Source organism: Urocitellus parryii, chromosome 4 (assembly GCF_045843805.1).
Source record: "Urocitellus parryii isolate mUroPar1 chromosome 4, mUroPar1.hap1, whole genome shotgun sequence".
Taxonomy (NCBI): domain Eukaryota; kingdom Metazoa; phylum Chordata; class Mammalia; order Rodentia; family Sciuridae; genus Urocitellus; species Urocitellus parryii.
The window spans coordinates 113512623-113566436 of record NC_135534.1 but is presented as its reverse complement, the minus strand read 5'-3'; the positions used below and the strand labels follow the sequence as shown (position 1 = coordinate 113566436).

At 43.7% G+C, this 53814-nt stretch overlaps 1 protein-coding gene and 1 long non-coding RNA gene across 2 annotated transcripts; one reads left to right on the top strand and one right to left on the bottom strand.

Annotated features, from left to right (window-relative positions):
- Window positions 1-7849: 7849 nt before the first annotated feature.
- Window positions 7850-48492, bottom strand: Dcps (decapping enzyme, scavenger). The gene is made up of 6 exons (XM_026404594.2): window positions 48282-48492; window positions 46473-46647; window positions 21338-21483; window positions 16584-16697; window positions 11315-11425; window positions 7850-9511 (listed from the first exon to the last, which is right to left on the bottom strand). The coding sequence occupies exons 1-6, from the start codon at window positions 48474-48476 to the stop codon at window positions 9245-9247; spliced, it is 1008 nt and encodes a 335-aa protein (XP_026260379.2). The 5' UTR covers window positions 48477-48492; the 3' UTR covers window positions 7850-9244.
- A 248-nt stretch (window positions 48493-48740) lies between these two features.
- Window positions 48741-49229, top strand: LOC113193763 (uncharacterized). The gene is made up of 3 exons (XR_003302184.2): window positions 48741-48887; window positions 48973-49033; window positions 49143-49229. It is a non-coding gene; the product is annotated as an uncharacterized LOC113193763 (long non-coding RNA).
- The last annotated feature ends 4585 nt before the right edge of the window (window positions 49230-53814 follow it).

The window sequence follows — 53814 nt, the reverse complement described above, 5'->3', positions numbered from 1 at the left end:
CGTGCACTGAAGGCAGACAGGTATTGTGGACCACTTTGTGGGCTCTACCTTACCCCAGTCTGGACCTGCCATCCCCAAACTGCTCCTTCTGCACCCTTCACTTGCACACCATATCTTGACCTAACAAAGCTTCCAGTCTTACTTAAAGCTCCAGGCATCCTGTCTTCAGGGGGAAATCCCAATAAACCCCTGACCTTGGTTCCTAGAGCCCTGGCATCTCTGGAGTAAATCTGGGAACCCTCCAGGCTGAAGAACAGTGCAGAAATCACAGCGCAGGACCATCCTTCTAATGGTTCTTTCACCAAACAGCATAGCATTTATTGAGCCCCTGGTGTGAAGCCCTTGGGTTTGATGGCACGAGTGATTCTAACAGAAGAAAAACAAAATACCAGAATGGCTTCTCTTTTGCCCTAAAGATAACTCAGACTCAGCCCCTGTCCTCCGAAGCTTACCATCCAGCTACAGAGAAAAGACTTGCATTGGGCTCTTTTAAAGAATAAGGCAGGATAGCCTGGCACTATGGGACAGTCTCTAATCCTAGCGACTCAAGAGGCTGAAAAAGGAAGATCACAATTTCCAGGCCAGCCTCAGCAACTTAGAGAGGCCCTAAGCAGAGACCCTGTCTCAAGATAAGAAATAAAAAGGGCTGGGATGTAGCTCAGTGATAAAGTGTTCCTGGGTTCAATCCCCAGTACAAAAAAAAAAAAGGCAGGACAGGATGTGACTAAGTGAAAAAATGTAACTGACAGTTAGTACAAGGCATTTAGAGAAGTGGCAGCTCAAAGTGCCCTTCAGCTAAGCGGGAGGGCTCATCTCTCTAATGTAAGTTCTGTTCTGCAAGAATAAAGTGAAGCAAGTTCACTTCTAAGTTCTTCCACAGGTGACTGTTCCATCTTAAATCACACTTTGCATGAGCAGAATTTGTTTGGCAGTTCACCAATGCCTAATTCAGTTTTATTTGAGTGTGCCTTTATATTTGTCAGTCATTCAGCACATATTTATTGCATATCATGTTCAGATCTGGAACTTGACTGGGTAGAGAGAACACAATGACTAAATCTCTCCTTGGGCAAGTCAAGAGGAAGAGGGAAGAGCCCTGTTTTACAGAAAGAAAACTGGCCCAGACAGAAAAGACAAATACCCTAAGTGATGAGGTGTCTCTGGCAGTACTGGTCCAAGAATCAGCCTGCCCTTCAAAGTTGGCAAAGTCTTTGATGAATTAGATCTAAACAGTTTTCTTTTCTTGCTCAGAACCATATCAACTTTACTCTGCAAGAAAATCTAACTTAGGGCTGGAGTTGAAGCTCAATGGTAGAGCACTTGCCTAGTATGTGTGAGGCACTGGGTTTGATTCTCAGGACCGCATATAAAAAAATAAATACAATAAAGGTCCATCAACAACTAAAATAAAAAAATTAAAAATTAAGAAAAGAAAATGGAACTTAACCAGCTTTTACTCCTGGAGATGTGAGTTCCAATCCTGCCTCTGTCAATAAATAGCTATTGTTGGTATCAAATGAGGCAATGGATGTGAATTTGTTCTGAAAGCATAATATGTTATATACAACTGTGCTATTATTATGCAGGTGAAATACCTATTTTAATATAAAAGGTTCCTCTACCCCCATGTATCCCAGGTCTGGTTGCTGGGAGAGAAGCTAACTATAATTCTGATCACCTCCTCATACTCCCATTGTTCTTACTCATGACTTTTCCCCTCCAGTTTCTTAATGGCACAGTCAGAACTTTAGCTTGCTCCCTCAAAGTCATATCTCTGAGGCAGGAGAAAAGCAATTCTGCTGCTTTCAGGCGCTGAGTTCTGAAGCCCCTCCCAACTCCACTGCACTCCTTCAGTCAGTGTACAGGACATTACAATCTGCTTACCAAGAGCCAATGTGATCGGGCAATCAGGGCTTTGGCTCATGGAAACTATTGTTCCTCTTGGAGGTCAGCTGTGGTGAGAGTAGGCCAAGACAAGCTATAGAACAAAAATCCCAGTCCACTTCCGAGCCTTGCCACTTCATTCCCACTTCTTCTGCCTTCCTTTTACCTCATCTGAGTTTCTCCTGTGGATATGGTAGAGCACCTCTCTGCTAGAGCAACCAGAGGTATCTCTAGAACAGAGGGAGGAGACAGAGGAGAAAGAGGTATGGGGGCAGGTGCATCTAGACCTAGGAAGGGCTGGCCCTGCAACAACTCCCTAGAAGACAGTGGGTGTGGGCAACAGACAAGGAGACGCTTAACAAATGTGCCTCCCAGGCTTCTGGCAGCTGTCCCTCTCATGTGCCACGTTAACATCCTGCCCACGAGGAGAAAGGAACAGCAAGATGCTGTCTGAAGAAGTAAGCTCAATCCAGCATCTCAGACGCTTTTAAAAATAGTAACTCCAGGATGGTATTTCAGCTCCTATTTTTATCAGATTTATATGGCTGGGCCATGGAACTGAGTTGTTCCCAGGCTTCTCAATAGCAGGGGATGTCACTGTTGCAATGTTAGAAACCTGCCAGTAGGCAAAGGCTAAAATGCATTCCAGGAACCTTTAGGCAGGAGGAGATCCCAAGACATCATTCATGCAGACTTTGCCTCTGTTTAGGCCACAATAAATTAACCACAGAAAGTTTATTTCTTGTTTTTTTTTTTTTTTCCTTTAAAACCTCTGAAGCTGGACACAGTGGTGCACACCTATAATCCCAGCGACTCCAGAGGCAGAGGCAGGAGATCATAAATTCCAGGCCAGCCTCAGCAATTTAGCAAGATCCTCAGCAACTTAGAGAGACCCTGTCTCAAAATAAAATAAATAAAAAGGACTAGGGATATAGCTCAGTAGTAAAATACCCCTTAGGCGTAATCCCCAGTACAAAAACTAAATCAAACCAAATCTCTGGTTTACATCATCATCTAGGATTTCATGGGCCTTCTAATCACTATGTTTTTTAATTTTATTTTTCCTTTGGGTACTGGGGCTTGAACTCAGGGACATTCAACCACTGAGCCACATCCTCAGTCTTACTTTGTATTTTATTTAGAGCCGTTTCCAAGGCTGGCTTTGAACCCTCCATCTTCCTGCCTGTTTCCTGAGCCACTGAGAAAACAGGCGTGGGCCACCATGCCCCACCATAGAGTTATTTTTAATATTATCTTAGTCCATTTGGTCTGCTATAACAAAATGCCATAGCCTAGGTGACTTATAAACAACAGAACTTTATTTCTCACAGTTCTGGAGGCTGGAAAGTCCAAGTTCAAGGTGCCAGATTTGGTGTCTGAGGGCCTGCTTCCTGGTATGGACTTTTCACTGTCACCTCACATGATTAAAAAGAGCAAGGGATTTCTTGGGGGTCTCTCTTTTTTTTTTTTTTTTGATACCAGGGATTTGAACTCAGGGGTGCTTAACCCCTGAGCCATATCCCCATACCTTTTTATCTTTTATTTTGGCAGTGTCTCACAAAGTTGCTGAGGCTAGCCTTGAACTTGCATTTCTCCTGCCTTCGCCTCTTGAATTGCTGGGATTATAGGTATGCATCACCACACCTGGATTTGGGGTCTCTTTTATAAGGCATTAATTTCATTCCTGAAGTCTCTGCTGTCATGACTTATCACCTCCCCAAAGTCCCATCTTTTAATACCATCATCTTGTGATGCAAATTTTAGGAGGGACACATTCAGGCCATACAAGTTAGCTAGTCAAAATATCTGATTATTAGGTTACTCACAGCAGAAAAATAGCTGCTCATACTGAGTGATATTACTATTCTCCCAAATCTTCTTTAATCCTCACAAACGCCTCTTAGATAGGATAGGCACTATATTTTTTTAAAAAAAAATTTATTCTTAAGTTTTAGGTGGACACAATATCTTTATTTTACATTTATGTGGTGCTGAGGATGGAACCCAGTGTGCATGCTAGGCGAGCACTTTACCACTGAGCCACAACCCTAGCCCCAGGATAGGCACTATTGTCACACTTATTTTGAGGAGTTACGTAACTTGCCCAAGATCATACTTGGTTATGATGTAGAGTTTATGCTGGAGCCATGGGACCACTGTGCTTTCCAAGCAGAAGAGAAACAGAATGTTATGAAGTTTCCCCTTAGCCTTGGCTGTCTTGTCTTTTTTTTTTCCTCCCAGTGCTGAAGACTGAATCCAGGGCATGCTAGGCAAGTACTCCACCTCTGAGCTACACCACAGCCCATCATTTCTTCAATATGATTCTGAAGCACTGGCCAGTGCTCTCACTGTATGTGTGCCCCAAGATGAGCTTGGTTCTGAGTCCTATTCATACGAGTCATGACTTGTGAAACTTTGCTTGTGCTTGTCATCTGGCTGATGATTATCAAATTTTAGTAAGAGCACAAAAAGACAAATAGTACATGATCTCACTTATAAGTAGAATCTAAAAATATTAAACTCAAGACAGTGGTGGTTTCCAGGGCCTGGATGGTATATGGTCAAAGGTTACAAACTTTCAGTTAAACAGGAGGCATAAATTTGGGAGATCTATTGTGCAACATGGTGACTCTTTTTAATAACAATGTATTGTATAATTGAAAAAAGCTCAGAGAATTGTTCACCATAAAAAAATGATGCATAATGTGAGGTAATGCATGTGTTAGCTTGATTTAGCAATTCCACAGTGTATATAAAGGTATGCAAAGTGTATACAAAAGTACATCAAGTTGTACACCACAAATATATTTTTATCAATTAAAATAGAATTAGTTAAGAAATTACAGATTTAGCTCCTCTTTGGTTTAGGCTCCCATAGACTTCACTACTCCTTCAAGATAGTCATTTCTTTTGTCTGTCAGTTTTCATAATTAATGCCTGTGTTCCTTATGAAATTGTAAACTCCATATGAGCCCTACCTGAGTCCAAGTCCTTGCAAAAAAAAAAAAAAAAAAAAAAAAAAAAAAAAAAAAAAAGCTGGATGCCAAAACCTGTTTATTATATTAAACTGGAATTGAAACACTTTAAGCTTTCAGCCAATTTAGTCCCTGCTAACAGTGTTTACTTGGTAACTTCAAGTTGATACATTTCAGAATCCAACATAATTTCATTAACAATAATAATGGAATAAACTTAGGGTTGTTGACATTTATTTTATAAGTAAGGATACTTAAAAAACAACTACCACTAATTATTACCATCTTCTTATTTTAAAAAAGGACATTTTAACACTATGTATACATTTGGAGAATAAAAAGAATCCTTTCAGAGCGAAGAGTTAGTAGACCTACATGGATAAAATAGACATATAGTCAGTTCTACCCATGGATAATCCTCATGGATATTATGAGTTCCACATCTGTGGATTCAACCAACCTCAGATTGAAAAATATTAGAGAAAGGGCTGGTAATTAGCTTAGTGGTAGAGTGTTTGCCTCACCTCCTTAAGGTCACAGGCTTGAGCCCCAGCACTGCATAAATAAATAAGTAAATAAATTAATTAAATATATGCATAAAAACTGCATCCATACTGAACATAATTGTTTTCCTTGACACTATGCCCTAAACAATACAGTGTAACATAGCACTTACATTGTACTATATATTATTAGTAATCTAGATGTATAGATATTTTATATACAAGTCTACAACATTTTATGTAAGATACATGAGCATCTGAGGATTTTGGCATCTTGGGAGGGGGGCCAGTCCTGGAACCAAACTCCCCTGGATATCAAGAGAAGCCTGTGTTCAAATGTTTTGGATAAAAAAGTATACTTTGTAATTGTTTCTTGATTTGTTACTCAACTTGGGGATTTTTATTCAACAGGAACATGAAAAATGGAGCTTGGATGTTCTTTTTCTCAGTTTCATATTGACAAATGGCAATTTTGCTCTATTAGGAAACTCTGGGACAAATGGATAAAAGCCAAGGAACAATAGCAGTCATGCCTGCAACTACTTCTTTCCTTTCTTCTCGAACCAACCCAGGAAAGAAGTAGGCCATATGTTGGGGACTAAAAGCCACTCTAGGAAGGGCAACATCTGCCCTTGCTCTGGCAGAGCAGGGACACAGGATGCAGGTGAGGGCATTCTCTCCAGCTCAGAGGACCACTGCAGAGGACCACTAGCATTTGCTATTTGGTCAAGACAAAGCTGAGGATGTTGTGTCTTGCTCTCTCAGAGGAGGTAAAAGCAGTGGAAAAGTGTGAGGCAGAGAGGAATGGCTGTTACTTTGTTCTCTCAGAGGAGGTAATAGTGTGAGGCAGAGAGGAATGGCTGTTACTTTGCATCCCTTGGTCTGAGAACCAGAAGGCCTGGATTCAGAGCCCAGTTCCTTTCTTCCACTCACCACGTGTTCATTGAACACTTACTATAGGCAAGGAACTGTCCTAGATCCTGGATAAATGGTGAACAAAGAACCGGAAGTCTCTGCTTCTCGGAGCTAACATTCACCCCCATTACATTGGACAAAGCATCCTGAGTCTATTTCTAAAAGGAAACAAGGATGAGGGTCCCATGAAATAAATGTTGATTTATTTTAAATTCTGCTTTGCTGAGCCAGACAGTATCCTAGGTGTTGGGGAGACAGAAATGACTAAAACAAGTTCTACCCTCAGGCCAGTAGAGAAGGCAGACAAGCCAACAGTTACAAGTAGGAATAAGAGGTGATGCATGTGATATTACCTGTACAAGTCATGTAGGAGAGTGTGACAGGACGTATGTGCTTTGGGATCTTGACAGTACTCGGCACAGCAGTCAACCCTCTGTACCTTTAGCTCCAGGGCCAGATGCAAGGCAGGAACCTCAGTGGGATGAGGAATAGGGGGTGATGGGACTCAAGGGTGCTGTGTTCTATGGAAAGCCCTAGTTTTTTGGAGATGGCAGTTAGACAGTTTTGGCTGGCTGGCCAAGGGGGAAGCCCTTCACCAGAACTCCTGCAAAGGCTTGTCCTATTCAGAATAAGAAAAATAAGCGGTGAGGTTCTGAGAAAAGATCCCTCTGTGCTGTTGGGAAGATAACAGACTGGGAGGAGTTCAGGGGACACTATCCCAGAAAGGCTCCTCCTTACAGAGTGAACCAAAGAGCATGCAGGACTGGTCAACCTGCAGGAGAGCCAGAAAGCCAGCCAGGGTGTGGGCTTCTTTCTGCCTGCATCTGTGGCCTAGAAGGGCACTCCCTGCTTCTCCAGACTCCCCACCCTTTCTGCTGTGACACCCTAGCTTAGTTTGTCCAGCAAGAGCTCTGGCCCATCACTCATCCCTCCTCATAGGGTTCAGGAACTGAACCCAGGGGCACTTACCACATCCCCTGTCCCCACCCTTTTTAAAATATTTTATTTAGAGACAGAGTCTCACTAAGTTGCTTAGGACCTTGCTAAGTTGCTGAAGCTAGATTTGGGCTTGCAAGCCTCCTGTCTCAGTCTCCTGAGCTGCTGGGATTACAGGTATATGACATAGTCCCTGGATCCTCCTCACAGTTTTATGCATCAAGCCATCAAATTCCTACCAGCCATCCACCACAGGGCAGACACATGAGACGATGGCATGGAACATAAAGGTCAGCCCAAGCTGGGGGCCGGGACTCACAAGCATCACAGTTGGGGTGGGTAGTTGGGAGCATGTGATGTGGCAGAGGGAGTGTGTTCTGAAGGGAGTCCTCACTTTGGCACCTTTGCAGTACTGAAGTTGGCAACAGTATTTGCTTGTCAGGACCATCTGATTTCAGAGAGGAAAGGGGTCAGTTTACCCTTCTGGGGCTTGCAGGGAGAGGAACTGAGCCCCAGGGAGCAGCCCTGCCAGCTGGAAACCACTCTGGGAGAAGCCCTCAGGCCAGGCTCCTGACATCAAAAGCCCAGCAGTGACCTGTGGTCCTGCCCTCAGGAGTATGTGCTTTTGGTCAGATGTGTGGTGGCCATGAGTGGATCCAGCTGGATTTGCAGTTGAGAAACCTGTCTTGGTCACTACCTAAAACAATTGCTCACTATCTGAATCCTGGGATTCTTGAAGAGCTGAAGGGAAGGGTGGGTCAGGAGACCACTCACACTCAGGCCTCACCACCAGGGTCCACGTCCTGCTCTCCACAGCAGGCAGTGTGGGCCTAGGGCAGGTGCAGCACTTGTGTCACCTGCTGAGGGCCTCACCTGTAAGGAAAAGAGCTGGGCTCTGAATCCAGGCCTCCTGGGTCCCACACCCAGGAGACAAGAGTGACAGCCACCCCTCTGCCAAATGCTTTCCTTTTGTTGTCACTACAGGGCCCAGATAAAGCTTTCTGAGCAGGCCACATTAGCCTCAGCTCTACCCTGATCAAACAGCAAATGCCAGCCCCTCTAACACTGTGATACACTTGTACTTTGTGCTGGAGAGTACCCTTGTGTGCATGCTGTATCCCTGCTCTGCTGGGGCAGTGGTAGATATCACCCTTCCCAGATAAGCTCCTTGGCTCCAAGTCTGGTCATCATTCTCTGATCTGTCAAGGACCCTTCCTGGCCTCCAGATTCTAATGAACCTATAGCACTGACCACACTGTGAACCCAAGCTCCTTAGGAGCTTTTGTACTCAACTGAAACCATATTATATTGCCCTTGCTGATAACACTGTTTTGAACTTGCTCTTCTGGCTGTTCCACGTGAGTGTTTTGTCTTCCTGCCTAGATAATAAACTCAAGGCCAGAGACTAGCTGACCAAATTACAGAGGCAAAGGCAGGCTTTTGGGGCTTGCATCATCAGATTCTCATTAAAACCCTCCCACTTCCAGGCATTAATCCCCCATCCTCCTCAGCAAGTTTTTCTACAGGGTTAACGCATATGCAGGGTGTGACATCAGGGCTGCGAGGGAAGGAGGAAGTGGCATCTAAAGCCTTTATAGACTATTTCCGGAGAGGTTTTGAATTTGGTATTTTGGGGGACCTCCCCAAAGGCGAATTGGTGGGAGAGGGCCTGGCAGCACAATAGGAAGGAGTGTGAGCAGGGAGGAGGGCAGAAACTAACATGTGTGGTGAGTACAGGAACTTGGAGCAAGCTCTCAGCACCCTTCCAGGGTACTGTCACTTTCCAGCTACAGCCACAACCTTGACTTTCCACCCTTCCAGGGGACTTTCCCACTTGCTCTGCCCAACTGTTGTCCCTCCCCATCTGCCTCCCCAGATCATGCTTTCTGTCTTCACAGATGAGCCTAATACTTTATTCACATATAAGGAATAAGCCAGGACAAAATAAATGTTTTAAAAATCCCCTTGGAGTAAAACTTAGCCTCCATACTGCCCAAAACCACAAACAAATGTGCCCCTCTCCTGGCACACTCAAGGTTGCTGGGCTTCTTGTAGGAGCTTGAGTAGGGGGTCATCAGCTCTGAGGGTAAAAGTGAGAGTGCGCTGCTGATAGTGTGTGGGGTCATACTCTAGGTTCTCGATCACCTGGGCCAGCAGGTGGGCCCGCTCCACACTGGAACCGGGTGCCTCAAAACCCAGGGCAGTGAAGTGCACATGTAGGTGGTAGTAGGAGGGCAGGTAATGCAGGTAAACACGGAGGTGGTCTGCCTTCACCTGGTAGCGCTGCATGATGGCTTCCTGATGAGAAAAGGGGAGGCAAGAAAGTGTTATCATGCTGCCCACTAGCCAGTGTCAGGACCCCCACCCAGGCACTCCTCCTGTCTTAGCACAGGCTAGCCTGGGATAGCATAAAAAAACCTTCCAAATGGCTCTCTGCTTGCTTCAGATCCCTCTGTCTTCCATTCTAGGAAATCAACAAAGGCAGCAGCAAAGCTGAGGCATTCATTCCCCCAACAGAAGAGAGCCTATCTTCTCAGGCTTCCCTACAACAACCTTGATAAAACATTACTTTGAGAATCTAGGAAGTCCCAGTGTCTAAGTATAGGGCCCAGGTTCCCAAGACTGTGGATATTGTCCTTCCCCTGGATGAATTAATTACAAGCACTTGATAAACCATGAGGTAGGTGGGAGGAAATATATCTCTTGGAAAAAGGCTTGGAAACAACAGAGATGGGGCTGTGCTGAGAATCTGGTGAAAGGGAAAAGGCGGGGGAAAGGATATGGGAAGGATGACCCACAGACAGACGGGCTGTTGCAGCTGGGCTCCTTTCACCAAAGGAAAACATTTACTTTGGCCCAGGTTCTCTCTGCCCACTCCACCTTGCTCAGAGGGAGGTCTTTTTCTATCTACCCTGACCTCCCCTGTCTCCTTCAGGAGCCCCCAAGACTTGGAATTAGGAGAAGATGTTGATCTCCTTCATGGGCAGATCCCTGAGGAGGTCAAAGGTGAAGAAAAAGACTCAGGCCTCATGCCCAGGAATTGCTGCAGCAAGGTGAGACCAGGCCCAAAGCACCCAAAAGGCTTCCTGGAATAAAGAGGGCTGGTCTATTGGGATGAGGCTGCCAGGACAGGGAGGAGTGGGTCAAGTGTCTCAACAAGAGAAAGACATCATTCTGTGCCAGGGATAGATCCAGAGGTTACTTCCTGATAAAAATAAGTTGCTTCAAAAACATAAAGGCAGTCAGAAGAGGGTGCCATGGGCAAGAAGGTGTTGGAAAACAGGCCAGAGCACAGTGACAGGGGAAGTAGGATCTGGGCAGAGCCCTGGCACTGGCTAGAAAGTGGCAGAGTTCTCTTTGGGTTGGGTATTCTGGTAGCTGAGAGCTCCTGGCATGATAGGTGTATATCTTCACATATTTAAAAATGAAAAAAGGGCTGATATCTGGTTCCACAGAATGGTGTATTTAGAAGGGATCCCAACCAGATATAGGGGTCCACAGAGGTGAAATGACTGTCCCAGGCCACTCAGCTAGTTAGGGCAACATGTCAGGCCATAACCACAACCCAAGATCCTCCCATCTTCCCCTGCCCCCAAGGCCCCTTTTAGTGCTCTTAAAATTTCATTAGATTGAACAAATGTTCCAGATAGAAAGTGTCCTAGAATATCAGGTGCCATGGAATCAACCTGCTCTCTGCCTTGTATGTGCATATATACAAGTCAAAATCATGTGCCCTAAAGCCCAAGAAACCCATCTGGTGCAAGATGGTTATCATGCATGAGGCAGGTGATCCTGAATGGTAGGGGCAAGAGTCTTGGAATGGAGGTTAGAGGGGCATACCAGATGAAGCCTATGGAAAAAGGCAGGGAGGCTGATCTGGAGGTGAGGAAAGGTGGCTGAAAAGTAGAGTTTAGAGGGCTAGCCAGGACCAATGACCCTTGTGAAGCAACTTAATGAGCCCTAACACAGTACAAGACTGGCATACAGAGAGAAGCCATTTCCAAGACACACTCAGGGAAGAGCGAGGAAAGAGGCCCAGGGAACATACTGGAATCTTGAGTCTAACAATGGACTTCAATGTGGTTTGGTGAAGCAACTTACCTGCCCTTCACGAAGGATGTTCCTGAGCAGCGGCAGGTGCTCTTGAGTAAGGTCCCGAAGTGATTTGATGCCTCGGCGATGACAGATGGCAATCAAGTACAGGTCATCAAGCTGCACAGAGACCAAGGGGAATGGGAACAGTTCTGGGCCTCACAGGGACAGGCTGCCAGTCCTGATATTCCTACCCCCAAGGCACACAGTGTCCCCACGGCCAGTCCATGAGACCCCATGGCAGGACTGGTCCCCAGGCAGTGTAGGTGTTCTTGTGCCCAGGGCTAGCAGGAACAGGATTTCTGTGTATTCTTCCTTCTAAAGAACATCCTGCAGCAATATTACCCATTCTTCAGAGTTGATGGGGAGAGGGGAGGCTATAGGGAAGCTCAAGAAGAGCCAAGAAGAATTCTTTTCCTCTAGGAGTTTACAATCTAATCCATGTACATAGGTCACTCTACTATAAGACATAAAGTACAACTGATTTTTTGAGAAGATTGGGTGTTGAACCCAAGTCCTTGTATGTGCTAAGCACACACTCTACCACTGAGCTATACCCTCAAAATAAAGTGATCAAAACACAGGAGGAAGAATGAAAGGTTCCTACTCAGTGGGATGATCCAGGAAGACCTCCTGGAAGAGAAGGTAGGGGATCTAGGTCTTGAAAAAGTGGTAGGAGGTGGACACAGTGGCACATTCTGTAATCCCAGCAACCCACAGGCTGAGGCAGGAAGAACACAAGTTCGAGGCCAGCCTGAGTAGCTTAGTGAGATTTTGTTTCAAAATAAAAATAGGTCTGGGATGTAGCTTAGTACTAGGGTGCTTGCCTCGTAAGTATGAAGCTCTGGGCCTTGGGTTTGATGAAAGAAAGACAGAGGTAGGGCTGGGGATATAGCTCAGTTGGTAGAGTGTGTCGTGCCTTGCATGCACAAAGCCCTGGGTTCAATCCCAAAACCACCACCACCAAAAAAAAAAAAGAAGATAGAAAGGACATTCTGGGAGAGGAAACAATGAGAAAGGAGGCTCAGAGTCAAGACTGTATAGGGCACAGAAGTCGGGGGGCAAGCAGCCCAACTTATCTGGAATGAAGGCACATGAAGGGGTGTGTGGGATATAGTGAGGTGTGAAGGAGGGAATGGGAGCCTGGGGCCAGCTTAGCAACAAACACCACCACAGCAGTTAGCCCATTTCTCTCCTTCCCCATCAACATTTCAGGGGTGGCTGTTCCTGCTGTCCTTCCTGAAAACGGCGCCTGTCTGAAAACCTGGAGGTCACAACAGAGCAAAGAATCAGAGTCAACAATATCTTGTGCCAGAGAGCAAATGAACTCTTCCTCTTGGCCAGAAATCCCTCTCACATCCTCCCCGATACCCCAAACCTTGGCCTTGCCTGATTATCACTCTCAAGTGCCAGGCAGGCCAACATTCCCAGGGCCGAGGCTCAGGGAGAATTCAGCAGTGCCCAGTGCTGTAGTCTGACCTGCTAGATTCTTCATGGAGATAATATGGGGACCATGAGTCACACAGTCAAATCCCCAGGGACCCAACTGCCTTATGTCCAACCATGAAATAGTATCTTCTTGTCATTCTTTTCATCCAGAGTTCTAAGAGTCTGGGTTCTCCCGGACAGACCCTGCTAGAGATAATAAGTCCACAAAGGCTTAGTTTCTTCCTATGGCCTGTATCCAGGAAATTTACTCTCATACTAGGGAAGAGTCCAAAGAGAAACCAGGAAACAAAATTGCTTGACTTGGGCATGTGTGTGTGTGTACATGTGTGTGTGCACGCACATCTGCAAATGTGTGCACATTTTCAGCTATACCACGTCTCACTGTCGTCACAGGACACCCAGATAATAGTAGCATTTGTTTTAGATGATGTCTGTTGACAAACCCAAACCTGATATTAAATCACATCTCTCTGCTCCATTGGAATGAAATGAGGCATGGAGCCTGGTGTTGGGTGTCAGCTCACAGGCTGTGTGAGGGAACAAAAAGAAACCATTCTTTGATAGCAGACATAATCCCAAAATTTCTGCAGGCAGCCAAAGTGCTTCCGGGCCCATAGAAATGATCTGAAAAAAGCCTGGCAAAAAGGTGGGTTAGGGCCTGAGACTGGCACCCTAAAAGGTGGCCCATTGACCACTCTGGGGAGACAGACACAGTCAGTCTCTTTGTAAGGCAGGACAGTTAATGATTTCAAAGTTAATGATTTCCTGACAAGGGGCAAGACAGAGGATGACTGGAGCATTGGAGAGCCATTTCTTGACATCCAGAGTGACTTAGAGGAAAGACTCCCTGGTCTGGGAACTTTAGACTAAAGAACAAACTATGTGAACCGAAAATGCATGTGTGTTTGTGTATGTATGTATGTGTGTGTATGTGTGTGTGCGTATGTGCGTGTATTTATACACACAATATACAAAAATTATCCCTGAAAGGAGATACAAAGAAATAGAAACAATGATTGTTTCTGAGGAAGGGAAGAAAGCAGGGTGGGGGAACTTAATCCCACTGAATATTCCCTATATTATGTGCAATTTTACCATGGGCACAAATTAACTAACAAAATGAAAAAACAAAAAACAGTGATCTCTTAAGAGAACCAGGGAAGGAATGTTGTTATAAGCTCTGGGTGGCATAACCTCTAGCAACATTAGGCATCTGATACACATTTATTGAGGGGATGGAAGAAAGAACAAATGGGTAAATATAGAGGTTTCGGTGTGGGGACAATAAAGATAACAATTCCAGGGGCTACGAGTGGAGCACATGCTTAGAGAATATGAAGGGATTCGGTAGGAAAGGAATAGAAAGAGAAAGGGAAGAGAATGAAAGGACAAAAAGAAGAAAGGGAAATATACTTCCAGGAGAAGCTGTGAGAGACTCAAGGGAGCCAGGAAGGCGTCCCGGAAACAAATGCTGAAGCACTTCCCCCTCAATCAGTCCATGGCCCCAGGATGAGGAATAGAAGCCTAGATGTGGTCTATTTTTCTTCTGGGAATGTTGCCAACTTCTAAGGGAGCAATCAAGTTCAGAGATTCAAAGCTGTGTGCAGTAGTACAAGCCTGTAATCCAGAGGCTGAAACAGGAAGACTGTAAGTTCAAAGCCAGCCTCAGCAACTTAGTGAGGCCCTATGCAACTCAGTGAGACCCTGTCTCAAATTAAAAATTAAAACCAAAAAGGACTGGGGGATGTGGCTCAGTGGTTAAGTGCCCCTCAGTTCAATCCTTGGTATCAAAAGTAAAAAAAAAAAAAAAAAACAGTTCAGTGATGTCACAAGCCATAGATCTGAGGCACTGAAATATGGCACCTTTAAAAAATAAGCAAGAATTAGGCAAAGGTGGGGCTGGGGTTGTGGCTCAGTGGCAGAGCACTTGCCTAGCATGTGTGAGGCACTAGGTTCGATCCTTAGCACCACATATAAATAAATAAATAAATAATGAAGGTATATCAACAACTAAAAATATTTTTAAAAAAATGAATTAGGCAAAGGTTAAGAAGGACCATATTAGCATTAATATCATGGAAGTTCTGACATTTAAACTGGCTCCTTCACTCCCCTCAAGGGCAGGCAGCTCCAGCTATGTGACTGAGAACCCAGTATAATTCCCAAAGCTTTCCTGCCATCCTTGGATCAGATGACTGATAGTTTTCCTATTTTGGACTCAGATGCATTCAGGGCTTCTGAAACGGAGATGTACAAGTTCATCCTTACTGTCTTTCTGTGGCTGCAATGCCCCTGCAATCAGTCACAAGCTCTTTTAGTCTTCAAGAGTTTTATGAGGCCAAAGTTCCTCCTCTCCCACCCCTGACTCCCATGACCTGACTTTAATTCAGGATCTTTAGTCTATCTAAAGAAAGATGGGGGTTTGCAGAGCTACCTTGTGGTCATGATTCTGGGGCCTTGTCTTAGCTCTTCAACCACCTCCAGAGCAAGTCCACGTTCCCTTCCTTAAGGCCTGAAGGTGGCCCAGGCAGGGACAAGGGAAGAGGAGACTGGGGTCTGGTGTGCTCTTGGCCCCTTTCACTACAACACCTCACACACAAGCTATCTTTTTTGATCCTGCTTGGCTCTAAGAAATCATCATTCCATGCTGCAACTTCTGGAAACTCTCTTTGCATTCCCTACCACCCCTTGAGCCATGTTTGAGAATAACTATGAGCCTCTTATCAAGAGACAAAAGATGCTTTGAGCTAAAATCCAGTCCCTATACTTCAACCACAGGCCTTTAAACCCCTTCTGGGGGCAGTAGCTTTAAAGTTCAATGAATCAAAAACTAAGCAAATTGCAGGTGAGCTCAATATATGTCCTAACATCCTGAAGAACAGGTCACAATTGAGAAAACAAGAAGGGTTTCCACAAAGAATCAGCTAGGGCCCAGGCTCCACAACATTTCTGCATGGATCTCATGACCAGATGAAGGCACAGAAACTATATGGGCCCACCTAGGGCAGATGGCAAACCCAAGCCCAGGTTACTCCAAGAGTGTAACTGGATGAGAGAGGACGCTATCTATGGCCAAATCTCCTGTGTCTACCTACCTGGCCCCTTCTAATTCCAGCCTGTAAATAGCAATCTTTACAACATGATGGACCTGCCTGTTCCTGAATCCATCAGGGTACAAATGTTTCTAATACACTCAGGGTATAAAGAGGCAAAAGCAAATTGGAGAGAGGGAAGAGACCTAGAGAGTGTAGATGGCACCTCTAAACCTGCTCCTTCAAAGGTTTGGAGAAGCAGAGTCATTTGGAGGCCAGGGAATGGGGAGCTAACAACTGAAGTGGAGGTCTGGGCTACTGGAAAACAATTCTGCAGCTCAGTGGGGGTAGGGGACTCTTTGGATTGATCATCATGGTTCCTCTCTGTGCTTTGAACATGGGCCTGCCTGGATCTGGTAGTGTTCAGGGGGACAGAGAGAATGTTCCACCTGAGGCTCCAGATGATGCTAGAAGTGAAGATGGCGTCTGAGTCACTTGGTTGGTTAAGTAGTGAAGGAATGGCCTCTGCAGTCATGAAGACGAACATCCCTGTTCAGCTCACCTCTTGGGTAAGAACTCAGCCAGAAAAGTCTTTAAGGTGACCATGAAAGCAAAAGTATTTGTGTATGAAAAAATATACTCTGGCCATCCCTTGATGGGTAATTATAATCTGCTGAGAGAGATGTGGATGTTGAGGAAGAAGGGCAGTCAAAGGAGGCCAGCAACTTGGGAGTGGAGTTGTCAATGACCAGAGTGGGGTTGTCGGAGCCCAGAGCACTCCAGCATGTGATCTTTACCTGCTTTTGGTTCCACTTGAGGTCAGGGATGAGGACAAAGCCATCAGAGGGATCTGGATTCTCATAAATAATCCGGTCAGCTTCAGCCTTCTTGTCAAGGATGTTATACACCCACTGGAAGGAGAGGGAAAGAGATGGTTCACAAATCCACCCGCCTTCAGCTAGGCCAGACAAGTTCTCTGGCCCCTCTGGAAAGGATAACGAAACTATAAATGGCTGCTAAATTCAGGGATTAACAAACAGGCTGTTTGGGGATCCAGAGAGATTTCCTCTCTCCCACCACAGCTGACTCTTGGCCATCCCAGACCTCTGCTGCTTAGACAGGCTGCCCTTTAGGCTCTTTCTGGTCAGCATAGTGCCTCCCATTCTGCCACATGCTCATAGGCCTGGTCCACATGGAGCCCCTGTAGTGGTGACCCCTTCCACCATCCACAGGATGAAGGGGAAGAGCTGTCTTTATGGACCCTGGTTCCACTTATTCAGGACCATGGGGCAAAGACTATTAGGAGACTGAGGGCACAGAGGTTTCCTTCTAATCAGAGGTCTGTAGAGGCTTTCTGAGGAAAATTAGGCTAAGAAGAGGCCTGGGCTGGCAAAGGTCAAACCCAGGTACCCTAGATTCCTCTCTACTTCTCCTACCTTCAGGGCCCTTGTACAGGTGACTGTTCTACAGCCAAAAGGGAAACCTGATGGAAACCTACACTGCTGCCCTTTCCTCCTCAAACTCAAAAGGACCTCCAAAACACTGAGGAGGGAGAGGATGTCCTGACAGGGAGGACAGGGTACTGACACAACCAGGCTGCCACTGTCCTCTTGGCCCTCTTCCCATTCCCAGAAGTGCTGGCATAGGCAGCACCACTGAAGGCCAGGGGTAGACTTGCTGGTCCCAGTTCTGCAAACCTCATATCCTGGGCCTATATGGCTGAGCACACCACACTGCATCCTTGCTCTCAGCTGGGACAGTGGGAAGGGAGAAGAGGGCCTCTGCCTGCAGATAACTGGGCCTCCAGTCTCCTACAATTACCTACAGGAAGCACTTCAACCCAGATGACCTCTAGACCCTAGCAAAACCCAAAGGCCAATCATAGTGTGGTTCCCCCACCATCAAAGAGGGGCTCCCAGGCTGGGGATATAGCTCAGCTGGTAGAGTACTTGCCTTGCATGCACAAGGCCTTGGGTTCGATCCCCAGCAACACACACACACACACACACACACACACACACACACACACACAAAAGTAGGATGGGGGCTTTCCAGGAAAAGCCTGGGGGATCCACTTCCTGGGAGAGGTCTGGAGGACACCCAGTGGCTGTTTCCTCATGCAGTGCCCATGGCCAAAGCGATGCCCTCTGGAGGGCCAAGATTCCTCCAGAGGCATTTCATCTCCCACCAGAGACCTCTCTGGAAATGTGCTGCTAAAGGGGAAAAAAGAAAGGAAGGAGAAAAAAAAGTCAGCTGGAGGCTGATCTGAAGCCTCTGGGAAACTCAGGAAATGAGGGAGATGGCGACATTCTACTGTGGAGAGTCTGGTATGCTCCATAAGCTGACCTCCTGGGCTGTCCTTTGCTCATCCAGAGAAGCACCACGTCCACTGGAGAGCAGCGGGGGGTGTCAGAGAGCATGCATGGATTCTGGGGTTTGATATTTGGGTTTATCTTTCAGCTCCATCACTGTTTTGCTGCCACCTTAGGCAAGCAACTGAATCCTCTTTCATTAAATGGGACTAACAGGATCTACACATGTGAGGAGTTTAATTCAGACATGCATGTGTGAGCACCTAGCCCAGAGCCCAGCACAGAGGAGGCAACCTAAGAGTAGCAGTGGCACTCCAAGACAGGTGATGACAAAGGGGTGATTTGCTGGAGGCTCTAAGATTAAGTGAGGCAGAAAGAAAGAAGCGGGTGAAAGCAAAGGAAGTGGCTGGAGAAGCACACGGCTGGAAGCTAAGTGACTGCCAGCGACTGGGAGTGGGGACAGCAAGGGCAGCCCTACTCTTATACTACTCTAAGGGCCATAACCCTTCTATTGTTGTCCCCATTTTGCAGGTAAGAAAAACACAGATGCAAGGAAGTTCGCATAAGCTCCCACAATTCTAACCCTGAGAGTCTGGCTCCTGAGCCTGCACTGTAGCCCACAGCATATCCTGCCTCCTGGGAGAGTTCCCTGGGCAAGTGGCAGGAACCTGCATCCTCAGGAAGTCTCACGGCCAGAAGCCCAGAGAAGAAAGGGAGGGGATAGAGAGAACAAAATCCACACAAATTTCCTAAGGTAGGTGACGGAAAGGCTAACGTCTAAATGTAAGCCCTAGAGACTTGGCTAGCTCTGCCAATGATGGGATTGTGGGTGACACTTTCTGCTCACCTGGTTTGTCCCCCACCTGTCCATCCCTCTCATGCCTGCCTGTTCCCGTTCTTCCTGGGTGTGGATAATGGCAGCTCCATCCTGGGTCCTTTTCAGGAAATAGCAGCACATGATAAATGGTACCTCTCTTAATTTCTACAACAACCTTAGGAGGAAGGATCTGTTAATCACATTTTTTAGAAAAGGACACAGGCCCAGAAGTCAAGGACAATGCCATGCTGCTCTTAGCAGAATAAGAATCATAACAGCAGGCCAATGCTGAAGCCTAATGTGACGGCTCACAAATGAAGATTTTTCAGCTGAATGCCTCAAGGCTTCAGATTCAGATATCCCACTATCTTTTTTTATTGGGCATTTTTACTGGAAAGTTACAAGTACTTCAAATTTGAAGAGTCAAATAATGTCACCAGCTAAGAATACAGATGCTGGGGCCAGAAAGCCTGGATTTGGAGTCCCATCTCCAAATGGGCTGTTGTGAACATAAAATGAGGTAATCCAAGTAAAATACCTAGAATAGTTCTTGACAATTAATAAATGCTCAATAAACCCAAACAGAACTCATTGTCTTTCACAAAAACCCATTCCACTGTCCATGTTTCCATCCTGATAAATAAATGATCTTACTGTCTGCTCGTCAGGCAAGCAAGACCCAGGGTCATACCACACTCATACCTCCTTTTCCATGTCAACCAGTCTAAGTCCAATCAACCTCATTAAGGTTTACCTCTTAAATCACTCCCAAATCCTTCCCTGCTATCTCTACCCTGGTTCAGATCCATGGTGGGTTTTAGTCCTCCTAATCTATCTTCCCTGCTAGACTGCATCAGCAAGGTTTCATTACCTGGGTGTTCCTCCAGAGCCTAGCTGGTATACTACAGATGCTCAATAAATGCAGTGACTGCTTATACACTTGCTAGAAATAGCCAAGAAGAAATACATGAATGCTCATGTCAATGGAAAAGTAGTGGAGTTTTTGTTGTATTATTTTCCAAGTGGACATATGTTCGGATGTGTAATAAAGTAGATATATGACTCACGACAACTACATTTGGGCTTCCTCTCTTGAATCCCAGATAAGTACAACCAGCACCACAGAACACATATTCCAGCAGATTCCTCTAGGACCCTGAATAGAAGCTGTTCAGGAATGTAGAGACATACTTTCTTTCCACTCAGAAGACAGGACAAGTGCTGGGATTTTTTTAAAAAAAGAAAGAAAGAAAGAAAAAAGAAAAAAAAAATCAGGACAGCTTCAGTTAGAGGAACCATGTGCAAATCTGCATGGGAGGCATGGCTAATAACAGGGCCGGGTCCTCTTAGATATAGGGAAGAGGGCTATCAGCACACAGGCCTCTCCAGGGAATAGCCTTTCCACAGGTTCTGCCAATCTCCCTCTCCTTAACTCCTCCCAGTACAACTGACCCTGCAGCTCCCTCTCTCCCTCCTGCCTTCTGAGCCCAGAATGTCTTTGAGCACCCCATATTAGAATACTTCCCACTACAGTAACCTGAATCTTGGGGAGATTATGAGAAATGCTCAAAGAGAACAAGAGTAAACAATAATGGGAAAGAGCCAGTGAGTGGGCAAGGAAATGACTCATCAATCATCATCAATCATATTTAACTGTGAGTATCCACATGGGGCCAATTCCAGGCAGTCTCTGGCTGGCCCTGGCCTACGCTCAAGAAGCCATCAGGATCTCTAAGCTAGACAGACTTATATTTGGCCCAGCCAGAACACTCTACCAACCTGTGCTCAGAGGCCCAAACAAATGTCAGGGATGACAGGGCACTGATTTCTGTGGAATAAATGTAAAGCAGAATGAGTGATAGGGAAGTAGTTTACTCTGAGACACAGCTGGTTTGCTACAGGAGCAATCAGGAATAAGAAGCTGGACCAGGGTGGGCCCAATCCAACACAAGGAGGACACAGTCATTTTGAGACTGTCGTAGGATAATGTGAAGCAGATACAAATTCTTCTAGCAGACTGAACTGCTCAGTAACTCCCAGAGAGCCTCAGTGACATGCCCAAGCATCTCATGAGGGGTCCAAGACCAGGGCCAATTCCTTTCTCTATGAAGCCTACTCTGACCATCCTGTATAAAATAGCAACCAGCCACCCTGGGACTCTCTATCTCACTGATCCTCTCCAGTTTTCTCCACTGCATTCATAATCTCATGTATCATATATGTCCTCATGCATTTATGTTCTGTCTGACTCCCCAAATTAGGTAAGCTCTATGGGGCAGGGACTTAGTCTGCTCTGCTCTCTGCTATATCCACTGAACTTAGTACAGTGCTTAGTCCCTGGGAAGATCCCAATAGATGCTCATAAGGAAAAGAAACTGGCACAGGAACAGCATTCAGTATCTCAGACTTGGCAGCCAGTCACCTGAATGCCGAGGCTCTGGGACTCCAGGTGAGGTAAGGTAATGTTCTTGTAGTCATCTCCTGTCTCTTGGATCAGGTGGAGGTCCTGGCGCAGGTACTTCTGTAGGTGTTTCTCTGTGGCAGGGTATACCACTGTGGTCTTCACGTCTGCAATGACAAAGCACAGTCTGTGACTAGAAAGCAAAGCCCATTCAATTCATGGACTGAGCCACACTCTGAACCTGGAAAACACAAAGCTTTCACTGATGGATTCTTGAGTTCTTACCATTAAACTATCCCTGGCCACCCCGTCTCCATCTTCCAGGTACAGGAACTAATGGTATCTTAACTCTTTTCATGTGCAAATTTCTAGGTATATGGCTTTCTGGACTCAAAGCTGAAAATGTGATTTAAAGCTCAGTAGCCCCCATAAGGAGGCATAGCACAGCACAGTGGTTCATAGTGTGGACTCTGGAATCAGACTGTCTAAGCTCCTTATCCACACCAAGTGGGACCTTGGCCCCAGGTGGGAACTGGGTCCAGTTGCTTAACCTGTGTGTGCAGCTAATTTTCCATCTGCCAAATGAGGATAGTAACAGTTCCTATGTCATAACACTGGAAAGATCAAGTGAGTTAATAACCTGTAAAGCCCTTAGAACAATGTCTGGCACGAAGCAGATACTACACAAGTCCTGTCTACATCTAACCCAGGGTTTATCGACTTGGCACCACCAATAGCTTGGCCTTGAAGAGTTTTTCAGTGGGGGCTGTCCCGTGCATTGCAACATGTTTATTAGCAGCAACCCTGGCCTCTCCCTGGATGCTAGCAGCACCTTCCCCAACTGTGACAACCAAAGTCCCCAGATAGTGTCAAATGGTGGGCAAAACTGTCCCTAGCGGAGAGGAGCAGTTTTAATGAGGAAACCCTATAGCTCTCCTGCAAGTACCCTAGACTAGTGTTCTGGCCTAACACCACCTGGTTGTGATTAAGTCCTTTCCCTTAATTTGAAAAACATTTGGCATGACCACTGTCATTACTCTAACTTTTACATATAGTGCTTCAACACAGATCTGGGGTGGGGGGTAAAATGTGTTTCAAAATAGGCTGGGACGTTTCTCAAAAGACCCATGTACCCCTGACTCCCCTCCCTGGGATCCAGATATGTTCTCTCAAAGAAGTCACTCCAGGGAATTCTACTCACCTCCATAGCACAAGACCCAGCTAAGGACCATGAGCCTATACTTTTTGTATTTGGTCTGAGGATATGGTTGGTTTTAATCCTGCTTCCGCTGGTGAGAAAGAAAAGGTGGCACGGATTTCAAGACTCATCTTGTGTCACGCTGGAGATGTGGCAGAGGCAGGACTAAAACCAAGGTCATCTTATCCTAAAGTCAGTGCTTTTTGGGTGTGTGTGTGTGTTTCTGGGGATTGAACCTAAGAGTGTTCTACCATTGAGATGTATCCCCATAACTTTTATTTTGAAACAGTCTTGCTAAATTGTTGAGGCTGGCCTCAAACTTGTGATCTTCCTACTCAGTTTCCCAAGTCACTGGGATTACAGGCGTATGCCACCGTGCCCAGCTAACTCAGTGCTTTCTTGATACAGAGGCCTGCCTAACAGCTCAGTATGTTTTCAAAGCCAGCAGGGATGTACAAGTGTGACACACCCAGCACATGACTTCTGGCAAGTACTAAATGTCCTCACCATTAGCTCTGGGGGCAAGCAAGGCAGCATGTGGGAATGAAGCCAGAATTAGACAAGGAGTCAGCAGAGATGGGTAAATCAAGTCAGATTGGATCAAGGAGGCCAGTTTTGAGTTGGAGACTACCCCTTGAAGAACTGAAATGTTAATTCCTTCAGAACCCTTCCTCCACCCTTATCAAGAACCTGCGCACCCTCCCCCTTTCCCACCCTTAGGCCTAGTCACATAGGCAGGAAGGAGAGAGATAAGGGGAAGAGAGCAGAACAAAGGAACAGAACACCTCGGGGATACCAGGACACCAGCTATGGCCCCATTCTCCCTCCCAGGAGAAGTCTGTTACCCCTTCTTAAGTAAACCCTGCTTTTATGTTCTTGCCTCGGTGTGCTTCTCTAATGTTCATATGTCAACATTTTAGGGAGCAGAACTCATCACCAGTAACCAGTGGTATCAGGAAGACTGGGGGTCTGAACCAGAGTGGCCATATGACTCTCCCTTACTGAGTGACACGTGGCCTCTTAAATAGTCTGTTTCCTCACCTGTTGAAGGGTGGCGGCAAAAGCTGTCTCACAGAGACGTTGTTAGCATTAAACAAAATATGTCATCTGGATCATGGGAGGAGACACTAAGTAAACATCACCCAGACTCCTGGGAATCATGGATCTGACCCTAAGAGGGAGGCACAATAGCTTCCTCAACCCTCTGACAGCAGCAAAACACTTTCTCACTTTTCACTCTTCATTGCTCTCTAACAACCCAACATTATAGGCTCATGGTCAGAGGTCAAGCACTCAAGATCCCAAGAGGCTCTGCACTTACTGTGTTACCATGGATAAGTGGCCCACCCTCTCTGTTGCTTCACTCTCCTCACCTCCTATCTAAGGGTAAAAACAGTACCTTCTGGAGCTGGGGTTGTGGTTCAGTGTTAAAAGCGATTGCCCAGCATGTGTGAGGTACTGGGTTGGATTCTCAGCACAGCATATAAATAAATGACTAAAATAAAGCCCACCAACAACTAAAAATACATATTAAAAAATTAAAAACACCATCACCAACAAAAAACAGTTCCTCCTTACAAGGTTTATGTGAGAATTAAATAAATTAGTAGGTGGAAACCATTTTGTAAGTGCCTTCCAACACTGTAAAGCACTCTACAAACACTACCTTTATTGTCGTTTTTATTGTGCCTTCAGTCGCCTAGGTTGGGTGGTGAAGAAACAAGGGGTAACAGAACAGAACTCCCTCGGAGTGGGGGAAGAGACGTCTGGGAACAAAGGCAGGGCTGCAACTGGAGAACAGCCTAACTCTGCTGGCAAGGGACACAGGGCCCTGGGCTCATAGCCTGGGGCTCTCTGGCTATTCCAGGGGCCTGGGAACAAGCCGTGGTCTGCCCAGGCTTGTCAAGGATCTGCCCCAGCCACCCAGGGCGCAGGGAAAACAGAAATCTCACGGTGCCAGCCCCCTCCTGCCCGGATCTGAGGGAGCAGGAAGAAAATCCAGAGCCTCAGTGACTCAAATGCTCAGTCCCTGCCCATCTTCCTTCCCTGAGGAGCTCCTGAGTGGCAGGTGAACCCCCATGGTGATCCCACGGGCAGCATTCTCAGAGCCCTGCTAGACCCTCACTTCTCAGCGCCCAGCTGCCCTCAGACCACCACAGGGACACCCCTGCTTGCTGGCATCAGTGCTGGGGCAGCTCCCTGCCAACGTCCTCCACTAGCTCCATCTTGGTCTTCAAGGCTCCCATCCTTTCATTTATCCACTCTCCTCCTTGCTGCCTCTGTTGAAGCCACACTGACTCTGCGCTGTCCTGCCACCTAGCAGTGGGCACGAGCCCTCTCTGGGCCTTGTGCAGTCACTCCACTTCCAGACAAACCCTTCCCCAGGCTCCCTGGCCTCACCCTGCAGGCAGCCCTGGCTGACGCCACCCTCTAGCCCCACAGCCCTCCATCTCCATCACTGCCCTGCTTTTTCTTCCCTTATCACTGCCTGACAGTACCATAAAGTTGTACTGTCTGACTCCACCATGGAGAATGTCACTTGCAGGAAGAAAGGACTTGGTTTTTTTCTTTTTACCATTTATCCCCAGCACCTGGAATAGCAGCTGGCATGGAATAAGCACTAAACAAATACCTACTGGAAAAATGAATAAATGACTCTGGTCTTTTCAGATTTTAAACTCAAGAAAAGCATCTGTGTTCTAAATGGAATAAAAGTTCTTTAACAAAAATCAATATATTTCCCCACGCTAAGTTTCACACTTGCAGCCCCCAAAGGAACTCTGGTTTACTGACCTAAAAGTCAATCAGGATTCGGACCTGCAGCTGAATTTCAGGAGGAGTTTGGTCAAAAGTCAACACATGATAAACCAACAAACCATTGATTAAAAATGTGTTGGGGAACCGTATACACATACATACTCTCAAAAACACCTCCCACAGATCACTTATTAATTACAAGGGGAAAACAATACCACCTCCCCTGAGTGAAGGGAATCAACATCACTCCTAATGCTCAGTCTGAATCTAATCACAAGGAAATATCAACAAACCCCAATCCTGGGGCATTCTACAAAACAATGGCTTGTAACTCTTCAGGAATGTCAAAAGTTTGCATCTACAGTCCAGGCACTTGGGAGGCCGAGGTGGGAGACTCACATGAGCATAGGAGTTTAAGGACAGCCTGACCAACACAGGGAGGCTCAGGCACCAAGGAAACAAAAATATGGAAGTTAGGAAAGACAAAGAAAGGCTGAAGAACTCCTCCAGATTAAGAGACTAAGCAGGCATGACTAAAGGGATTAGATCAGATCCTAGGTGGGGGAGGGGAGTCCTGCCTTAAAGATGGCATGGAAACAAGCGGCACAATTTAATAATGCACTCTACACTGCAAAATAGCTTTGGATGAATCTGAAAGTGACAATTTCCTGAAATTGATGTTTACCCTTTCTGTGCCTGTATCTATAATAAAGAAATTATTGTAAGTAGAGAGAGGAAAAAGGAAATGTGGCAAAACGTTAAGGAATTTGTTATACTATTCTCACAACATTTCTGTAGGACTGAATTCCCCTCGCCCCGAAATAAAAAGCAAAAGCAAAAAAAAAAGTGTTACTACCTACCCTTCAGAACCTTAGCTCAATATGTACATTACCTAACTTATTCCTCACTCCCAAAGTGACTGGGTATTATGAAGATCCCATTTATGTGAGCAAACAGGCGCCTGGAGTGGCCCCTGAGGTCCCACAGCGAGCAGAAGAGGCCTGCTGACCTACCTGGGTTCTCTTTCTGCCAAATGCCTTCTAGCAAGTTGACTGGAGGGTGCCATCTGCTCAGGATGAGCAATAGCTGGCAACTCCTCTGCCCAAAACCTTTCCCCTGTGGCTTGAGAAGTATCAAGGAATTTTCCAACACCACCCTCCTGCTGGCATCCTTGAAAAAAAAGATCAGGACAATTTTAAGCTCCTCCAAAACCCATCAGTTGAAAATGTTCTCATTATATTAAGAGAAATTCCCTACACCCCTTACAAAGCCCCATCATGCTTTTTAAAATTCATTCATTCATATTTTTAACTCAAGTTACATTTGCACAGAGGTTACAGACAAATAAAAGTTTCTTAAAAACTTTTCTGCTCCTTCCTGCTTCCAATCTTCAACTCAGAGGCACCACATTCAGCTCTTCTACCATTTCTTTGGTTATGTACTTCCATAGTTTTAAAATTATTTTTATGTTTTTCCTCCTAGACTTTTCAGTTTCACTATTCCTATATTTATTGACCACCATAATGGAAGACAAGAGTTTCTCTCTTTTTTACTGGCTCTCTACAAAGAACAACATACTATCATTCCTTTTCCTTTTTTTTTTTTTTTTGTGGTGCTGGGGATCGAATCCAGGGCCTTGTGCGTGCGACTCAAACACTCTACCAACTGAGCTATATCCTCAGCCCATACTTTTCCTTTTAGCATAATTCTGGTATATGGAACTAGTAATTACTTTCTTACTTGCTTAGTTTCCTATGAACTTATCACTAATTCACCCGAAATAACACTTTCCTGTTTATGTAAATCTCCTGACTTATTAAAACTCATCAGGCACATGAGCAATCAATGTGTCTGCCCCCGAGTCCCTACCCCAGGTGCTACCATCCATGGGGTTCCCTTCCCCTTTCTCTTTAACTGGGCACGCTGTTTTCTTGAAAGATGATCTTCCTCTTTCATAGTTATTTCCTCATTTTGCCAAAGCAGTGGTTTTCAAACTTCCAGCTGGCATTATTATTAAAATTTAATTATTGGAATTTTCATTAAAAAAACCATACAAATATTTTCAATTCTCTGAAATAATTTACCAACTAGATCAACAGGAAAAATTCCAGATTTTGCCGCAGCAAAGTGTCCATCAACTGATGAATGGATAAAGAAAATGTGGTATATGAAACACAATGAAATACTATTCAGCCATAAAAAAGGATAAGATCCTGTCATGTGTGACAACATGGATGGAACTGGAGCACAATGAAACACAAAATAACCAGACACAGAAAGACAAATACTGTCTTGCTCCTATGTGGAAGTTGAGAGTAGAATGGTGGTTACCAGAGGCTGGGGAATGGGGGAAGAGGTTGGTCACAGATACAAGTTACAGTTAGGAGAAAGAAGTTGTGGTGTTCTGCTGCAAAGGAGAGTGACTATGGGTAACAATAATGAACTATATAATTCAAAATGCTATAAGAAAGGACTTTGAATGTTTTTCCCATAAAGAAATAACAAATATTTGAGAAGGACAATTATGCCTCAGCTGATTTGAACATTATATAATATATACATCACATGGTATCATGTACGTATGTATAATTTTTATATATATTTAAAAAAATAAAATAAAACCTAAAAATAGTTTCACCACGACATAAAACTGAAATAATATTGCCTCTGCAATTTGCTATGTCATTGTAGATACGCAACACTAATACTTTTAGCATTGTTTGAATACCTTGCTTGGTAAAGAACTACAGTCAGTAACATACAATGGTTTGACTTGCAATTTGTTTGGCTCTACAGTGGTGTGAAAACAATGTATGCATTAAGCAGAAACTGTACTTTGAATTTTGTTCTTTTCCCAGGCTAATGATATGCAGTATAATACTCCTGAGATTCCAGGCAGTAGCGGACAGCCACAGCTCCCAGTCAACCATGCAATCGTGAGGTTAAAACTCCATAGTGTATTGTGTGGATATGCTCTGAGGTTTGGAGGGTTAGGGGTATTAAATGCATTTTGGACAACAATATTTTCAATTTACAAGAGATCTGGTATAACCCCATCGTAAGTGGAGAAGCATCTTTATATGCATGTATATGCTTTACTTAGCATTAAAGCATACCTGCTTTGAAAAGTCCATGTATCAGCTTGCATATATTATATTAAAACTAAAAATAAACACAAATGTTTTTAAGGCTGAATTTTCTATCAGTGAAGATAAAAGAGAAATTATATTTTGAAGATACAGTCTCCCAGATAAGAAGATTAAAATATCTCTTGTAACTAATGGTAACAGTACAGATTATCAAACTTGTAGATTGCAAATCTAAAATTTCTATTTGCTACATGTAAAAGTTGGGCATCTTGATCAACATGTAAAATGTAAATAAAGAACATTTATCAGCCAAAAAAACTCACAAAACTTCAGCATGCAGCAGAACCACCTGATTTGGGGGGTCTGGGGTGGAGCCAAAGAATCTTCGTGCCTAACAAGTTCCCAGGTGGTGCCGATGCTGCTGGTCCCAGGACCACACATCAAGAACCACTGCGCCAAAGCATAAGCTGCTTCCAGATCAACAGTGCAAGGGAGATAAATTTTGAAACTTGGAACATCTCAACATATCTTTATTCCATTGTCAGATTTAATTAAGCGTTTGACTGAAGAATCCTAGGATGAAAAGCAATGACCTACAAAAACTTAACACGACTGTTGAGAAGTCTCAAGTCATTCTCATTTCTAGTCCTTTGCATGTGACTTGTTTTCTTCTCTCTCTTTTTTTTTTTAAAGAGAGAGTGAGAGAGGAGAGAGAGAGAATTTTTAATATTTATTTTTTAGTTCTCGGCGGACACAACATCTTTGTTGATATGTGGTGCTGAGGATCGAACCCGGGCCGCACGCATGCCAGGAGAGCGCGCTACCACTTGAGCCACATCCCCAGCCCTTGTTTTCTTCTCTGTCCTGATCTTGTTGATGGGTCTTGAGGTGGGTATATTTTTATGCACTTGCTAGGTAAATGCTGGGTTCTTTTGGGGGGAAGTGTGGGCTCACTCTCCTTGAGGGGGAACTCTTTCATTGTTTTGTTTTTTGTACTGGGGATTATAACCCAGGAGTGCTTTACCACTGAGTCACATCCCCAGCCCTTTTTATTTTTTTATTATTATACAGGGTCTCACTAAATTGCTGAAGGCCTTGCTAACTTGCTGAGGCTGACTTGCCATCCTCCTGATCCAGCTTCCAGAGCCGCTGGGATTACAGTCATGAGCCATTATTGCACCTGGCTGAGAGGGTTGGGGATGCAGCTCTGTAGAAGAGAGCTTGCCTAGCATGTGCAAGGCCTTGGGTTCTATCCCCAGAGCCAATGAAATAAATAAATAAATAAATTTTAAAAAACTGAAAATCATCTTAAATCCTGAGAAACTATCTTCAATTATTTCTTTGATAATTTCCCCCCCATTTTCTCTGTTTTTCCTTCCTAGAAGACCCATTTGGATAGTATCTTCTTGGATTTGTCATTCAAGAAGTTTACTTTTTCTCTCCCATTTGCCATTTGTTTGTCTTTTTACTCACTTTTTTTTTAACTTATTTTTAAGTTTTCGGTGGACACAACATCTTTATTTTATTTTTATGTGTTGCTGAGGATCGAACCCAGCGCCCTGCACATGCCTGGTGAGTGCTTGAGCCACATCCCCAGCCCCTGTCTTTTTACTTACTTTTAAGAAAATTGTCTTCAACTTCATCTTCTACTCTTCTTGAAAATTTTTTTCATTTCCACTATATTTTTAGTTTCTTTAAAAAGAAATCTTTGGGTGCAGTGGCACATGCCTGGAATCCCAGCAGCTCAGGTGGCTGAGACCGGAGGATCGCGAGTTCAAAGCCAGCCTCAGCAAAAGCCAGGCACTAAATAACTCAGTGAGACCCTGTCTCTAAAAAAAAAACCCTTAATAATCCTAAAGACTTGGGAGGTTGACGAAGGAGGCTCACAAGTTGAAAGCCAGCGTTAGCAACATAGCGAGGGCCTAAGCAACTTGGTGAGACTATGTCCCAAAATAAAGAATAAAAAGGGCTGGGAATGTGGCTCTGGGTTCAATCCCTGGTAACAAAAAAAGAAAAAAAAAATCCTTATTGGTAGAATTTTATCCTTATGCATTTTATATTTTTTTTCCTTGAGATTAACAATAGCTTTTGAATTGCCCAGGACTCGAATTTACATCCTCCTGTCTTTAGCTTCCTTTAAGAGTAGAGCATTCCAAAGCTTATAGGCATCTCTGTGGATATAAGTGTAGTCACATGGAGCTTTGTGTTACGATGGGCAGGCTATACCTTTGCATTATGGAACTCCAAAAGTTTAGGTCTCCTCTTAGATTGGTCACATTGTTCTTAGTTCTTCCACACAAGGCGGTATAAGTCTGGCTGGTCTGGTCATGAGGAAGCACAGCAGCTGGGGATGTGAGAGTCACATCAACATTGGATGTGTCAACTAACTCCACTGATCCTGTTACATCTCAGGGCAATGACCCCAAACACCTCCAGCTGCACGGAGGATCTTCTCCAGATCCTGTTTTAAGCTCTCCAGACATTTGCCCTCTAATCTCCTGCTGGGGAAGGAAGGAGTGGGACCCAGATCCATGAAAGGAAAAGAATACAGAAGGGACTGCTGCTCAGGGTTCCTTCTGCAATTTATTAAGTCTGTTTCCCCTCCTCCCTCTGCTTCCTAGATTTGAAATTTTTATTGTCTCCTCTCATTTCCTCTTCATATTTATGGGTTCATTTTTCTCAAGGACATTCCTTTAATGTCATTGTTAGAGAGGACCTTAAAGGAAGCAGGTGAGCATTTAAACACCTCCTTGGAAGCAGAAATTCTTGTGCCTATCCTTCTGTCTCTCTTCTAATGCTTTTTTTTTTTTGGGGGGGGGGAGGTGGGTGCTTGGGATCAAAACATGGGGCACTCTACCACTGAGCTATATCCCCAGCTCTTTTTAATTTTTGAGACAAGGTCTCACTAAATTAGCTAACTAGACTGGCCTTGGCCTTAAATTTACAATCCTCCTACCTCAGTATCCTGAGTAGCTGGAATTGTAGGTATGTACCACTGTGCCCAGAACAATGCTTTATTTATCTTCTGAGCTGTTTATTGACACTTGGCACATACATATGCCAATTCTTTAATTCTCCTCCAACTGAACACAAAACTTATTGAGAGCAGCAACTTTGCTGTGTGTTTGTATATGCACTTTGTACAGTGCCTAAAGCAGTACCTGGCCCAGATCAGGTTCCCAGGATAAAGCGTGAAGAAAAGAGTGTACTTTATGCTGCTATTTTATTTTTTTAAATTTTTTAAAATATTTTTTTTTAGTTTTAGGTGGACACAATATCTTTATTTACATTTATGTGGTGCTGAGGATCAAACCCAGCACCTTGTGCATGCTAGACAAGCACTCTATCACTGAGCCACGACCCCAGCCCTTATGCTATTTTATTTTTAAGAACACAGTTTTATCTTTGTGTGTGGTGGCAACTGTATACACATAAGCACATGCTGATAAAAAGTCTGAAAAAATGTACAATAAGATGTTAAAGGAGACCATCTCGGAACAGTGGAGTTATATATAATAATTTAAAAAATTATTTTCTGGGTATTTTTTAAGTTTTTAAAAACAAATGTATGGTACAGAATAGAGGACACAGTAACCAATCCACAAAACTACAACTATCTTATATTTGATAAAGGGGCTAAAAGCATGCAATGGAGGAAGGATAGCATCTTCAACAAATGGTGCTGGGAAAACTGGAAATCCATTTGCATCAAAATGAATCTGAATCCCTATCTCTCGCCTTGCACAAAAGTTAACTCAAAATGGATCAAGGAGCTTGATATTAAATCAGAGACACGGCATCTGATAGAAGAAAAAGTTGGTTATGATCTACATACTGTGGGAGCAGGCTCCAAATTCCTCAATAGGACACCCATAGCGCAAGAGTTAACAACTAGAATCAACAAATGGGACTTACTCAAACTAAAAAGTTTTTTCTCAGCAAAAGAAACAATAAGAGAGATAAACAGGGAGCCTACATCCTGGGAACAAATCTTTACTCCACACACTTCAGATAGAGCCCTAATAACCAGAATATATAAAGAACTCAAAAAATTAGACAATAAGACAACAAGTAACCCAATCAATAAATGGGCAAAGGACCTGAACAGACACTTCTCAGAAGAGGACATACAATCAATCAATAAGTACATGAAAAAATGCTCACCATCGCTAGCAGTCAGAGAAATGCAAATCAAAACTACCCTAAGATACCATCTCACTCCAGTAAGATTGGCAGCCATTAGGAAGTCAAACAACAATAAGTGCTGGAGAGGATGCGGGGAAAAGGGCACTCTTGTTCATTGCTGGTGGGACTGCAAATTGGTGCAGCCAATTTGGAAAGCAGTATGGAGATTTCTTGGAAAGCTGGGAATGGAACCACCATTTGACCCAGCTATTCCCCTTCTCGGTCTATTCCCTAAAGACCTAATAAGAGCATGCTACAGGGACACTGCTACATCGATGTTCATAGCAGCACAATTCACGATAGCAAGATTGTGGAATCAGCCTAGATGCCCTTCAATAGATGAATGGATTAAAAAAATGTGGCATTTATACACAATGGAGTATTACTCTGCATTTAAAAATGACAAAATCATAGAATTTGGAGGGAAATGGATGGCATTAGAGCAGATTATGCTAAGTGAAGCTAGTCAATCTTTAAAAAACAAATACCAAATGACTCCTTTGATATAAGGGGAGGAAACAAGGACAGGGTAGGGACGAAGAGCTTGAGACGAAGATTTTCATTAACAGGGTTGAGAGGTGGGAGGGAAAGGAAACGAGAAGGGGAATCGCATGGAAATGGAAGGCGATCCTCAGGGTTATACAAAATGACATATAAGAGGAAAGGAGGGGTAAGACAAGATAATTCAAATGGAAGAAGTGATTTACAGTAGAAGGGGTAGAGAGAGAAAAGCGGAGGGGAGGGGAGGGGAGGGGGGATAGTAGAGAATAATACAGACAGCAGAATACATCAGACACTAGAAAGGCAATATGTCAATCAATGGAAGGGTAACTGATGTGATACAGCAATCTGTATACGGGATAAAATTGGGAGTTCATAACTCATTTGAATCAAACTGTGAAATATGATGTATGAGGAACTATGTAATGTTTTGAACGACCAACAATAAAAAAAATAAATAAATAAAAAAATAAAAAAAATAAAAACAAATGTAGCTCACTTCACTTGCAGCCATGTTTTCCAGTATTCCAAAAGCAGTCCCACTAGATGGGAGAAATGTGGATAGCTCTTATCCCTGAGAGGCACATAAACAGCTATCAGCAAAGCCAAAGGGGATAGTGAAGTGCCAGAGGTTCTGGGTCTGCAGACTGGGGGCAGGTCAGAGTGTACAGAGAGGACAACTTGTCTTGCTGCCACGCTTCCTGGGAAGTGCAAGGCAAGAGAGCTCCACTCACTGGACTCTGACGGGCTACCTGAGGTATACTTGCTGGGATAAACTTCAGCCAGATGCTACTGGAGACCAGGTCCTGGGGTGAGCACAGGGGGACTGGAGTGGATCCTATTCCTGGACGCCTACTCAAGCAAGAAACAATGCCTTTTGACCTATGTGTGTCACACTATCCCCATTCCTCCACCCGATGTATGTCCCATGTATGATGCACAAGATCACGGGGAGGCAGACCCTGGATGGGGAGGTGTCAGAAGTGGGGCCTGGTGGTGGTGTTTCCAGCCCTTGTGGGGCTTGGGCAGCAGCTCTTTATCCACAGGAATTTTCTAGCAGTGGGAATGGTCCTATTGATGCATCGCCGCTGAACAGAGAAGGAACACATGTAACTCAGATGAGACGGCTGGTGAGGCCCTGGCTAGGACAGCTAGATTGTTTGCCAATACCCTGAGGATCTTCTGCAAGGACTTCTCCAATAAATAAAGCCACCCTTCATCCCTGAGATGGACATGAAAGTCCAGCCACTCTCAGAGGTGGGAGGCAGAGTTATCTAGAGGAAAGTTAAGAGCAGCTGCCTCTCTACTCCCTGCCAAAGCCAGCTTAGCCAAAGCCCCAGGAAAATGCTGCAGCACACGAAACATGAAAATGCAAACCACAGACAGTCTGCTCTCCTTCCCATACACATGTTCAAACAAGACTGCCTTCCAGCCGTAGCTGATGACTTCTGCAGGATGAGGTCATTCCTATGGGTCCATCTGTGGCTTTTGCTCTCCCTTCATGACGATGTGCCAGTTTCCAGTTATCTGACCCATGTGTGCAGACAGGGAAGAAGCAACAGCAAAGCATGATGAGTGTGAAGCCCACTCCCCACTGCACCTCCACAAGAGCCAGGCAGAGCCAGTTAGGGGATGGAATGAGTAGCCCAGTCTAGATCTGCAAAGGAGTACTAGAGAAGATCTACAGGGAGAGGCTGGTGAAGGGGTCTCCCAAATCTGCACTTTCTGTCCTCTTCTGTGGATCTCCCCTGGCTGGACAACACCCTCCTGAGCCTGAGAGCCCAGGGTGAAGGACTAAAGGAAACTGGCTGCTGGGGAGCCATCCTCTAGCAGCAGGCTTGGGTGGTGTGCTTACTGTCCCAACTTCAGGGATGCTGGAAGTATTCAGGAGGCCTGAAGAGACCTCCACATCAAGGAGAAACATGGCTGAAGGGTGTCTAGATCCTACCAGAAGCTTCACCCATTCCACAGTAGAGCTCCAACTGCTAATAACCTGTCTCTGAGAAAGCACAGAAGTGTTGCCTGAGATAGAAGAGAGGCAGACGCTGACTTTAGCAAGACCCTGGAGCTGACAGCCTCCCTGTGCAAGTCCTTAGCACCTTCTTTCCCTCTCCTAAGATTTCTCAGATTCAGAAGGGATTGGAGGGAGGTGAGTGACAGGACCTGAAGGTAAAACCCCAGGATCTTGCTGCCCCCAAGCAAATCTGGTACCTCTGAATGCAGTCCTAAATGTAGTAGTCTTTTTAAGGATGGCAAATGTTACCGTAGGGTAGTGGTAGGGCTTCTGGCACTTTGCAAAGGTCCATTTGAATAGAAGAATTGACAGCTGATCTGTCATGAGGTGGCAGTCATGAATGGTAGTCCTGGCCTTCAAGCTGCAAACTCCCATACTTCCCCACACGTAGGAAGAAACTATTTTGGGTTCAGTAGTCCAGATGACAATAAGAGCTGCTAGAGTGAATGCTCCAAAACATGGGCCCTCTCTTGACTTCTTCCTAAAGGTATTTGCTTAATTTATTATGAGAGGAGTATGGGTGCCAGGTTTCAACACAGCATCCCTGGACACTGCCAGATGATGTGTGTGGTGGAAAAGGGAAGGCCATAGGCTCAGCACTACGAAATTCTAGGTTATAACTCAGCAGTGGACAACCAGGCTGCTACTGCAGCCAGTGCCAAGTGATGAGGTGGAACCAGCTATGAGTAATCTGCCTTTGCCCACTGGCCCTGAATAAGCTGGCTTTTCTGCTGACTTGAGCCTTAAAGCTACCACAGAGTCTTGGGACCTTCCCCATCTGCGAGAGGGGGGGGGGAGAGAGAGAGAGAGAGAAAACGAACATGCGTTGAAGTGGCGGCTACAATTCAGGAGCCCTGATGTATTCATTCCTAAAGTGACTTTGAACACCATGGTTTCTCCCAGATGCATGGAAACCCAGATCTAAATATTATTCAACAAAAGGATTTTTGCACTTAGATGGCTGGTGAAGGAAAAAAAAAAGATGAGGAGGGTGGGGGAGGCACCACTCAGGGCTACTGAGCCTTTTTACATTTTATTTTGAGAGAGGGACTTGCTAAATCAAGCACCTGGCTCTGATGCTTCATTTATTGTCTGAGTACTAGGGATTGAACCCAAGGGTGCTCTAGTACTGGGCTATATTCCCAACCCTGGAAACGGCCATCCTCCTGTGTCAGTCTCCCAAGTAGTTGGGATTCAAGCATAGAAAAAAATAAAAAGGAAAGTGATCTGTTTTATCACAAATGAGGTGACAATGAACATATTTTTATCTCTTTATGTATTTCTAAGAGCAATTGTGAGATATCTGGAAGTAGAAATGCTAGGTCAAAAGGACACATGCTTTATTAAGGGTAAATATTTATGGAGCTGGCCATATCTAATTTATACCTGCACCCACTGTGCACAGGAACAATGGGAATATCTGGGCATGAGAATGAGGGAGAAGCTCAGGTCTCTGTCCTTCTCACCTCTCTTGGAGTGAGCCCTCAATGGGGTAACTTCTCCACGGTCTGTGCTATCTCCAGAGCCCTTAGTCAGCCTACATCTAGACATATGTGGAAGGCACCCAACTGTTATTTCATGGCAACTCTCAGACTATTAAAAAAAAAAAAAAAAAAAGCCCACTGGAAAAGCAGTAATGAAGTACAAAAGGGGAAAAGCCATAATGGTGACAAGAATGAGTGTGGAGAGAAACAATGAGTAACAGACTGCAATTCATTTCTTGAGGTTGGAAAGTGAAAGGCAGAGTGTAGATGGTTGAGACAATACTGCAGGAAGCTGCTACCTGAAGTAATCATCAGTCTACATGGAAGTGATCACCAGATTTGCCAAGGGAGCCTAAGAGGGAAGCTGGGTCCCTGAATAATGGGTACAGAGGACAGAAACAAAGCTAAAACTGGTGTGGAAAGCCATTCTCGCATGTGACTGGGCACGTCCCGGATTGGGTGTGAGAAGCTCTGGCCAAACTGTGTCGGAGCTTTCCCCACCCTCTCCAGGTGCGAGAGCCTGTCTGTGTGGGGGTGTGACTGACCACTGACCCTGAGGCCAATCACTGACCCTGACCTTGGAATGCTGCCCCCCTTGACCTTCATTGGATGGACTTTCCCCTGAATTTCTTGTTCCCCAATAAAAGGCCACTCCCTGGCGTGCTGTCTCTCTCTCTCCTGCTAGCCCTGAGTAAGCCCTGCTGCCCTACCGGGTGGTTCGAGGTGTGAGCCAGAGAGGTGAGAGCCATCTCAGATCTGGTCATAGAAAAAGGTAATTGAGTCTGTGTGTTTTATTTTCATCTCACTAGTTAACTTTTATGCCAAGAACCTCTTTAATGAAACCAGTGTGCTGGTCGCCTGGTGGAAACTGGGATTCGCTCAAGGGCTGTCTACAGAACAGTTTCCCTAATGGCTTTATTGGTTGTCACATCCCAGAGGCAAGCACTTAATGCTTCCTTAATGCTGGCCTCCAAAAATGCTAAACTGAAGGACTAGAACAGAAGTTGGCAAAGTCTTCTGTAAATACTGGGCCAGAAAGTAAATATTTCAGGCTCTACAGTAAATATAGTTCTCTGGTTCATATTACTCCTCATTTCAGGATGGGGGTTGGTGACCAAGAATGGTAATTAAACTGCACATCTCAAGCAAATCCTGATCCACAAGTATGAGTAGCTACCCATTTAGCACAAGGACCTACTATAAGAGCAGATCAAAATGCAAGAAGGGACAAAATCCACATCAACCTTCATGGATATCAGCTTGGTGCTTGCTTTCTTCATATCTTTCTTTTCTTTTTCTGAGATGGAATATCCCTTGTTGCCCTAGCTGGCCTTGAACTCAAGATCCTGCTGCCTCAGCCTTCAGAGTAGCTGGGGTTACAGGCATACACCACTATATCTGGCTCTGGTGCTTCATTTATTTTTTGAGTACTGAGACTGAACCCAGGGATACTACAACTGAGCTACATTCCCAGCCCTTTTTATTTTATTTTGAGCCAGGGTGTCACTAAGTTACCCAGAATGGCCTTGAATATGTGATCCTTCTGCCTCAATCTCCCAAATTTCGAGGCATAGACCACGAAGTCCAGCAGGTACTTCATTTTTTAAAAAATATTTTTTAGTTGTAGTTGGACACAAAACCTTTGTTTTATTTAATCATTTTTATATGGTGCTGAGGATCGAACCCAGGTGAGCGCTTTATCGCTGAGTCACAACCCCAGCCCGGTGCTTCATTTTTAAATGTGGATGAGCTACTGTGTAAAGCACCAAACACTGGGGGGAACCCAGCAGTTTGAAAAAGAATGACCAAGATAAACAACCAGAACCAGATTCCAGAGGGAATGAAAGAATTTGAGGGTCAGGAGATAATTTTAAAAACAATTCTAATCAGTGTACTAGAGACATTCAACTCAATTTGGCCTCTTTATAAAACAAGAGCAAGATGCTATGAGAACAAAATAATCAGAGAACCAGAGGAAAAAGAATTAAAAACATCATCGCCAAATTAATGCCTTCACTAGGAGGTCTAGAAAACAAAGTGAAGACAATCTACCACATTGTAGAAAAAAAGTAAATCCCACATGGAAAAAAGTGAGACAACAAGATAAGCACACAAGATCAATTCAGGAAATGTAATAATTAATTTAATAAACAATGAGTTTCCAGGGTTGGTGATATAGCTCAGTGGTAGAGCATGTGCCTAGCATGTAGCCCAGGGTTCAATCCCCAGCATGGGAGAATAGGGAGGGGGACTTAGAGGCTATGGTGGTAGTGGAGGAAATGGATTTCAAGCAAAAGGAAATTGAGAGACGGAAATTATCAAAGAAATAATAGAAATAATTGTTTATGGGAGAATGCCCTAAAGCTTTCAATTGAAAGGGTTCAAGAATATCCAGAGCAGTGATTGCAAACAAGAACAGCCCCCCAACAAACAACCCAACTTAGACACATCCTTTCAAAACTTCAGAAAACCAAAGATCAAAAGAACATACTCTATGCTTCCAAAAAAGGAAACAATGCAAAAAGAAAGACCCCAAACAACCCCCAAGTTATCTAAAAAATGAGCATCAAACTGGCATCAGGTATTAGCAACAGATGGAAGCTTGGAGTAAACAGATCAATGACTTTAATGTTTGAAGGGAAAAAAAACTTAAATTCTGTATTCAGTCAAACTATCAATCAAAAGTGACAGCAAAATAAAGAAATCAAAGTTTACCTCCCACATATTCTTGCTGAGGAACTACTTACTAAAGTACTTTAGCTAATCAAGAGTAAAACAAGAAAGAAATAGAATGTAGAAAACAGTGGATCTGACCCAGGAAAGTTGTAAAAGGGAGTCTCTGGTTGAAAGCAATACAGCATGCCTACACAATCACCTGCCCAGACTGTGCAAACAGTGGGATGAGGAAGGAGAGAGATCAAGTAATAAATTATCAAACTAAGTGGCTGGATCATTTTCAAGAGCAGAGTGTAAAGTTCCATCATTCTTTTAACCACAACAAGAAGAGTGGCTACTAGAAAATCCATGAAAAAGCAATGGTTGATAAAACAATGGTTCAAATATGGAACAAACTAAAGAATAGCATAATTTAGAGGAATTTGCTGGAATCTAAGAAAAGCCATTCAACCTAGAAATACTCTCATTTGGCATAAGGATTATATACACTGGGCAGCTGGAAAAGGAACTAATATGTCACAATAATGTAAACACTGTTTATTGGTTTTCAACTGAGAATCAACTTACAGTCAAAGCAAAAAAGATTTCATGGATGGTTGGGGATCCAGCTCAGTGGTAAGAACACTTGCTTAGCATGCATAAGGCCTTGGATTCCATGTTCACTCGACAGAATATACACAATAACATGAAATAAAAGGACAATGGTATGGAAATAGTGAAGGACACAAGAGGTGGTGCAAACACTGGAGGTGATATAGATTTTATGTATTTGGGATTCCAAAGGCAATTTAAAAAATGATATAAACAGCAAAAAGTGTGAAGAGAGGAGAGGGAGGGAGGAAGAAGAAAGAATACTTCTATTTTCTTAATGAGTAAGAAAGAACTGTTTTAGGGTTAAGTGTCTGGAAGAACCACCACACATAAACCCCAGGAATGTTCTCAACAGTGGGTGCTTCTAGGAAGTAGGACCAGGGTGGGGCAGAGTGGTATAAGAGCCTGTTCCTTCCCACTATAAGCCTTTGGTGCTATTTGATTATGTTACCACATAATTACATTGATGGCTTTGATAAATACCCTGGCCCTATCCAAAAATTGTCAATCTGTATTTGACAAAGTTCATAAAGCAATTCTGATACTTCTACAAGAACTACCTACTAATAAAACCTGGCATTTTATCATACCTCCATTCAAATTTGAGATACTATGATTATATGATTTCATATGATAAAGAACCCCCTCCAAAATGAGCTAGCCAGCTGTTTGAACTCACGCTCCTTTTGCTTCAGTTTCCCAAGTAGCCGGGATTAAAGATGTGCACTACCACAATCTTTAGGTGGGAGAATATTCTTTATCCACCAGAGGACTGACCAGTTTCTCTTAACCATTAATTAGGAAATACATTATACATATAAAATAAGGGTGTATGTATGTGTGTATATATACAAAATATATAACTTTCTTTTTTAATGGTGCTGGGAAATTGAATCCAGCACCTTGCACTTGCTAGGCAAGTGCTCTAGCACTGAGCTATATTCTTGGTCCTCCTTATTTGGAAACAGAGTATCAGTAAATTACCAAGGCTGGCCTTGAACTTGTGATCCTCCTGCTTCGGCTCCTGAACCACTGGGATTACAGACATGTACCACCACATCTGGCTTAAAATATGTATCATTTAAAGACTTAAAAAGAGTAACCATGCATAGAATGCACAGTCCAAGAAATAAAACATTACTAGAACTTTAGTCATTCTCTGCACTACTCCCACCAAGGATATTCACCTTCTTGATTTGGGGGCTAATCATTTCTTTGTTATTTTTATAGGCCTATTACATCTATATATCCCTAAGCAGTATGTCATTTAGTTCTGCTTGTTTTTCCACTTCCTTCACTGGAATCATACCATGTGCATTCTGTATCTTGCTCTTCTTGCCCTGCATGGTGAGACTCATTCCTCAATGATATAGGAAGCTATAGTTCATTTACACTGCCATAGAGAGGTAGCTCACTATAGGAATATACCTCAGTTTATTGATCTATTCTACTGTTATTGGACGGTTTCTAGTTTTTTCCTATCATAAACAATACAGTTAGGAAAACTCTTCAGCAAACAATTAGTCTTTCAAAATGTTCCTTCCAAACAAACCTTCACCATCTCTTCAGAGGTCTGAGTTTTGCCTCTGCAAAGAGCACAGAGCAGAAAACCCTGGCCTGTGGCTAAAGTACTGGGTGTTCTCTGTAATTGAAAGATGATGCTCCCTGCCCTGGCCTCCCTTTCACACAGGGATGCCTGTCTCCTCCTCTGAACCTGAGATTCCACCCCCTGCTTTCCAGCAGACAAAACAACTGGCCTTTTTAGAGGCAGTCTGGAATTCTGAGTCACACCCTTCTCTGACTATCTGACCTCCCTTCTTCTCCAGGTAAGAAGGAATAGAGATCTCAATGAAAGAGCTCCATTGATAGGCCACAGGCATGAGAGCTGAGGCAACAGGAAGTACTGATACAGGCTCTGCTCTGCTTGGATGGCACAGGGAGCATAACTGTGTTTGATGCCAGCCATCTGGCCTACTAGTTCCACGTTTGCCACCTGGCAAAAGGAAGAAGAAAGGAAACCTACTGTGGTCAAGTCCAGTTACTTTTCCCTGTATTACATGTATAGTTTACCTCAAGGCTCCTATGATGAAAAAGGTGGAAAAATAGATAACACACAATAACATTCTCAGATACATACCATATGCCACCTGCAGTGTGCTCAGTAGATCATAACCCATGATAATGGCCATGAAGGCAATTTAAGAAGTTAAGTTCAATACTTTAAAAAGAAAACAGACAAGACCGGAATAAAGTAAGAAATACTGGATTGTATCCCACATCTTGTTTTGTGAAACTTATGTTTCACTTATATTCATTTATATTGAATATAAATGTATTGGATGTGTATTGGATCACAATGTAAAATGAGCCCCTTATTGAGGGTAGAGGCTAAACATTTTCTTATCTATTTCATAACTGTTCCACTGAGGTAAAGGCAGTTACTAACCCAACATAACTAAATTAAATAGCTAAAGCTACTTCCCCAGTTTCATCTGTGCCCCATCGCCCAGTTTCTGCTCCCCAGCCTAACAGCCTCCTTTCTGTTCCTCTTTCCTTCCTGGACCATGTGCTATTCTCTCAGTTCAGAACATTTTTCTCACACCTCTCACCAGCTCTCATAAAGCTGGTTCCTTCTCATCTGCCAGGTTTCAGACTAAATCTTCATCTCTGCTGCAAAGAGTCTTCCTGGACCCCCAGTCTGAGCAGTCCCTTGACTGCTTATGGTGACCAGGACACTTATTTCCTTCTTTGCTATCTGCCTTCCCCTCCAGAACTCCAAAGACAGGGCTAACATCTGCTATGCTCACCAATACATACCCAGGAGCCATGAAAGCAGCTGGCATGGAGCAGGCACTTCACACTTGTAAAGTGAATAAGAAACATCCCAAGTTCTCTTATGGTAAATGGCAGAGTCAGGACTCCAGACTCTGTCTGACTGGATAGCTTGCTCTTTACCCCTGCATAGTATTGACACTTGATAACTGCCCATCACTTGCCTAGCATATACCACTAGAAAGTGTCAGCACCAGTACAGAACCCAGGCATGTCTCGCAACCAAAGCCCATGCTTTCTCTAGCATGTCATGGTGCGAGACCATGAGTGGCTCACAGGGTCAGTCTCCTGTGGTGAACTAAGAATATGAAGGGAATAAATAAATGAGACTGCAAAACCTTCAAACTTGAAGCAATTCGCCAATGACTAGAGAAATACCAGAAATCAGCTAAGTACAGGATTTGTATTGAGTCCAAAAGGCAGTTTAGAAATAAGGTGTGAGGGGTTCCCTAAGGTAAGTAATATTCTGGGAAGGAGGACTAGAGATACTGTCAGAGATAGCAGAAAAACTCAAAAGGGCAACCTTGCAGGGGGAACAGAGAGCTCAGGTTGCAGTAATCACACTTTAAGTTACTTCTGGTAGGCAGCACTGAATTGTAATTCTGAGACAGAGAATAGAGAGAGAGAAAGGAGCCCCAAAAGGCTCCAGCCAGGACCTGACCTGGAAGCCAGAGCAGCTGGCTATAGGAACACTTTGGCAATACTGCCACCTTGTGGCTGAGGAGCTCCTGGCCCACAGGAAAAACAATCTACAGATAGGTCAGTTTGAGGGTTCATTCTTCAGTGGTCCTCATAAAGCACTTAATATGGGGCTGTTGGGGCTTGCAAATGGCCCTAACATGGCTCTAACCTTCAAGGACCTCTGTTCTCTACATCCCAGCTTTGATTGAACCCTCTTTTAAATCTCCATCTTTTGATAATTTCTGTCCCTTCTACTATCATCCCAACATGTCTAAGAGCAGGGATGGCTGCTAATTCATCTGAAGCTACCATAACAAGCATAGGATCCAGCACATCAGAATAATAATAGCAACTACCATTTAATAGGGGCTAAGTGTTTCCAAATACATTACACTTTGGGTTCTCGCATTTCACCCATGAAGTACCTATGAGACCACCAAATGAAAATATCAAGGAGGCATTTACTTCAATATGAGCTGGAGTTCTTGGAGAAGCCAGAGATGGAGAAATAAAGATGGGCATCACCAGCACACACATGGTGTTTTCTAGAGACTAGTGCCTCTCAAAATTTAATGTATATATGACTCACAGGGGAATTTTGCTAAAATGCAGACTCTTTCAATCTGGAATGGAGCTGGGGATTGTTTCTGTCAAGCTCCAGGGAGAGCCGACACTAATGATCCCACAGACCACATTCTAAGGGACAAAAATCTGCAATAGGCTGGGTGCGGTGGCACGTGCCTATAATCACAGTGGCTGGGGAGACTGAGGTAGGAGGATAGCGAGTTCAAAACAAGCCTCAGCAAAAACAAGGGGCTAAGCAACTTAGTGACATCCTGTCTCTAAATAAAATACAAAATTGGGCTCAGTAGTAGAGTGCCCCTGAGTTCAATCCCCAGTACCCCCCCCCAAAAAAAAAATCTGGAATAGAAACTATAGCTAGAAGGTCACATCTGACTCACTGCCCATTTGTACACAACTCAGCAAACTAAAAAAGGAGTGATATTTTCATTTGTAGAGGGTGAAAAAAGAGGAAGAAGAGAAGACAAAGAGGAGGAGTCTGAAACCATCTATGCCTCATCATGAATAAAATATTTATTCTTTGGTTCTTCACAAAAAATGTTTACCAATTCAATCTAGAAAGTCACCCTGGGAGATGATATATAGATAAACAAGGGGCAGACAAGAATCAGGTCCAGGCCCTATGTCTTCCAAACCCCTAGCCCTACTTTGAGTAAAAAAGGCAAGAGTATAAAGCACAGCACATATTGATAAGAAGGCAGAGAAAGAGAAGCTTCCATCTGAGGCTCCCAGGTGTGCAGGGGTGGTCCTGCAAAAAGGGCCATATAGACACGCAGAGCTCAGAACAAGGAAGTGGACCTTGGAAAGTCAATAACTGACTGCCTTTTTCAGTGTTCACCTTGGAACAAAGACAGAAATAGAAAGAGAAGTGACCACTACCACCTGTGTGCAGTGCCACAGAAGTACTGAAAAAATAAAAAGGAAACTTTGTAGATTCTACAGGATTGATTTGAGCTGCAGAACCTTCTGAATTTTGGCTGAGGATGAGGAGAGGAAGTAGAAGGATTGATGGAGGCAAAAGAAAGGGACTGACAGCAAAATAACACCCCAGAGCCTGTAGTCTGGGGGCCTCTCCAAGCCATATTTGGCTACAGTGCCTTCTGTCATGCTTCAGTTAAGGAATACATTCATTTAAATGTCAATGCCTGAGAAAGTAAATATAGCTGTCTATTTCCATCAACTTGAACCATTGAATCTGGCTCTCTTTCAATGAATACTAGGCTCTTTTGCTCTCTGTTGTAAAAGATTTGCTTTTCTCACATCAAGTTTTCACATATATTTCCAAAGGACTACAGTAGCACCCTTTCATCAGGGTACAGAAAAGACTGCATCAAAAAAACAGGAAGATATCTGTAAAGGCAAATGGCTCTAAAATGCTAAAGGACAAATAAGAACAGAAGGATATGACAAAGTAATCATATGAAAAAACAGATCCCAAAATTTCCTGGCTGAGAACCATTAAGGTCAACCAGTCTTCCTCCTGTTTACAGCAAAGCTGCATATAAAACCTAACCATCTAACTAGTCAGTGGCACAGGCCTGTAATCCCAGCGACTTGGGAGGCTGTGGTAGGAGGACTGCAAGTTCAAGGCCAGTCTCAGCAATTTAGGAAGGCCTTAACAATTTAGTGAGACCCTGTCTTAAAACAAAAAATAAAAAGGGCTGGGATGTGGCTCAGTAGTTAAGCACCCCTGGTTCAAAAAAAATGAAACAAAACAACAACAACAAATCTAACCATCCAGAGGGGGGAAAAAAGCATGTGCCATGCTTGGTTTTGGGCATAAAACATTCTTTCTCTTCTTGATAAATTAAAAAATGTTTGCAATCAAAAACAAATCTCTACTGGTCACCTATGAGTTCCTGTCCTTCTCAAGCCCATCCTACTTGATAAAATTGTTTGTCTCCCCTACAACAATGGATTCCTTCAGAGAAGTGACTATCTTTGCAGCACCCAGCACACTCTTACACCAATCTACTGAAAGACAGTTCTCCTGCCACCTACTGGCTGTGTGATTTTTGGACAAGTTTCTTAATCTTTCAGAACCTCAGTTTCTTCATTGTGAAGTCCTTTCACAACAGGATTGTTTTGAAGATCAATCGTGCTAATACATGCAAAATACTTCACATGCTGGTTATTAAGACAGTTATGTTTAATAAGTGCTGGTAATTATTATCATTCAATGATAAAATGAATCTATTATTCCAGTCTACAAATCACACGTTTCCCCCCAAACATACCACAACAGAAAGGCTTTCTCAACCCTGACAGTACTGACAGTTCTTTGTTGGTGGGGACCTATCTTATACCTTGTAGAATGTTTCATAGCATTCCTGGCTTCTCTTCACTAGATACCAATAGTACACACACATACTCCCAGTTCTAACAACAAAAACTGGCTTCAGAGATTGCCCAAATGTTTCCCGGAGGAAAAATTTCTCCCTCCTTCATTAAGAACTATCACAGTAGAATATGGAAATCAGGCATAGAAAGTCTGGTCACCATAGCTCCTAGTTTCTCACCATTCCATCGTGTCCACACACAGCCACCTCAGTCATTATTTGCTTACCACTCAGTTGCCTTGGAGGGAACAGGTGATAGGTGCTGTAGATATCATTGGAAAATTGCAACTGGAGCTCAGGGGTGCCTTTCAGGAGCTGGGCGACCTGTTCTACCTGAAACGGTGTCTTCTCCAGGATCACAACAGCATCCTCTCCATTCCCATCCCCAGAGTCCTCATTCACCTGTGGGCAGAGATACTATCAGTGGGCCAAGGCACAGAGCCACAGAAGCCTGCAGAGCAAAGGCAGACATTTCCAAGGCCTCTGAAATCACAGCATTTAGGATTTCCTGCCCTGTAGTCTTCTTCCTTAGGAAGTCTAGTCAGTGGTACTGATGTTTTTCATTTTTTCTCCGGAGAAGGTGTCTTAACGCAAATCTGTGTGGCAATTTTCATACCTTTCTTCCAAAAGATTAAAAAGCTTTACAGTTATCTCTTTTAGGTTCATAAGACCTTTCTCAAAATGAGGTGGAGGGGAATTAAAAGGCAGTCTGTGTAGATAATAAAAGACCTTGGATAGGAAGTTTAAAAGGAAAGGAAATAAAACACTAATACCATCAGGACACTTCTCCTGCCTCCAACCTGTTGTCAAGGTTACCTGCCTCCAGGGAATTGTTCCTCCCAATAAGTTGTTAATGAATGCCCTCTGGGCTGCTCCCTGCCAGCCTGTACTCCTGGGGTGCTTAGTCCTGGCCCTAGGATCACTCCACCTTTTGGTCTCCTAGGCAAGATAAGAGGTGAAGGGGGCATGAAAACAAAGGAAATCCAAAATCTATACAAGGGGCAGGACACCCCTACTTCCTCAGGCACCAACTTCCAACTTGGACTCCCTCCAGGAGTCTCTCTCTCTGTTCTATCCTTTAAGTAAAACTTATTGCTCTTGCCTTGGGACTCAGATTTTCAAAAACGGTATCAAAACCATCCCCATTTTAGAAGAAAACACTGAGGTCTAGAGAAATTAAGTGACTAGTCCAAAGTCACATGAACACTTAGTGTTTAAACAGAAATTAGAATCTAAGTCTCTCAACTAACCCCTAACTCAAAGGCTCTCTTACCTTCAGCAGGTGATACACACTGAAGACAAGTGAGGCTGAGAAAACCAGATAGGGCCTTGTAAAAAACAAGAGACACAAAGAGGCATTGAAGATTAAACTCCTTGTTCCTCCCAAAGATGTGAATTCCTGCTAGTGATTCTGGGGAACCTGACCTTGGCTAGAACTTCTCACTAGTTTAAGATGGTCTCCATCTTACCTGAACCCCTGCTAGCCATTGAGCACAGTATTAGAGCCAGCAGGGTATGTCTCCGCACGGATACTCTGCAGTCCTGTGGATCAGGGATGGTACCTCTCAGCGCCCCAGCCAGTCCCTGATATGCACAAAAGTGCATGGTGTGTGGAAGTGGACTAGCAATTTAACACGCGGTCTCCTGTTAGACTAACGTCCTGTAAAGCAGGGATCCTATCCCCTATTGTCTCGACGCATTTCCAGGGACACGATCCAGCAACATTTACTGGGTTCCTAGCCAGAGTTATATATTGAATGAATGATGGTGAATGGCGTGGGGAATTTAACACGGGGTTTTTAATCTGATATACTTTAAAAAAATTAGTTGACATTTCTAAGGAAAATTCGACCTAGATGTATTCATTCCTTTAATACCACGAACAATCTTGACACCCTATGCATTATAGTAGCGCACTCCGACACCCCGAATAATGTGATTGGTATTTCCCGGCCGGGATGCGAACAAATGAGCCTCCAAGGCTACGACTGGTCCCCTCCTTCCTGGGCCCCCATTTCAGGGTTGTCTAATGGTACCTTCCCGTGTAGGAAAATGATTTTGTCCCGCGCAGATTCCCTCAGCACTTTTTGCACTCTAAAGCCGGAGAACGGTAAGCGAACAGGAGCAGAAGTACCATTTCCAACTCCTGTTTCCTTTTCTCCTGTGCTGGGGGTTTCCGCCTCTGCGTCCGATTCGCGCTTTCTTTTGGGCTGAGGTGCAGTGTCCGCCATGCTGCTAGGAAGGAGCTGTGCGCCTGCGCGAACTAGCCCCTAGTTCCGCCCCTCGCGGCTGCTCCTCCAGGCCGTGCGGGGCTGCGACTTCAACTCCCGGCGTGCTCAGTGCTGGCAGGGCTGCGACTCCAACTCCCGGCGTGCTCCGCGGCGCAATTCACTAGGGTTCCCCTGTGGGGCGGATCCCACTGAGGAGCGCGAAGGAGCCTTTTAAATCCATATCGCTTGCCGACCTTGAGAGTAGGGAAAGGAGGACAGCAAGAACTTAAAGAGGCGGGTGGGCAGTGGAGAGAGCCCATCTCCCCACCCAGCGCTCGGGGTCTGGAGCCGGAAGACCCCTTTGGACCTGTGAATCCTGAGGTTTTAGAAGCTGACTAGTGACGGTGGAGGGAATGTTTCTGAAACAAATCTGTGAGCCCACTTTATTTCTTGGTCGACTTTTTAATACGAGTACTTGAACCATTTCCATTTTTCTTCCGTTTTTGTTATTTTACAGAATTTTCCTTCATGACCAGTTCTTTTCTTAATGGACTTAGCACTGAGGGCTGAAAAGAAAAGTAAGCGAACATGGCCCGAGGTATCATTTTCATCACCTGCTTCTAACTCCCTACCCCCAACCAGCCAGAAGGTTCTGCCACCTCTCAAATTTTGCCTTTATTTCTGCAGAGCTACCCTGGAATGCGATTTACTCGGATGTGAGACAACTTTGGCAGTTATTGACATTAACAAGATGCAATTTTCAGTCAGTTTTTGGCCAGTAACAAGGTGTATCATGTTTTAATGACAAATTGAGTTTTGTATTTTTTTCTACTAGAAAGATATGTTGGATAAGAGAAATTGGTTTTGTGAAACGGAGGGCATTATTATAAGGGGGAATTAGAATTTGAAGCAATTATTTGCAACAAAAAACAGGTTGCCTGTATACATTCCCCACCTACAATAAGAGTTTATAAACTGTAGGAGAACTGGGGAATGTAGTTCAGTGGTTGAGCACTTGCCTAGCATGCACAAGGCCCAGCATTTAAGTTCCAGCTCTGCAAAACAAACAACAATAACAAGAAAAGAACTATATGCAAGACTAGAACAAAATGTCTAGGAGAGCCAATGGCAGTAACAAAATCTGCTCAACTCTAAGGCCCTGATCTTATGAAAATTTCTGAGCATTTTTTCCAAGTGAGAAAAATTTGAAGCATTTTAGTTTGGAGATTTACAGCCAGATATAAGAAAATTAGCTTACTGTCTCTTTTTGTACTTCTAGGGTCCTTCTGGAATATCCAAAAGTTAGTTTGAGGTCAGAAGCTTAATTTTGATTTTTAGGAATTTTGTCAGTTATACAAATTAGGATTATAGGTCACTGTGAAAAAGAGTCATTCATTTAACTGAAGTGATAATTAAAAGACTTTAAAAGCAAATGTGGGAAGTTACATAGTAATAGGAAAAAAATCAAAAAGTTTTTTCAAGTAATAAAAGGCCCAATAAAGCATAAACAAGGAATCATCCCAATTAAAAATAATCAAACCTCTTTTTTTACAATTCATTCAAAAAGTGAACAAAAATATCAACACAAAAATGTTGATGTAAAAAATTATAATTTTACATCAGTGTACTTTTGATTTTAATGCTCACTTTAAAAACCTGTATAATAAATTGATTCAATTTTAATCAGTTTAACCACATAACTTTTTTGTTCTTTTCAACTTTTTTATATCTTCAGTTTTATTCATATCGCTTCCTGTAGCATTTATTTTTTTTTAATATTTATTTTTTAATTATGGTTAGACACAATACCTTTATTTCACTTATTTATTTTTATGTAGTGCTGAGGATTGAACCCAGGGTCTTGCACGTGCAAGGCGATCGCTCTACCTCTGAGCCCCAACCCCAGCCTTCATGTATCATTTATCTTGAAAACAACTTTAAGTAAACTCTAAATTAGGCAAAACTATTTTCCAACACATCCTCATGCCTTCTTTATAACATTCCTAGTGTAACGTCATATTTTCCTTTGTATGTTTTTCAAACATTTTTTTCTGTTTAGTAGTTTAAATTACCTATATTAGTAATAGTTTATACTTAAGTGATTAGCACCAATTTATAATTTCTTGAAGATTTGTTTCCTCATGAGCTGTTGTGACACATGCCTAATCACAGCTTTTCCAGAGGCTGAGGCAGGAAGTTCATAAATTTGAGGCCTGCCTGAACAAATTAGGGAGACCCTATCTCAAAATTTTTAAAAATTCAAAAAGAGCTGGGAATATTGCTTTGTAGAGGGCCCTTTGGTTCAGTTCCCAGCACTGCAAAATAATAATAGCAAAATTATAATAGTAATTATATAATAATAACAAATACATGTTTCCTCAAAGTACAATTTTTTTATTAACATACCCTAAATATCTTTAATCCTTTGTAATAAGTTTACTTACAGGTAAGTAAACTTAACCTGTGTTCAGCAATTAATGTTTCAGCATTTTATTTTACTTGGAAGTGATCAAGATATTCAGTGAATATCCAGCATTTAAATTAATTTAGTCCTATTGTTTGGATTTATTTATTTATTTTTGGTACCAGGGATCAAAATCAGGGCCCCTACATGCTGTGTAAGCATTCTACCACTGAGCCACACCCTAAATCTCTTATATTTGGGATCTTAAATGTCCCCAAATGCCGCAGTCTGGCTGGGCACCAAATAACCGAGCCACCACAAAAACTTGTAGATTCCAACAGCAACTCTTTATTCCTGAACTCTCACCGGCACTCTACACGCACGTTCTGGGGAAAATACACTACCTCCATCGGGCTCTGCATTCCAAATAGTCTCAGAACCCCGAGAGAACTCCACGGCAACTCCAGGAGCAGGCGCCTGAGGCAGCAGGATATGCCCTATTCCCAGCAGGATCCACCCTAAACCTGGAGCCACCCTTAATCCAGCAGGATCCACCCTAAACCCGGAGCCGCCCCAATCCCTGAGCAAGGTCACCTTTGAAACCAAAACTCTCAAACATTCATGCAATGTCACTGCAAATGACCTGGGTTCAAGGCAAGCCCATTTCCACAATGGAGAGTCCTCCCTCTAAGCAACATTGGGTAGGCTGACAAGGAAATTGCCATGCATCATTCCTACTTGGCTATGGCTTTCAGCACCCAAAGACTTACAGGTTAAAGACTTAGCTCTACAAGTTGGCATTATTCAAACCTTCTAGAGGTGGAACCTCTAGAATGTGTGGCCTAGTAGGAAGTGTTCAGAATTAAGCCTTTAAAGGGGATAGTGAGACCCTTTTCTGTCTTTTGTTTACTAATTATAGAGTGAGTGATTTTGTTCCACTACACACTCCTCACCACAAGCCCAAAAGCAACAAAGCCAACTGATCATGAATGGGAACCTCTAAAACTGAGCCAAAATAAATCTTTGTTTTATTGTTTTTTTTTTTAAAGAGAGAGAAAATTTTTTAATATTTATTTTTTAGTTTTTGGCGGACACAACTTCTTTGTATGTGGTGCTGAGGATGGAACCCGGCCCACACACATGCCAGGAGAGCGTGCTACTGCTTGAGCCACATCCCCAGCCCCTAAATCTTTTTTTCTTATAGATTGATTATCTCAAGTTATTTCTTACAGTGATAGAATGCTGACTATCACACTTAAAATTCTAAGGTAATAGTTTCAAAGAAGTTTGGTGAGCTTTAAATAAACATAAACCATAATTATGGTTAAAATTTAAAAGCTCACCAAACTATTGGCCCTGTTGCTTTGGGTCTCATGACCAGAAAGCAAAAGGAAAGAAGAGGTCTACTATTCCCTTCAAAGTTACATCCCCAAGGATTGAAAGAATTCCCCACTAGTCCCACCACCTCCCAGTAATGCCACCCTGGGAACCAAGCCTTTAACATGTAGGGCTTTTGGGGGACATTGAAGAGCCAAACTATAGCATCATCACTTTCCTTGTGATGATCCTCCCTGGATTTGAGGTCTCCTGTCTGATCTGGCAGGTAAGGGCACTTTGTAGAAGACCTTTCCCTAGCCATGTGCTTGTAATCCCACCCAGGAGATGGAGATGGGAGGAGCACAAGTTCAAGGTCAGCCGTAGTAATTTTGCAAGACCCTGCCTCAAAAAATAGAATGTGCTGGGGATATAGCTCAGTGATCCAAAGTGCCCCTGGGTTCAATCCCCAGTGCCAAAAAAAAAAAAAAAAAAGGCCTCTCTTTGTCTGGAGGAGTGAAACAGGAAGGAAAGTCAAAGGGACCTGAATTCTGTCAAAACACCAGTCTTTTTTTAAACTTATAGATGGACACAATACTTTTATTTATTTTTATGTGGTGCTAAGGATGGAACCCAGTGCTAGGCAAGTGTTTTACCGCTGAGCTATACCCGCAGCCTTTTTTTTTTTTTTTTTAATGGTACTGAGGATTGAACCCAGAGGTGCTTTATCACTGAGCCACATCCCTAAACCTTTTTTTTTTTTTTTTTTACTAAGTTGGTGGGGCTGGCTTTGAACTTGCGATCTGATCTTCCTGCCTCAGGCTCCCCAGCCTTTGGGATCATGGCATTCACCACCACTCCCTGCCAAAACACCAGTCTTTGGGGAGTTGTTTTTCTGAACCCCAATAGATTTAAATTGCATTTTTGCAAGTTAAGACTACCTGTTGCCAATGGTGGCACATGCCTACAAGTTCAGGGACCTGAGGCAGGAGGAGGCAGGCAGATCTCAATTTCAAAGCCAGCTTTAGCAACTTAACAAGGCCCTAAGCAATTTAGCAAGACCCTGTCTCAAAACAAAACAAAACAAAAAACAGCTGGAAATGTGGTTCAGTGGTAAAGCCCCCCTGGCTTTAATCCCTGGTACAAATATATATATACCTGTTTGCATGGTTAAAACCTTTCACTAATTTTAGTAGAAATGATCTTTAAGATTTTTTATTTGTTCAATTTTGAAGTAGTCAAAACTCACGCCAACAAGAAATGGAGTAGAGGAAACAGTATTTTGTTAGCAGAAATTCAAGAAGAGAGCTTCAATTGACTGAGAATCAAGATCCAATAGAGAAAATACAAGAGGGACCACTAAATAAAAATAAATTAATATCAGTTGTTAAAAAAGCCAACTTCTGACTCTAGAGCTTTAAAAAGTCTTTTTTGGTCAGACTCTGGCACATGCCTGTAACCCCAGCAACTTGAGAAGCTGGCGGAAGGGTTGCAAGTTGGAGGCCAGCCTGGGCAACTTTGGAAGACGCTGTCTCAAAATAAAAAATATAGAGGGATGGAGTGTTAGATCATGATGCAAAGAAAAGACCACCGACTCCAATTGAAATCAAATTAAAGCAAGCTTATAATTTCAACCAGCTG

What these genes read in the sequence shown, in the direction of transcription:
- Dcps (XM_026404594.2), bottom strand. Translation starts at nt 48,476, where the DNA reads ATGGCGGACACTGCACCTCAGCCCAAAAGAAAGCGCGAATCGGACGCA. An exon ending in CCCTCCAAGGCAACTGAGTG is followed by an intron (nt 21,484 to 46,472) that starts GTAAGCAAATAA and finishes TTGTCATTGCAG; the next exon opens with ACGTGAAGACCACAGTGGTA. An exon ending in CCCAGAGCCTCGGCATTCAG is followed by an intron (nt 16,698 to 21,337) that starts GTGACTGGCTGC and finishes CTCTCCTTCCAG; the next exon opens with TGGGTGTATAACATCCTTGA.